At 31.7% G+C, this 59,890-nt stretch overlaps 6 protein-coding genes, 1 long non-coding RNA gene and 1 pseudogene across 9 annotated transcripts; 5 read left to right on the top strand and 3 right to left on the bottom strand.

Moving 5' to 3' along the window:
• The first annotated feature begins 1,650 nt into the window (after window positions 1-1,650).
• Window positions 1,651-8,395, top strand: LOC130979543 (uncharacterized; annotated as a pseudogene).
• A 2,428-nt stretch (window positions 8,396-10,823) lies between these two features.
• Window positions 10,824-14,250, top strand: LOC130979093 (heat shock factor protein HSF8-like). Its single transcript, XM_057902447.1, has 2 exons — window positions 10,824-11,335; window positions 12,670-14,250. Exons 1-2 carry the CDS (start codon window positions 11,060-11,062, stop codon window positions 13,894-13,896), a joined length of 1,503 nt encoding a protein of 500 aa, XP_057758430.1. The 5' UTR covers window positions 10,824-11,059; the 3' UTR covers window positions 13,897-14,250.
• Window positions 14,251-15,599: 1,349 nt separating this feature from the next.
• On the bottom strand, window positions 15,600-20,002 carry LOC130981968 (heat shock factor protein HSF8-like). 3 transcript variants are annotated; one of them, XR_009087067.1, is made up of 4 exons: window positions 19,388-20,002; window positions 16,336-17,619; window positions 15,902-16,138; window positions 15,600-15,811 (listed from the first exon to the last, which is right to left on the bottom strand). XR_009087067.1 is itself a non-coding variant. In XM_057905751.1 (4 exons), exons 2-3 carry the CDS (start codon window positions 18,953-18,955, stop codon window positions 16,384-16,386), a joined length of 1,278 nt encoding a protein of 425 aa, XP_057761734.1. In that variant the 5' UTR covers window positions 18,956-18,962; window positions 19,388-19,616; the 3' UTR covers window positions 15,815-16,138; window positions 16,336-16,383. The 3 variants fall into 3 exon arrangements, 2 of the variants coding, with proteins under 2 accessions (XP_057761734.1, XP_057761732.1); XM_057905751.1 differs by lacking the exon at window positions 15,600-15,811 and adding an exon at window positions 18,914-18,962 and having other exon boundaries at window positions 15,815-16,138; window positions 19,388-19,616; XM_057905749.1 differs by lacking the exon at window positions 15,600-15,811 and having other exon boundaries at window positions 15,815-16,138.
• A 3,838-nt stretch (window positions 20,003-23,840) lies between these two features.
• LOC130981969 (uncharacterized) lies at window positions 23,841-24,505 on the bottom strand. The gene is made up of 2 exons (XR_009087068.1): window positions 24,346-24,505; window positions 23,841-24,107 (listed from the first exon to the last, which is right to left on the bottom strand). It is a non-coding gene; the product is annotated as an uncharacterized LOC130981969 (long non-coding RNA).
• Window positions 24,506-28,932: 4,427 nt separating this feature from the next.
• Window positions 28,933-32,250, top strand: LOC130979926 (patatin-like protein 2). Its single transcript, XM_057903483.1, has 5 exons — window positions 28,933-29,163; window positions 29,683-30,192; window positions 30,920-31,249; window positions 31,559-31,734; window positions 31,818-32,250. The coding sequence occupies exons 1-5, from the start codon at window positions 29,026-29,028 to the stop codon at window positions 31,882-31,884; spliced, it is 1,221 nt and encodes a 406-aa protein (XP_057759466.1). The 5' UTR covers window positions 28,933-29,025; the 3' UTR covers window positions 31,885-32,250.
• A 3,903-nt stretch (window positions 32,251-36,153) lies between these two features.
• LOC130979925 (patatin-like protein 2) lies at window positions 36,154-39,164 on the top strand. Its single transcript, XM_057903482.1, has 6 exons — window positions 36,154-36,366; window positions 36,826-37,185; window positions 37,291-37,449; window positions 37,960-38,298; window positions 38,403-38,578; window positions 38,657-39,164. Exons 1-6 carry the CDS (start codon window positions 36,229-36,231, stop codon window positions 38,721-38,723), a joined length of 1,239 nt encoding a protein of 412 aa, XP_057759465.1. The 5' UTR covers window positions 36,154-36,228; the 3' UTR covers window positions 38,724-39,164.
• A 3,291-nt stretch (window positions 39,165-42,455) lies between these two features.
• On the top strand, window positions 42,456-44,855 carry LOC130982983 (patatin-like protein 2). The gene is made up of 4 exons (XM_057907141.1): window positions 42,456-42,655; window positions 43,100-43,450; window positions 43,552-43,710; window positions 44,507-44,855. Exons 1-4 carry the CDS (start codon window positions 42,518-42,520, stop codon window positions 44,798-44,800), a joined length of 942 nt encoding a protein of 313 aa, XP_057763124.1. The 5' UTR covers window positions 42,456-42,517; the 3' UTR covers window positions 44,801-44,855.
• Window positions 44,856-46,089: 1,234 nt separating this feature from the next.
• LOC130982459 (uncharacterized) lies at window positions 46,090-50,068 on the bottom strand. Its single transcript, XM_057906471.1, has 7 exons — window positions 49,460-50,068; window positions 49,237-49,311; window positions 48,632-49,148; window positions 47,779-48,164; window positions 46,979-47,214; window positions 46,739-46,886; window positions 46,090-46,569 (listed from the first exon to the last, which is right to left on the bottom strand). The coding sequence occupies exons 1-7, from the start codon at window positions 49,967-49,969 to the stop codon at window positions 46,441-46,443; spliced, it is 2,001 nt and encodes a 666-aa protein (XP_057762454.1). The 5' UTR covers window positions 49,970-50,068; the 3' UTR covers window positions 46,090-46,440.
• Between the last annotated feature and the right edge of the window lie 9,822 nt (window positions 50,069-59,890).

The raw sequence follows: 59,890 nt of genomic DNA, 5'->3' as shown, positions 1-59,890 counted from the left end.
ATGTCATTTGAGTTATAATTCGTTGAAATTTTTCTCTAATTTTATTTGTTAAAATTTTTAGTGATTGAATATTATATTTTTTTATCAGATTATAATTTAATATATAAAATATTTATCTTCTTATTATCATGGATGTAAAACTAATATTTGTATGATACTTATAATTGACATTTGACTCCTCTATAAAACTTTTTCGTTAGTTTTGTTTGTTTTTGGTGACTGTTAGTATTCCTTTGTTTAATATCCAATAATATTGTTTCGACAAAAAACAGTATTTCATTTATGAAAAAAATTATTCGACACTTACAAATAATAAAAGAAAATTAGATGTAACTCTAAAAAAACAAATTAGATATGTTCTATATTGAACTGAAAATTGAAAAATTTAAAATTCAATTACAAAAATATTAACTTATAAAAACATATTTTTTATTCATAGATCTACATATAAAATACTACAGTAAAATATCCCTTTTTTTTCTTTAAATAAAATTAAATTATTTTTTAATACAAAAATATTTTCACAAACTAAAGACTATATCTAAAGTATATCTCTCATATTTCAAAAATCTAAACCTGAACCAACAAACTAGTACCACCTATAAGATGAGAAAAATAATATAATATAATATAATATAATATAATATAATATAATTGGGTCTCTTAACTAGATCAAGCTATTTTTTATTTAAAAAAATACTAAATCCAATTTAAACTAACACAATTACATTTTAGTTAGTTCGAGTACAATTTTTTTTTGTTTAAATTCAAACGAACTTAATTTGATGACACTCCTAAGTTTGCGATAATAAATAAAATATTATTTGTTGGTAATAAAAGAGATATAATTAATATTGAGAATAAATGTGATTATTATCTCTAATTTCATTTATTTGACAATCGACGGCTTCTGGTAAATTTGGAGTTGAAGCACATTGACCAACAAAATGTGATGAGAGTTTGTAGAATCACTGAGGACATGAGATGTGAATTTTGTAACGTAGGTTATTCACTACAAGAAACAATAGATTTAGCTATAAAAAAAATTATGGTTAAAGTCAGAACAAACCGTAGCAATGACACTTTAGTTACGAATGAAGATCCGTAACTAATAAGAACGACGTATTTTTATTTAGCTACAGTTTTTGGTCTGTTAACTATAGATTTGTAAATTGTGGAGACATTTAAATAATCATGATTTTAATATTATTGTTCACACTCCAAATCGTAGTTAAATAAAAATAATCTAAATAAAAAGCAGGGTAAAAAACCATAATAAGCTATTGCTCTTCCAAATTTACGTATATCTGCCAAACTGAATTTCGTTTCAGCAATAAGCAAGATCATATATTTATATAATTCGAACCAGGTTGGTTTGAATTGCGTTTGGTAATAAATCGAACTAGGCCAGTTCGAATTACTTGTTGTGGGTTGTTAATAAATCGAACACGCATGGTTTGAACTAATAATGAATGTAATTCGAACCAGATTGGTTCGAATTATAGAGAGAGATGCTTGTGGAAGTAATTCGAACCAGGTCGGTTCGAATTACACAAATCCTAGTTCGAACCAGACCGGTTCGAATTAGTTGGAGATTGAGGCCTATATATATGGGTGTAAACATGAGTTAGTCTCATTAGAGGGAGTAAGATGGCTAGTGAGGAGAGTTTTATTGTTTTGGTTCACCACAGAGGATCTGTTAAGAGGAAAACCCATTCCGGAGTGAAGTTCACAGATAAGAATCCTCTCTGTATTGTCGTTACTCCTATGACGAGCTATGATGACCTTGTTAGAGCTGTACTGACGAAGCTCGGTCTGGAGGGTGCAAAGCAGGTTAAGAAGTTTTTCTATCGCATTTCAATCACGGTGCTACAGAATACCGTGAAGTATGATTGCTTCACGATTAGTAGTGATGTGGACTTGCAAGTAATGTTTCTTTGTCGGTGGCAGTTTCCGGAGGTGAGGACACCAGAGTTGTTGGCACGGCTGGTTGATGTGGTATCCAGCTCAGGCGGTTCGAACCGGAATACGACCAGTTTAGCCACTCCAGCAGGTTCTAGTTCCCGGCCTGTCGTTGCTTCTTCCTCCGTCCCTGTGTATCCACCAGTGGTCCAACCTGTCGCCTCCCCGTCTTTTGCTGTTGACCTCAATGACAGCGTAGGCGACGAGGTAGGGGCAAGGGAAAATATGCCGAACGCTTTAGTGGGTGTTGAACCGGTTGGCGTTGGAGACGGATTTTTGGATGATGCAGAGGAGGATGACGTCGAGCCGGATATGATTGACGATGACAGCGGTGATGATATTGGAGGGAGTGAGCCTGCATTGGTGGTAGGTGGTTCTAGCTCTGGCACACAGCAGTATCCACCACATTTTTCCTCTCTGGACTAGGATGCTATGAGGCAGGAGGGGGTATCTGGGCACTCAGTTGGATTCGGTGCTAGAGATGCGGAAGGGACTGCTGGTCTGACAGAGTTCCAGGCTATGAAGCACGGATTCTCTCATGGTGCCGGCGTATCCGTGTCGGACACGAATCCCATACCGACACTCGGTGGATACTTCAAATGAGCGTATTGGCAGCGTGTCTTCTTGCGGTGCAAAATTTTGGTGGAGCGGTCACGAATCTGAACGAGTCCGACCCGAATTTTGGTGGAGCGGTCACGAATCCGAACGAGTCTGACCCGATTCAGATGTTCATGAGACGGATCTTTCTACTGGACTGCAAATCTTCAATTGATTTTGTGATTTTATGACCCGATTAACCAATTTTTTCTTTATAATTGATTCATGATGGACTTGGAGGAGAAAAAATTGATATATTTTTTGTTAGCGAGATGGCAAGAGTAGATTAAAATTTTTTATTTTTTTTAATAATTGCATAATTTTAAGACTTTTTTTATGTAAGTATATTTACTCTTATATTTACAATATGATATTTTATTAATTTAATATATTATTTAAATTTTAATTCACAACGTATCCTAAACGTGTCGTATCCAATTTTTTATAAAAAGAACGTGTCGGCGTATCCGTGTCGTGTCGTATCCGTATCGCGTGTCGTATCGATGCTTCTTAGGTTCCAGGTTGGTCAGCAATTTCAGGATAAAGATGAGGTCCTGTTAAGTGTCAAGACTTACAGCATCCGGCGAGGGGTACAGTATAAGGTTGTGGAGTCTGATTATTGTCGGTATGTGGGCAAGTGTTCTAAGTTTGGGAATGGGTGCACATGGTTGATTCGACTGAGTCTGCGGCAGCGCAAGGGCATTTGGGAGGTCAAACGATACAATGGACCTCACACTTGTCTTGCCACCTCCATATCCAGTGACCACAGGAGTTTGGATTATCATGTGATATCGGCGTTCATTATGCCAATGGTTAGGACTGATGCATCCGTTAGCATCAAGGTGCTCCTGAATGCCACGGCAGCACACTTTGGGTTTAGGCCGACTTACCGGAGGGTCTGGATGGCGAAGCAGAAGGCTATTGCCCTCATCTACGGTGACTGGGATGAGTCATACAACGAGCTGCCCAGGTAGGTTTTGGGAGTCCAGTTGACGATGCCTGGAACTGTTGCAGTCCTAAGGACTAGCCCCGTTCGAGTTGGAGGGCAGGTAGACGATTCTCAATGTTATTTTCATAGGCTTTTCTGGATGTTTCCAACTTGCATCGAGGCATTCCGCCATTGCAAGCCACTAATCAGCATCGACGGCACCCATCTGTATGGCAAGTACGGGGGAACGTTGCTCATCGCAATTGCACAGGACGGGAACTCCAACATTCTACCTGTTGCATTCGCACTAGTAGAGGGTGAGAATGCTAAGTCCTGGACATTCTTTCTCTCCCACCTTCGTCAGCACGTGACACCGCAGCCGGGTCTGCTGGTTATATCGGACAGGCATAACGGCATCAAGGCTGCGCTAGAGGCTCCTGATGGAGGTTGGTTACCTCCATCTGCATACCGCGCATTCTGCATTCAACACGTAGCTGCTAATTTTGCCCTAACCTTCAAGGGCAAAGATGCACGGAGGCTTCTTGTGAATGCGGCGTATGCCAAGACCGAGGTTGAGTTTGATTACTTGTTTGATATACTGCGGTCTGAAGACCCGGCGATGTGTGAGTGGACGAACCGGATTGATTATTCATTGTGGACTCAGCATCGTGATGAGGGTCGGAGATTCGGTCACATGACGACGAATATCTCGGAATGTGTGAACTCAATCCTCAAGGGTGTCAGAAACCTACCGGTATCCTCACTAGTGAAGGCAACATATGGAAGGCTTGCCGAACTATTTGTTCGCAAGGGGAGAGAGACTGAGGCCCAGATGGGAACCGGACAACAATTCAGTCAACACTTGGTAAAGTGTATTGAGGCAAACCTGAAGACGGCGAGGTGCTTTGTGGTGACTTTGTATGACACGGATAATTCCGAGTTCACCGTGGCAGAAACCACTCCGAATGGTTCCTTCTCATTAGGTAGCTACAGAGCATCGCTTGCCTCTCGGACATGTGACTGCGGCTACTTCCAGGCGCTTCATTTTCCCTGTCAGCACGCGCTTGCATGTTGTGCCTACTCACGGGTAAATTGGACTACTTATGTTCACAGCGTGTACCAGATTAGTTCGGTATTCAGTGTGTATCGGATGGGATTTACCCCTCCCATTCCAGAGGGATTCTGGCCACCATACGACGGGCCTACTGTCATACCGGACCCTGACAAGAGGCATGCGAGAGAGGGTCGTCCGAGGTCCACCAGGATACGAACAAATATGGACGAGGCAGATCCGACAGAGTTGCCCACAGCTTGGTGGATCGTCCCACACTGGAGGCCCTTAGTAGCCATGTTATTAGCGTTAGTACTTATTTTAGTTAAGTTTTAATGTTGATTTTTCTAATATAATGTATTGTGCATGCTGCGTTGAGTAATGAATATGTTATGTTTCACTTTGAGTCTTATGAATAGTCCCCTAAATGCAAAATTTAATAAATAAATGTCATAACAGACTGTTTAATGGTGCGATGATGAAAAAAAATATCACTGATAACAACTGCTAAACATCATTTTTCAAAGTACATATCAATCAACAAACAACAAAGGAAAACATCTCTAAAATAAGAACAAAGTAACTCAGCTCCAAAATAACAACAAATTTATACATTAATGAACTCTAAGGAACAAAATACATGAAAAGTGAATCATCTAAACAGATGCGAGCCCGTAAAGCAACGACGGGGAACCCGTGCTCTCTGACCTCTGCGAATAAAAGGCTCCTCATCCTCGATCTCATCGGCGTCCTCGTCCGGGGCAGACTGTGCCGGTGGCGCAAAATGGACGGGGGCAGCAGACGACCCAGCAAAAGACTCTGAGGCCGCAGCGTAGGCAGATGGTGGGGTGCCTCCCAAACCAAAATGATCACCAACAGATGTCGTAGGAGGCTCGTTCAGATCAACATCTAACGGTGCATGCGTGCCGGATGTCTCACCACGCCTCCTGGCCGGCACGTCCTCCTGCATGATGGCGGTAATGTCCGCTAGAAACTGTGGACTCCCGAAGTCCGGATCAAGCGTATCTGCGCCAAGGAAGTCTGACCACTGTGATCCCGTAATAACTAATGGGGGTACCCTCCTGCTGAGGCTGGTCATGGGCGGGTACACCGACGAAATAATCCCCGAGAGGCCCAGACCCAAGTCCAATGTCACCAGGCTCACCCTCATCACCTATGCCTGACCCATACCACTCACCTCTATGTCCGCCATGGAGGTACTAACACCACCAACTGCAACAGCCTCGGCACCATCCCCGCCCTCCGGACCATGATGATCGTCGTCATAGTCATGAGGGTCACGACGACGGACGTCTGCCGCACCACGCCCTCTCTGTCTCCCTCGCCGGCCTCCTCGTCCGCCTCTAGCAGGACCAGCTCCGTCATCAGCGTCAATAGCCGCATCTAGCCACCTCCACTCACGCTGGCTCCGTCGTGTTCCCACACGAGCCCTCCTCTCAACCCTCCGCCTGTCAGGCACGTCCTCAGGACGATCCATGTCAGGAACTCGCCCGGCACCCCGCTGTGAGGCCTCAACTGGAATAGGAACGGCTCTCGGATCCCCCAACTGCATATCCGGAGACAGGAACCTCTTACCATGCTGACTCCACCACTCGAGAAACAACTGCGAGGGTCCAGGATCGGCAACAACATCAAACCTCAGCACCATGTCCGCACGGGACTCCCAATGCAGATGCCACCTCCGAAGATCGTACGGGAACCAACGATCGCCGCCTCTGCCGTCCTTCAACATCAGAAAGTCGATGTTCCGTGCGGGATTCGGAGGGGGCTGCACCCCTCCGAACTACGAAAGAACCCTATCAATCTGATGCCACTCTATGACGGCAAAGTAGATCAGCGACGTCACAGACCACCACAACTCCATATGCCTAGGCTCCAGAACCTCTGGATGCACAACCTGAAGTACCTCGGGAGTGCTGTACGGCATCCAGATAAACTGCACAGAAAACTCTCCATACTCAGGGCATATCATAAAGTCTGCTAAAATAAAAAAACTCATTAAGTAGCGTACTCACCTCCCTGTCCTGTAACCGGTCTATCCTAAGCCTCCACATCTCCACTCTAGGACCCTTCTCGCTAGCAGAAGGGTTGTATCCTGACCACCTGCATAATACATGTGTCGTATGGCTAGTTAAATGTGTCTTAAGGGTTTCTAATACATTAATAATGAACATGGATATATTTATACTAAAATGAAATAGAGAAGGATGGGTAGAGTACCTCGACGCCAATGGCCAGCTGATCGTGTCAAACCCAGAAGGCCTAAACCGAGGAAATCGCTAGAAGATCCAAGACTGAAGTAGCTGAAGTGGGCCCGCTAACTTGACCACATGTCTGTTCGCCACATGGCACATGCACCGGTACAACCATGCCAGTGCTGTAGAACCCCAGCTATAGGTACCCATCTCCTCCAGCCTGGCTACGTAGGGAAGCCATCTAATGTGAATGCGGTTGCCAGACTTGTCCCCAAATAGCTGCGTACCCAACAACATCATAATGTACACACGGGCATATCGCTGCACAGTCTCGTCATCTGCTCCATCGGGGCACTCACCAAAAGTCTCCTGAAACCAGCTGCAGTTCACTGCGTACTTCTGAACCTGGCTGGGAGGAGGAACCACTCCAAGCAGCTCCTGGAACCACACCCAGGCTGGACGGCCACCCTGGATGTATAAATGGAACTCTGACAGGCAGCCGCTCACGTAACGCCCGTCCACGGGCAAACCCAACTGGTATGCCACGTCCTGAAGTGTGATCGTGCACTCTCCGAACAGCATGTGAAAGGTGTGCGTCTCCGGACGCCATCGCTCGACAAATGCACTGACAAGGGCCTCGTCTAACCGGAACCATCTATCGTTCAGCCTTGCAAGATGGTATAGTCCTGCCATCTGCAAGTACGGAACGTATCTGTCATCTAGTCACATGCCCTGCTACCGCCGCATGCTCCTAATGCATCCTTGGGGCTGCACATGACATTAACCGCATTATTATAACCAACTTACATAAAACAATTAGCACGTTCCACTAACATAAACCACCAACATAAAACCGGCTAACATAAAACCGGCTAACATAAAACAGCTAACATAAATCCGGCTTACATAAAACTGCTAACGTAAAACCGGCTAACATAAAACCGACAAACATAAAACCGGCTAACATAAAACAGCTAACATAAAGTAGCTAACATAAAACAACTAACACAAACCACTAACATAGAACAACTAAACCACCAACATAAAACAACCAACATAAAACAACTTGCGTTAACCACTAACAAAAACCGCTACTAGAAATCACTAAAAGAAACCACCTACATAAACCACCAACTGAAGCACCATCTAGCATGAACATGCCACTACAACCGCATGCAAAACCAATAACTCAAAAATACCACTACCACAAACTTATTTCTGTACTAACCTCCTCGTTGATGACCCCTGCTATATGAGCGACTCCGTCCAAGCGATATAACCGTGCCGGATCGTCCCCCATTCAGCAGAGTATTCCGTTCAGGTCTTCGTCGGAGAGAATCTGGGTCGTTTTCTTTGGGATTTGGTGGGGTTGGAGAAGGGAAGAATGGTTCGAATGAGGCTGATTCGAACTCCTTATATAGCCGAATCATGAGTAATTCGAACTAGCTTGGTTCGAATTACTCTTCCCTAAAAGCGAACCAGCTTGGTTCGAATTACGTGCAACGCTTTCCAATGAGTAATTCGAACTAGTTTGGTTCGAATTATGAGCGTTTTGAGTTCGAACCTCCTTGGTTCGAATTATGCACATACCATTCTTACCCTAATTCGAACTTGACTGGTTCGATTTATTCACGTTTGTAGTTCGAACCACACTGGTTCGATTTATATATAAATATCCCTTGGTTTATTGCTGAAACGATTTTCGTTTTGGCTGATATACGTAAATTTTGGAGAGCATTGGCTTATTATGGTTTTTTACCCTAAAAAACATAATTCTATCATATTTTTTTTTGCCGTAGTTAAGATTGACCTACTGAATTTTTCTACCACACTTTTTTAGCTATAAAATTTGTTTTGGTAGCAAATTTGAGATATGGTAATTTGACTTTACTATTAACATGGATTCGTGACAAAAGTTTCGTTGCAAAACGCCTCTTTTTGTAGTAGTAGTAGTAGTGACAGGTATTGTTGAGTAGCATTATCAATCTTGTAGAGTAAAATATTGCTACCATATACGTGGATGTGGATGGTTAGATACATCTAACCTAATCCATATTCATTATAATGAAGGATAAAGAAATTTATTAAAAAAAAATTAATTAGTTCATGTCCCAGAATATTGAGATAATTAGATCTTTTATTATACCATTAGTAAAAGTTTAATCTAACCTTTATACGTGAAATGTTAACTTGGTGAAGTATGGAATTAGCAAAAATCTTATTTATTTTTATTTATATAGACAAAACGATATCGTATGTGATTATAAATAATATAATACATTTGTGTTTGGTATTAAAAAGTTAGACATGCTAATTTAGAAGGTAATAATACAATTTTTATCCAATAATTTTTTAGATCAACATTCCACGTATATAATTTAAGATAAATATAAAATTTGCATATAATTTACGAATAATTTGTATTTGATATTATGAACAGTCACTTTGTTTTTTTAAATAAGATAGGAGTTGAATTTAGTGTTTATTTTTATTGACAAAATATTTGAATTTTGAAAGCATTGACCTAAAATACAAAATTTAAGGTTTTGATTGAGTTGTTATTTTAATACAAGAAATTAAAATAAAATTATATTAAAATAAAAACCAAGCATGCCATAGAATTATACGTTTTTCAATATATATAAATTTAATTTTGATGCTAAGTGTAAAATAATTTTATATACATATCTAATTATATAAAATTATATTAATAATAAAACAAAAATTATTAAGTGTCTAATTATTTTTATTAATCAAGTTATCACTACTGTAATCGTCGCTGTTATTGCTGCTACAATTGTCTTCTTCTTACGTTCTTCTTTTCTTTTTTTTGCTTTCTTCTTTCACGCTTGTTTTTTTTTTATCTTTTTTTTTCTTGTTATTATTGTTTGATTTCTTTTTCTTTGTGAATTATTTTTTTATATTCAATATCTATGTGGTATATATGTGAATTTGTATGTTATATTAAATAAAAATATGTACTATACTTAAATATTTGTGTGCTTTAATAAACCGTAATTTATTTAATAATTTCTGACAAATTAGTGTAAGTTGTATACTATTAATTTCAATCATTTGTGTTTGTTTTTTCTATACTCCATATTTATGTGTTATTGTATATATTTTTATTTTTTTTATTATGCTCATTTATGATGATCTTAGTTTTCTTTAATTGAGTTGTTTAAAAAATTAGTATTATTCTATAATTCTATTTTTTAAGCTATATATATAAATTTGTGTGCTATATTAAATAAAAATATGTGTCACACTTAAATATTTATGTGCTATGATAAATCATATTTTTTTTAATCATATCTGTCAAATTAGTATGAGTTATTGAACTATAGCTTCTATTACCTGTGTATTGTGAAAATAAAAGAGTGTGTATTGTTTTACTTGGTTTAATTTACACGTTATGTGATATAGTGCAACAGAACTCAATAAAAGAATATATACATAAATTTTGATGTAGTAAAAAATTGTGTTATAATTTAAAAATGTGTACTATATATAAAAATTTATGTGCTATATTAATAAATTTGTGTTACGTTTTAATTTTGTATGCTATATTTCAAAAATTTATGTACTATACTTTAAAATTTGTGTTTTCCAACAAAAATTCATGTAGTACAAGCTCTTTGAATTGTGCGTCTAACGAGCATTAGAGTACGTGTCACGTGTTTTCATTCTGAAAATGGTTTTAATTGTAATTAGATCAAATTAGTTAAATTTAATTATAAAAAATAATTTGTACATATAACATTACTCTTAATAAAAATAATTATTTTATATATTAATTACGTAAATAATTATTTAAAAAAATTAATTTAATTACACAATTATATAAAATACTTCATCGGTAATCAAAATTAAAATTTTAAAAATATATAAAAACGAACAAATTTTATACAATAGACAAAATCCATCAAACTTGAAAGTAAACAAGTTAGAGGAGAAATTAATTGAAAGTCACCTATAGTTTCGTGACTAAAATGACGGCAAACGTTATCCATAGATTTCAGACATTTTAGTATTTTACTTTCCTCTTCTCTTCCGTCCTCTCCAAACAACTTATCTGTTACTTAATAATTTAAAATTTAAAATCTTAAACCTTGTTTGGAGCTCTGTTTTCCCTCATCTGGAACCATAAACTAGGGTTTACGTTTTTTTCCAAGAATTATCCCCCCAAACCCTTCCTTTCCCTCACAACCATACACTTATCCTAATTATTTCTTTCCATTTTTTCTTTTCAATTTTCTTGGGGAAATTAAAAAAAAAAAAGAATTTTAAAAATAAATATTCCACATGAGTGGAGTGAGTACCAGCGGTGGAGACGATGGCGGTGGCATGCTCGTGCCGGCGCCGGCACCGATGCCGATGCCGAGCACGAACACGCCGCCGCCGTTCCTGAGCAAGACGTACGACATGGTAGAGGACCCTTCAACGGACCCGATCGTGTCGTGGAGCGCAACGAACAATAGCTTCGTGGTTTGGAACCCACCGGAATTCGCGAGGGACCTTTTGCCGAAATACTTCAAGCACAACAACTTCTCCAGCTTCGTTAGGCAGTTGAACACTTACGTATGTTCCTTCTTCTTCTTCTTCTTCTTCTTGTTTTTATCGTTGTTGGAGTATTTTTGATTGATTGGTGATTTTTTTTAATTTTATTCTTTATATTTTGCGTCCTGGACGATTGAATTTGAAGGGAACACTGTTGGTGGTGTTCTTTCCGTGAACAATAATAGTTCCTTTTGGACTAATTAGTAACTAATAGTACATTTAGAATGTTAGTAACTTCTCCAGTTGATGAGTGTTTGGTATATTTGGATATGTTGCAAAATGCAGAGAAAATGTGATTCTGAAATTATCTATTCATATTAGTCTTTGTCTATGGAATTGACTTACTGTCGCAGTATAAGTGAAAAAGACTATATGGTGGTGTCATGATTGGCGATTTTCCCCTTCCTGGGGTCTGAGTTTTGGTATCGGTTTGGGTTTAGTTATGTTGTTGATTTTCATATAGACTGGATATAAAGTAGGAATTTTGCTTCATCTATCTCTTTTAATTAATGGTGATTGCTATGATGTCTAACTTGCCAAAAAAGTTAAGAACCAATATTTAATTTGAGAAGTATAAAACTAAATAATTTTTAAATATTTAAAGTTTGCTATAAAAGATAGGTTAGGCAAAAATTAGGCACCAACTCATAGGCATAGAATTGGCCTTAATTATATTAGACTGGTTGGAGTTGGTTGTTTATGTATCAAAGGAAGAATACTAGAATAGCCCCAAAAATTTAAATTTGATATCTTATCCTCCTGCATTATCCCGGCAACTAGATGGATCACAAGAGGGAAATTTGACAAAGAAAGCCATTCTCAGGTTAATCAACTGCACATTATAAGCCTAGTTGAAGTAAGGTAGACTTGTATTATATCGAAGATGATTTAGGAGTCTACAGGTTCTTCTATGAACTGTATTGTTTAACACTTTAACTTAAATGTAACTAGAATGTTAGGGGTGGAGTTGGGTGGGTGAAGATGGGGAGTCCTATATCCTCCCATGATAATACAAAAACATGAGCCTGCTGATATCAATTATTAAAAGTATACTAGTTGTAGTTTTTACTAGTCTTTAAGAGACGTATAATGTGGTAAATCTCATTGCAACATCTATTCCAGTTCTCGTGGAGCAGGTGTAGATTGCCATGATTTAGGTTAGATGAAATATTACCATTGCACCATAAATATAATCATATGTGGTCCTACTTGTATATTTTTAGTTTGGTTGTACTTGTTTACTTTAGTGTTTAATGTGACAAGAAAAAGTTACTTCGGCTTTGGAGGTGGATTGACTACCTTTTTGTATCTTGCTTTCTTACAACATTAACTCATCATGATTATTCATTGAGCAGGGTTTCAGGAAGGTTGATCCAGATCGCTGGGAATTTGCAAATGAAGGATTTTTGAGGGGCCAAAAGCACTTACTTAGAACTATAACTCGGCGGAAACCTGCCCATGGTCATAGTCATCAACAGGCTCCACAATCACATGGACAGAGTTCAACAGTAGGGGCATGTGTAGAAGTTGGGAAGTTTGGGATTGAGGAAGAGGTTGAGAGACTTAAAAGAGATAAGAACGTCCTCATGCAAGAGCTTGTGAGGTTGCGACAGCAGCAACAGGCCACCGATAGCAAGATGCAGACAATGGCTCAGCGCCTTCATGGAATGGAGCAACGACAACAACAAATGATGTCATTTCTGGCAAAAGCTGTTCAAAGCCCAGGATTCTTTGCTCAGTTTGTGCAACACCAAAGTGAGAACAATAGACGCATAACTGAAGTCAATAAAAAGCGTCGGCTCAGACCGGAAGGCATTTCCGAAACTGAGCCTGCTACTGTTCCTGCTGGACAAATTGTGAAATATCAGCCTATGATGAATGACCTAGCAAAATCAATGCTAAAGCAAATCATCAAATGGGATGCTTCTCATGTCGATGCTCTAAGTAAAAACTCAGATAATTACTTGATTGCCGATGACACCATGACTTCAACCTGGCCTTCTGGTTCTGGGGTAACACTTCAAGAGGTTTCTCCGGCTTCATTGCAGTCCTCCCACACTCCTGCTGCTACAGGGACTCAAGGACACATCCCATCAGCAGCCATACCTGATATTCCGTCTTTACCACAAGTTGCAGCTCCTGAAAAAGTTACAAAGGATGGATCATCAGGGGCACCTCCTATCCATGCTTCTCAAGCAGATGTTATCATGCCTGATCTTCCTCCGATAAATGAGACAGAGACAAGAAGTAATATTCAAATGCCCGAAGAAAATTATAGGGGACCAGAGAAAGGGGACGAGGGATATATGGATCCTAATTCACTGGGAGTTGGTGCGTCATTTCCTATTGATATAGAAGGTTTTTCCCCTGAAATAGACATCGACGATTTCTTATCGAATCCTTCTATCTGGGATGATCTCTTGCAAACTCCAGTGCCCGTGGATATTGAGGAAGATGTTGCCAAAGAGTCCAAGGGTAATGGGGTGGAAACAACAGAAAATGGATGGGACAAAACTCAACGCATGGATCACCTTACTGAGCAGATGGGTCTTCTTTCTTCGGATGTACAAAAGAGAGTTTGATGTCTATTAAATCTATGTTAACCTTCTATATTATTGTCTAAGGTAACCCCTGACCTAGAATGCATTGGTGCTTTGTCATCGATACTTAATCAGTTCCTTCCAATGTTATAGACAATATGTAAAGTTGACGATCTGATAAATATGTGGAAAAGATATTAGGGTAATGGTTGCTCAAGGAGAATAGAAGATCTTGTATGATGAAAAATTACAGGCAACGTCAATTAAGAGAAAATCGTGAAGATTCATTCACTTTTAAATTTTAATGAATTTATCCGCATCAATACTTTATGTAGACTTATTTCATGAAAATTAATATTTCTTTTGTAATTGATTTAAGAAGTGATGTACAGATAGTTTAGTGCTTTTTATCTTTTTTTTTCTAATTATTCATTGTTTATTTTTAATATCATGTACATTCAAATTTGCCGCGAGAATTCAAGTTTATGCAACTTATGCTTGATTAAAGGGTCATATAGACTTCAAGTCTCGCGCAATGATCTTATTTCTTATCAAATTTGTTTCGTTGCTCTTTCCATACTCAAGGACTTTTTTTGAAAGGCTTTAAATTACGGTGTTTTAGAAGTAAACTATCATTTTTACCCACAAAAAATTTAAACACTGAAAAATCTATTCATGAAACAATGAAATTCAAGTTGTACTTATAAAAGATGGATTTCTACGACAAAATTATCTAAACCCTAAAAAGCTACCCAAAATTCCCAAATCACCCTTCTTAGCCTAACCTTACCCATCCTAATGTCTAACTCCCTTTATGGCTTTCTCATCCGCATCTACTACAACCACCAGTGCCACCATCACCACAACCACCACCGTTGTTACCTCCTCCTTGCCACCACCATCCTCCCAACAAACAACCAGATTCAGAGGTCAAAGTTGGATAGAATCATAGCAACGCACGAAACCTAAACCATACTAGTCATGCCACCATCCCCATAACTATGGTCCTTGCCACTACCATAACCATCACCTCCATCTCCATCATTTTTGTTGAATCCACGTCCACAATGGCTACCACCGCGGCTAAATCTACCCCCACCATATCCACGACCTCTTCCACTTCTGAAGCCATCGCCATCACCTCCACCATCGCCAACACCTCCACCGTCGCCACGGAAATGAGGCTCGTTAACAGTGATGTTGCGGCCGTTAACAAGGACAGTGCCTCCAGTGGCGAGCTCTGTCGATGGTGACAGCAGATGTGGCGCTGGTGGAATGGCTCCTCTATCGCATCCCTCCTCTTTCTCTGGCAAACCCGAGCTCTCCATCTTTTCGTTTTCTGCACCACCAGCTACAACAGCGATGACAGACGTTTTTGGCTGCTACTCCTTCCTTCACCGTACACGGTGATGGTAGGGCTTCTGATCTAGTGGTCATTCCTTTCTTCTCTCACTCCTCCATCTCTCCTATTCCTCTTCACCGCCTCCCAATCTTGCCCTCCCTCTCCAGGAACAACAATTATTATTTTGTTTGAGTCTAGTTTGAATATATGATCGTGATGTTCACTAAGGCAGGAAAAACAAATGATTGTTGATCCTACGACTAGAAAGAAGTTATACTTATTTTGAATTCTTTTTTTAATCAAATTATAGTTGTGATTTGCAATGGGAATAGAGAGGGGCATAAGGGACGAAGGGAATTAGGGGTAAAAGAAAGGTAATTTGGAATTTTTTGGTAAAGTTTTTGGGATTTAAATAATTTTATCGTACAGAGTCCATCTTTCATGAGTACAACGTCAATTTCGTTGTTTTATGGATAGATTTGTCAGTGTTTAGAATTTTCATGGGTAGAAATAGTAGTTTCCTCGTGTTTTGGCTTGACCTCAAATAAAGTTTCTTTTTGTCCAACGCAAAATACAGTTAGAGTCAAATTTCCAACTTCATGTTAAAGAGTGCACCTGTTAAGAAAAGAAGAAAAAGAAAAGATAGCAATGTCATTGGAGTATGGTGTATCTAAATTACATTAATGATTTTCAATCTCCCCTCACCTCTTTCATTTCCACTTTTTACACAAGCACACCTCCAGAAATGATAACAAGACTGGGAATTAAACAGGCCCTAGGTTGACATGGTAACCGTCAAGAATCAATTCGGACTTTTCAGATACCTTCAACAATCAGTAACAATGTCTTCTCTGTTTTTCTCATTCCCCCCCTCAAATTGAAACTTAAAGATGGGAGAAGAACTTTTATGCGATTCACTGGTATTCAAGCATCACACATTTCCTATAACATTATAAGAAACGAATCAGGTTATAAACACTCCACAAGGATGATAGTATGAAGAAGGAATTCCCGTGAAAAGGTATGGAAGAAAAAAATTAGGTGGTGATGCAATAGAAGGAATCCACTTTTTCTAGTGAACACGTTTAAGCACAATTATATTATAAAAATCACTTGTGATTGTTTGGGTCAAGGATTACCTTAGGCAACATGAAAGTTCAATCAAATTTTACAGGTAATCAAGCGCTCTATTTTGCTTCAGAAGAAAGATGACCCATCTGCTTTGTAAGTTGATCCAAATGTTGAGTTTTATCCCAACCATTTTCGGCTGGTTGCACCTCATTAACTTTGGAAGCTTCAATATCAGTCTCAGTATCCTCTTGCACTGGGGTTTGCAAAAGGTCATCCCAAATAGATGGATTTCCTAAGAAGTCATCAAGGTCCGCATCAGGTGAAATTCCTTCAAAATCAATGGGAAATGATCCACTAACCCCCAATGAATCAGGATCCATAAATCCCTCATCACCAGCTTCAGGAGCCATATAATTATCTTCCGGAATACCAAGCATACTTCCAGACTCTATTTCATCTATTGGTGCAAGATCAGGCATGATGACATCTGCTTGAGGAACATGGATAGAAGGTATGTCAGATGCTCCAACCCTTGTAACCTTTTCAGGAACTCCAGCCTGTGGTAAAGATTGAATTTCAGGTTTGGCAGCTGAGGGAACATGCCCTGGAGCCCCCGGAGTAATTGGAACATGAGAAGACTGCACTGAAGTTGGCGGGACCTCCTGAAGTGTTACTCCAGAGGTCCAGCTTGAGGAGCTGCCACTGTCCATCGCACCAGATGAGGATGACGAACCATCACCAATCAGGTAATTATCAGGGTCTTTACTAAAAGATTCTGCTCGAGAAGTATCCCATTTCATGATCTGTCTTAGCATTGCTTTTGCTGAATCGTTAATCAGAGGTTGATACTTAACAATTTGCCCATCAGGAGCAGCAGCAGAGTCAGTTTCAGCAATACCTTCTTGCTTGAGCCGGCGCTTTTTGTTGACTTCACTTATACGCCTATTATTCTCATTTTGCTGTTGTACGAACTGCGCAAAGAAGCCAGGGCTCTGTACGGCTTTAGCAAGGAATGACATCATTTGTTGTTGTCTTTGCTCCATGCCCTGAAGGCGTTGAACCATTGTTTGCAGTTGGCCATCAGTGGTCTGTTGTTGCTGCTTCAGCCTGACAAGTTCCTGCATGAGCACATTTTTGTCTCTTTTAAGCCTCTCAACCTCTTCCTCGAGCCCAAACTTACCAACTTCTACGCATGCCCCTACTGATGAATTTTGTACATGTGATTGCTGAGATTGTTGATGATGACCATGGGCAGGTTTTCTTCGTGTTATATTCCTAAGCAAGTGCTTTTGGCCCCTCAAAAAGCCCTCATTTGCAAATTCCCATCGATCTGGATCAACCTTCCTAAAACCCTGCTTATTGCATTACAAGGATGAGTTTATGATGTTCAAAAAGGAAAAACGTGATTATGAGGATGTCAACAGCACGCTAGAGATATTTCAGCTCTATAACTTGTTGTATAGAGGAGTTCTGTAAAACTTGCATAGCTAAGTTAAAAAATGGACAGCTAGAATAAAAACAATACATGTTTCAAAACAAAACAGTTCATCTCACTCCAATGAAGGCAATGAGGAGATCATTCTTGCAATACAAGTTGTAAGCTTATAAAAGCCTAAAAGACTAGTAACAGATATCACTATTTGCATATTAGATAATTGTCATCAATTCAACAACAACAAAGCCTTTATCCCACTACGTGGAACTGTGATCAATTCAATGACACATAAAATATAATCTGATGGTCAAACAAGAAAAGAGGTAAGATCATTAATGTCAACACATGAACCGACAATACGGGTACTAGATAAGACACCAAGGTCCCAAGTCCATTCCAATTTAGAAAACCAACATGAACTGACAATGCAGGTACTAGATAAGATGCCAAGTCCCCAAGTCCATTCCAATTTAGAAAACCAATATATCCACAAATTGAGCCTTGGGACAAGTTCAAGTACAACTTACTCTTTTATGTTTGTTATCAAATTGAATGTTCAATTAATATCAATAATACAAAGTATTAGATCTCAATGCCGATAAGCTAAGCCTTTTAAAGTATTCTGTCACAGGTTGAATATATGACTTCAAAGGAATGAAAAAGATAAAATATTTACATTACAGTGATTTTAAAGTAAACCGACAAATAGAATTTTCTTCCACTCATATGAGGATTCAGCATGTCTGTATTTGGAACACAATCATGTACGAGTGTCAAAGGAGAAAAGAAGAATAATGGCCTACAACAGCAATAAAACCACACACTAAATAAAACACATAGTCCTAACTCCTAAGCACGCAAGAGCAACTTATCAAGTCCACAAAATGGTTACGAAGCTTATTTCCATCAATCAATATGCAGTCAAAACAGAGCTACCTATGTCATTTGTTACAAAGCTTATTTCCATCAACCAATATGCAGTCAAAACAGAGCTACCTATGTCATTTCATTGCTCACAAACCCTAGACCATGTGTTGTCTTTTTTGTTTGCAGAAACAGAAACCAGATAGTAAATACACATCTCCTCATCCTAAATCCTCCTCAAGACAACATATATATGACTTACTATAATTAGGCTTATACAATACTTGCAATTGACACATTTGATAAATATAATGCATCAATAAACTATAATCAAGCAACTGATTAACCTGAGAACTGCTTTCTTTGTCAATTTTCCTCTTCTGCTCCATCTAGTTGCTGATACAATGCAGGAGGATAAGATATCAAATTTAAAATTACTCAGTTTTCCGATATATAGTAACGAAAAAGGCAATCCCAACCCTGGATCTTTTAGTTAAATTAAACAGCAAAGCAAAGTAGTAAATTTCCTACTTGAGGCCACTATACACTGTCTTTGGAATGAACCAAAGTGCTATATTTGATAAAGAGCAGTTAAGCCCAAATCCTTTTTGGTTTTTTGCAAGGTCATATTTTTCTGCCAACCCATTTGCAGATAGTGAATCAAATCCAGAGTCATGCACCAACATCATATATTTCATGAATTCATAAATAATCCACAAAAGTGCAAAGCATGCAAATCCAAAGCTATCATCTACAGTCTACAGTTACTAAAATCAATCAACAATCAGCAAATCAACCAATTCAATGAAGAAGGAACATACATAAGTGTTGAGCTGTCTAACGAAGCTGGAAAAGTTGTTGTGCTTGAAGTATTTCGGCAAAAGGTCTCTCGCGAATTCCGGTGGGTTCCAAACCACAAAGCTGTTGTTCGTAGCGCTCCACGACACGATGGCGTCCGTTGAAGGGTCGTCCACCATGTCGTACGTCTTGCTCAGGAACGGCGGCGGCGCGTTCGCGTTCGGAATCGGTACCGGCGCCGGCGTGGCCCCGTTAGTGCTTCCTCCGCCAGCGCCATCTCCACCGCTGGTAGTCGCATCCATTCAAGAAAAAGACCTGTCTTTTTCCCTTGGAAATATGAATAAGAAAATCTGGGATTGATAATAATTAAAGAATAAGAGAATGATCTAAAATGTCACGGAAGGTTGGGAATATGGGGGCATTGTTGGAAAAATGTAAACCCTAGATGATGGAGGATTGAGGGAAGAAAGAGAGAGTGTGTGCGCGTGTATTGAAACTTGAAAGAGAGTAAGATTTATGAAGAGTGGATAGATTGGAGAGAGAGAGGAAATGGAAGTATGGTTTGAATTTTATGGGAATGAGGAAAGAAAGGGTTTTCTTCCCTCTGTGGGGGGACAGCGTCACAGCAGGCGATTATGGGAGAGAAAAAGCAGGGTTTCAAATCTAAAACAGTCCACCAGTAGACATGATAAAAAATAAACACCAATTTTTTTTCTTTTTTTTTTTTTGGTTGTACTAACACAAAATAAATATAATCTAACTTAGTCTAATTTATAAAATAAATATTCATAATTTATTCATTAAAAAACATAAAATAAAATAAAAAATATTAATATAACATAAAAGTTTATTTTTTTGTAATTTATTTTTGTTAATAATAAAAAAAATTTAGACATCGATTTTTATCTGATTTTATTCTTAATAAAGACTTATTGAGGCACTTTAGATTTTAATGCATAAAGTCAGACACTTCATTATTTGTCAAACTTACATCCAAATCTACTACTTATCTCATGAAATGAATTTTTTTCAGTTTTTTTAACATTTGATAAAATATAGTGTGATTTCTCACATTTAATTTTATAAATAGGAAAAAAAATAAATAAAAGAAAGAAAACAATAAATAGTTAGATTAAACACTCAACACTATATAATTTTTTTTGTTTACTCGAGAGGATCCACTCCCTTTATCTCATGATTTATGTTGATGACATTATAATAGGTAGTGATAATATTAAAGTTGAAGCCCTCGTTATTAAATTGAACCAGATTTTTCCATTGAAAGATATTTAAAAATTGAATTTCTTTTTAGGTTAAAGGGCCGTCAAAATGGGTTAAACACATTAGACCAATCCGTTAATTTATTTAAAATTAAGCCCGTTTAAATTTCGGGTTAAACGGGCTAAATCCGATTAACCCGAAAAAAAACAAAGGGTTAAACGAGGTAGCCCGTGGGCTAAATGAGTGGCACGTTTATTATTTTTTTCAAAAAAAGTAGCACTTTTAGCTGATATTTTTTCGATCTGACCCATCATCTAAAAAAATATTATATTTTAAAAGTTTTGACCAAAAAATAATTTTTTTTTTGTCAAAATATTCTTTAAAAAATAAAATTAAATAATAAACGGGCTAATCCGTTTAACCCATCAGATTGACCATAAATAATCCAGACAAAAAAATTATGGCCTATGAATAAAGTATGTTTAAAACGGGTCAGCCCATGTAACCTACGAAATTAACGGGTCGAATTTAAATGGTTTGGACTAAAATTGTCATAACTATAAGACAGATCTTATATACTCAGTGAATAAAATTTCACAATTCATGTATAATCTAACATTACAACAATGGAAGATTGCCAAACGAGTGTTGAGTTGTTTAAGAGGTACAATTGATCATAGAATTATTTTCAATAAATGTACTGATTATTGTTTGTTGTCTTTTGTTGATGCAGATTGAAAAAGTAACCTAGATAATTGCAAATCAATCACAGGATATTGCACATATATGGGCTCTAATCCGGTGTCATGGAAGTGTCATAAACAAAACAAAATTAGTAGAAGTACAAGAGAGGCAGAATATAGAGTAATGACATCTGTTCAATCAAAAAATGGCCTCCATCTAACAGTTGGTTGAATTGAATGTGAAGCAATCGATTTTTTTATAATATTTTGTGATAATTAGAGTGCTTATCTTTTAGTTCAAAATTCAATTTCACACAGCAGATGCAAGTATGTGGAACTTAATTTTTATAGTTTAAAGAAGCATGTTAATAAAAAAAATTGTGTGTAAATTATATAGTGACTCAAGATCAGATTGCTGATCTCTTAATAAAACCCATGTCTATGAAATTGTTTGATAAATTTAAAGTCAAACTTAGGATGAGAAATAATTCCTTTTAAATTAAGAGGTGCTAAGAAAATAAGTTAAAAGGATAAAAATTTGTTACAATTTATTATAGAATGTTGGTTTTTACACTAATATCTAGCTACATTTTCTCTTTTTTAAGTGTGTATAAATTTACTGTAATATATTATTTTTTACATAATAATTAAAGCACATATTTCACAGCTTCGTTTTTTTTTTTTCACTCAATGATCTGTTTTCATCTTTCACATATCACAAATATTCTCAGATACGTTAAGAAAAATTAAAATTTTAGAAAAACAGACATTAGACAATATGAATAATGAAAAACTTAAAAAGTTTAAAGAATATCTCACAAGGAGTACATGAATTTTATAAATGTTGCATGTGTAATTTACTAAAGCAATGCCTTGTAAAAACTAAAATCATTATCACTAATTAGTTCGTTGTCGTCATGATCACTCTACTTCAAAAGTTATTTCTTGAAAAATTTGATCCCACACTAAAATATTAAAAAAAAAATCCCTCCAACCTAGGACATGTAAACATTGAGTTCTTTGTCTCCAAGGTTATAGTAAGACCTCATAACATTCATTCAATGTTGAACAAAGTTATTAGAACATTCTTATCAGGCTTGAGCTATCAAAAATCCTTCCAATAATCATAGTGAGTTGGTCCAATTGTTTCTTTTCATAAAATTATACGACAAAATTATATTTTTCGTTGACTCAAAACTGAATTTTTTTTAATTGGATAGATTCAAAGGTCCAATTGATTATAATCCAATCCATGTAAACAAAAAAGTTTTAAGGTATGCAAAATTTTAAAGTTATAGACTTAAGATATTTCCATATCACATCAAGTATTGATTTTTTTTTTTAAATGAAACACGCTCAAAAAATATACCTAAGGTCTGACTATGCCTCTAAAATAACAATCCATTAAAAAAAAAACTATAACATGGTCTAGTCTGGACTGATTGGACCTATGAATGAGGAAGAGAATTGTTGATTAACTTTTGATAGTTAAAATATTTAATAGATAAAAAATTAAAAACCATTAAAAATGTTAAGATAAAATTGATATATATTAAATCTTAAGGTTTTTATAATTTTAAAAATTTTTAGAGATAAAATATACGTTATCCCAAAAAATAATACCGGATCCGAGCATTTTGGGTGCAATTTGAGGTTAATACTCATTATTTAATATTAATAGTCAATAATAAACAAAATGTATATTTTTTAATTAAATATATTATTTGTATATTAAAATTAGTTATTATATATGTGTAATCTAATTTATTTTTAAAGTATATTTTATATTTTAATGTATATTCTACTGTGATAGTTGATTTTGATATATACATAATATAGTTATTTTTGATAAATAATGTGCCACTAATAATAATGTACGTTTATTAATAATCACTTTTATTTAAGTACTTGTTTGGATGTTATTAAGTTGATAGAAAAAAATTAAATAAAAAAGTTTTTTTTAGCATGTTTAGTAAATTTCTAGTAATAAAAATAAAAACACTAAAAAAATAAAAAATATCTTTTTTAAAAAATTACAATTTATATTTTTGTAAATATATTTTTTAAAAAATATTTTTTACATAATAAATAAATAAAAATATTTTTATATTATTATATCCAACCATAATTAATAAAAATATTTTTTTATAAGATATTTAAATATAAAATTATTTTTATTTTAAAAATTTTTTTTTTTAAAAATAACTCATAAAAAAACAAATTTTTTTAGAAACTCATTTAAAGATTTAAATTTCTTTTAAGTTGTATTTAAACCAAGAAATCTAATTTTAACAATGACGAGCTGTATATATATATCGACAAACAATGCACCTTGTTGTAATAATCATGGGCTCATGGCGTATAGTAGGAGTACCTACCAAATGGTGTTTGTAGCTTGATTACTACTCGTGTGTCAATATTTAATAGTATTGTCCTGTCAATTAGGGGTGTTTGTAGTGCGATTTGGTTCGATTAATTTTAAAAAAAGTCATTCGATCCGATCGTTTATTAAGGCTGCGGGTTCGATTTGGTTGGTTTTTTAATTATTCAAAAAAATTTAAATAAACAAAAATATAAAAAAAATAATTTACATTTAACAAAAACCAAACCCTAAAATGTCCCAGTTTCACAAACCCTAACCTCAATTTTAGAGGAAATGTAACTCAATCTAAATTTATCAATTACAGAATTCAAACTCTAAACCTAATCCTAATTTCACATTAACAGAATTCAAATCATCACAATTTCATCAATAAAAAATCGAAACATATATTAAAATCTGTGACAACGGTGGAATAGAGGCAGGCCAGAAGCAGGAAGTGACGAAGTTGTGAATAAACTGCATGAACAAATACCACAGTCAACAACAACCAGCAACCAGCAATTTTAAAAATACACTAAATATAGAACAAAAATTATTCAAACAGAAGCAAAAATTCAAACAAAATAAAATTATTAACAATTTAAAAAATCAACAACAAATAAATGAACAATCAACAATAATTAATACCTAAACAATCAACAACAATCAGCAACAAATACATAATACGTAGAATATAAATTATTCAAATTAATACCTGACTGGGAGGCGCTAGTTCGGTGGATATGGTAGGGGTTGGGAGACGCCGGTTCGACGGGGCTGAGAGGGGCTGTTGGGAGGGGCTGGGAGGCGCTGTTAGGCAGAGTTTTGGCTGCGGGGGGATGTGGGGGTGGCGTAAAGGGGACGCTAGTTATCTGATGGGGTGGGGACGTGAGCCATGGGGTAATGGGCTATTGGGCTGCTTAATGGGTTGGGTTAATTAATGATTTTTTATGGTTTTTTAGTTACCAAATTTGTTTCGGTTAGGATTTTCAGTATCAGAACCAAAAACCGAATCAAACTGCATAAAAAACAGCAAAATATGATTTTTTTTGTTTTTTTAGTTTTTGGTTTTTTCGGTTCTCAATTTTATTGGTTCGATTGATCGATTTTTTTTTTGTCCGAATCGGTTTTAAACATCTCTACTGTCAATTGTGTAAAGATAATTATTTATTTATTTATTTATTCTAACTTCATTTTTTTAAATAATATTATAACACATTCATCTAATTAAATATATTTAATAATACAAAGTAAGAGTAGTAATAATTAATACAAAATTATACCAGCGTAACATTAAGTATTCCTTGCTTTCAATTATACTTAATAAATCTTGCTAACCTGAATTTTGATAGACTCAATTAAAAAATATCATTTGTGTCAATTTATATAAAAATTTTACGTGCATTATTATTTCTAAACACATTATGTATGTATAATATACTTTTGTTAGGTATTGATAACTTTGAGTGAATTAGAATAAGAGAAGATGAAGTATCTAGAATTATATATTCAATTATGGATAGAGCAGATGACTATTTCAATATAATATTCTACTGGTGTCTCTAGGTCGAATGGACCATTAAGGCATTAACACAGTAAATCAGTGGAATCAAATAGCATGGATGGATGAATTTGATTGATCGTATCATCTAAAAAGATTCCCATATTGAACAATATCGATGTGCAACATCAGATAGACATAGTAGATTTTTTTTAGAATGACATAAAATAATATTTTTCTTTTTTTCTTTCTCACCCTTCGACGAAAAACTCTTTTTTTCTTCCCTTCTCTGTTTCTCGCTATATCATAAAAAACTCAACTTCATCACTCATTATGTGCTCCACGCTCTCGCTTCTCCATAACACTTTATAAATATTTTTTAATGTTTATTATTAATAAGAGCTTAATTATAAAATTTAAATTAGATTAGAAATCTAATAATTAAAAAAAATATATATTTATATGATACGTTAATCACTAATATTTATTTTTTATAAAAAAATAATTTAAAAATTATTAATATTTCTTAATTTTACCTAGAAATGTTCATGCGTTGAGTGACATCAGTTTTGTTCTAATTTAAATTCGGCACTAAATATATATCAGGTCTATTTTTTAGACCCTAATCCAGTCTTAGATCCGATAAAATTTAAACATTTTTGGACCATAACTATACCGGATCCAAACCGAGTCTTTAAAACTTTAACAATAGCCAATGAGTCGTAACTTACATGTTATATCTCTCCTTCTCCACCTCAAAAGTCCCGGATTCAAATCTTACCGAGGAGGAAAATATTAAGTGTGTGAAGACTAAAGAGTATGTGGGTGTGTTGTGTAGTACTAAGATTGGAGTTATAAAATCCACCTAACCAACAAAAAATTTTTTAATAATGATTTATAAAGAAATTATTTATAAAGAAACTTATTTATGATGTACTTATTTATAAAAAGAAACTTGTTACCGAAAAGTTGATATCCATATTTGAATTTGAATTTGTTTATAAATTCTAATTTAATTCTTTTTTGATCTATATTTTAATTCAATAAGTATGATTAAAAATAAAATAATAAACTTATAATTAATATAACATAATATTAAAATTAATTTAAAACATATATATCTTTTTGTTTTCTTAGGGTGTACATGGGTCGGGTGAACCCGGGTTCGCCTTGATCCAGACCGGCTCAAATAATAATCGAGTATATTTTTGAGATCCTTATCCGCTATAAACCCAATAAAATCACACCAAATTAGCTCCAAAAATATTTCGGATTGAGTCGGGTCTTTAGACCGGGTCGAGTCATAAACACCCAATAAATTTAGACAATGTATTTTAAAAAATAATACAAAAAAGTTAAACGATCTTGACAATACTCTTAAAAGACAACGAGACTCCTAATAAAAAAATTAATCAACATTAATTAATTTTTAACGGATAAATCAATAATTTAACATAATTTAATATATTATATAAACTTATTTATTAATATAAAAAAATATTAATTTAGTCTCATATCTTTAAAAAAAACAAAAAATAATAATTTTTATTAAAATATTAATTATCTTTTGAGATAATTATAAAAAATTATTTAAAATTTTTACTCTAATATAATATCGGATTTGTCATTTGTGCATTCAAGGTGCAACATGAGGTCGACACACAATAAATGTGCCAAAACCCAAAATGCATGCTTTTTTTTTTTCAGAAATAATGAATTTGCCTTTTTTATTTACATATTCCTTCTATTTAGTAGAATAAAGCTTTGTATATATTTTTTAATAATATTTAAATTTTTTAAATATTTTTTATTGTATTAAAATTTTTATTTTATTCATTTCTTAACTTTTATCGATCATTTTTAAAAATAAAAATACGTAAAGATAATATATAATATTCAATAATTAATGTGCTGGCATGGCAATGTACGTTCATTGTTGTCGTTTATCGTTCGGAATATGCACCGCTGACGATATTCCCTCCAATATGGCTAAAAGCCTACAACAACTCCTATACTTTGAACTCGTTTTTTATGTGTTTTTAAACTTTAAACTAAGGTATAACTGCAATAATAACGCACATACATGGATAAACAATGCAACCTATCGTAATCATGGACTCATCATGGTGTATATAACAAATTTTAAAATAATAGATAGGAAAGTACTAACATAAAATTATTATATTTAAACTGGAATTCAGGTGCAGTTGACTTATTTGACTAAATTTTTATCTAACGACTCTCAATTATCAATTTTACGTGAATTCAACTAGACCTGACTTTTTACCTATATTTAATTTAATATTTATAATTTTATATATAATATACATAATTATATATTTATTATATTTCTTTTAACAAATTTATTATATATTTATTATATCTAATAACTAATATTGTTTAATTATTCCAATAATAATAATTAAAGAATGTAAATAAAATAAAAAATTAAACTAGTTTCGACTATTTTTTATTATCTTTCAAATATTTTTATTAAAATAGGTTATATACTTTGTAAAAGTAATTTATCGTTTTAAAAATAATATTTTAAAAGTGATAATACTTATATTTGTTAATTAAAACAAAAATTAAAAGTAGTTTTCAACAAGTATAGGTTAAAATAATAATAGTATTTGGTGAAATTACTTTGAAAATTTAAAATTATTTTTAATATAATAAAATTTATAATTAAATAGCAGTATAAACTGATTTCAAAAAATATTTTCACAGGTATTTTTAAAAGTATTCATAGTTGAAAGCTCAAAAAAACAAACATATAATATTTTTATTCACCAAATACAAATTTATACTTTAAAAATCATGACCATCTTTTAATAAACTTTAATAAACCCATGCATCCTTGATATTATCCATCTCATTTTGTATGTATTTTTCTGTTGGTTTGATTAAGACCCTTTTCCTTCGTACTATTTTTTAGTGTATTTGTGTATCACTCAAATTTTCATATATAAAGAAATAAAACTACGGAAATAAATTGTCACTCTAATTTTAGTAATATTACTTTTTTTTATAAATTTATGGAATATATCATATATAAAAACATTATATGTAATGTAACGTCATAAAAAAATAAAAGTGAAATTACCATTTTTCTAAAACTATTATACATATGCATTTACAAGTTAGAACAACGATTAAAAATTGCAATAATTGGAACTTTAGAGTTTAGAAGTTGCTCGACTACGTACCTAATTAACCTTATCGTTTGTAATATGTTTATATAAATGTTACTTTCAACACATTATTATACTCCACCACAATTATAATAAGAAGATTCCTATGGAACTAACAAATTTTGTTATCTGTAGTTATTAATTAGTCATTATTAATAATTTTAATAGTATAAAATTAAATTTTTTTTTGTGATTATATAAAATTATATTTAATAATGTAAAATTACTCTCTTAAAAATACTAACTACTTAGACTATTTTTCATAGTAATAAATATATTATCGAAGAATATTAGGGAGTCAGCATTTTTATTAAATTTTAGCTGACATTTGACCATAAAAAAATTAAATAATTTTATACTATTAAATATAATGTCACATTATTAAAAATATCATTAATAATTAATAAATAGTTAAAAATTACAAAATATTCTATCTTTTTTCCTATATCATCACGTGTTAATCTCAAACAGTGCTCTAATCATTTATTCCCTCGCCCCAAAAGGCCAAAACAAAACATCCATTTTTTTATTTCAATAATCCAATGCTTATCTGAAGCACTATCATATGGCACGAACTCTATATATAGGCTTGATTCTTAAGCTTACACTCACGCCTTCCTTCGTTTGTTTGAGTACTCTTCTATAGACTCAATCTTTCTCTACTTTCTTAAGTGCTTAATTAGTGTCCTAATAAACCTTAATGGCTGGACTAAACTCACCATCAAAGCTACCACCTCCATCAGTGGGAAAGTTACTAACTGTCCTCAGCATTGATGGAGGTGGCATAAAAGGACTCATCCCTGCTGTTGTTCTTCACTGCCTTGAGGGAGAGCTTAAGGTTAGATATACATATTCATATTTTATGTAGTTAAAAAAAAATACATTTTTCATTTTCATAAAATTATTTATATGCTTTTATTTTACAACAATTTTAAAAAATAATAATTTAAAATTAAACATACAATATTTATAATTATAAACTTATTACCTTTAATATTATTCGATTATTTTGATAATAATTAAGGTACAAAATAAAATAAGTAATAATTAAAAATACAAAATAAAATAACCGCCCCCACATGACGACAAAATTCAAAAATAATTTTAAATATGTTATTGCTAAAATTGACAAGACAAAATTCAACTAACGTTAACTAACTTAACATTATTATAAAAATTATGATTAATTAATTGCTAGTGTTAAAACTAGAAAAATGTTAAAGAATCATAAAAATGTTAATTAACTAGCTACTCTAATATTTTTATCGCTTACTACTTGGCTATATTATATTTCTTATTTTCTTTTCCTATTTTAGATAACAACATACTGATCTAGATCTCTGAAATTTATGTATAGAAACTTGATGGAGAGCAGGCAAGAATTGCAGACTATTTTGATGTGATTGCAGGAACAAGCACTGGTGGCCTCATTACAGCAATGTTGGGTGCCCCAGATGCCAATGCAAACAACCCTCGTCCAAAATTTACTACTGAAGATATCAAAAATTTTTATATCGACGACGGTGCCAAAATTTTCCCTCCTAACACTCCTACTCCTAATTCTGGGCCCAAATATGATGGAAAATTTTTACACGATACTTTGAAAGAAGAATTGGGATCAACTCGATTGGTTCAATCATTCTCCAATCTTGTGATTCCAACCTTTGATGTATTACGACTTAGGCCTACTATTTTCTCAAAGTTTAAGGCTGAAGAAGATGAATTCAAATACTTGAATGGACTGCTGTCAGATATAAGCATAGCAACTTCAGCTGCACCCACATATCTCCCAGCACATTGTTTTACCTCTGAAGATGGTAACAAAGAATTTAATATGATTGATGGGGGTGCAGCTGCCGGTAATCCGGTAAATTAAATCGTTATAATTTATATTTTTTTAAATTATATAGCTTAAAATTAATTCTCATAAATAAATTAAAATCATTTTATAATCATTCATATAATTTTTTTACTAATTTAAGTTTTTGAAAAAAAATAGTATCATAATATGATATCAAAATTTGTATATTCACAAAATTTAGAATTTTATAATTGGTGAACTCCAAAAAAAAAAAGAACAATATAAGTTAAATAAAAAAGAGAAAAAGAATATTTATGCAAAAATACAAACAAATTTAAAAGAAATTTTTATTTAAAAAATATGTTAAAAATATAATCATTCATATATTTTATTTTTACTGTTTAAAACTATTGAAAGAAGTAATATTATAACATATTTATATTTATCTAATTAAATACATCTAACAATATGAACTAAGAGTAGTAGTTAGTATAAAATTATACTAGCTTATAACATTTTCTTTGCTTTTAATATAGTGAAAATTTAGGTCAGACAATTTAACTAAGAGCAGTCAAAGATTAATTTTTATCTAATTACTCTCAGTTATTAATTTTTATGAAATTAACTACATATGAATTTTCACCTTTAATTTTAATATACTTAATAAACCTTGATAAATTGAATTTTGATAGATTCAATTAAAGAATATCCTTTGTACCAATTTATATAAAAATTTTAGGTGCATTATTATTTCTAAACACACTGTTATGTATGTATAATATATTCTGGTCAGGTATTGGTGTCTCTGAGTGAATTAGGACAAGAGAAGATGAAACATCCAGAATTATACCCAATGATGGACAGAGCAGATGACTGCTCCAATATCCTGTTGCTGTCTCTGGGTTGTGGAGTTCAACCGCCGGTGGCTGCGCCGGGATGGGACGTTGCCACAGTAAATCAATGGAATCTAATACAATGGATGGCTGAATTTGATGCATCTTTTAACCTAAAAACATCTCCTATGTTGGACATTATCGGTGCTGCAACAACAAGCGTAGTGGAGTATTATGCTTATAGTCTCTTTAAAGCTCGTAATGCTGAGCGCAATTACCTTCGAGTTCAGGTACATTCAGTTTTATGAATTTAAATGAAAAAATAAAATTCGGAACCAACTTAAAAATAATTTTATAATTTATTGCTTTTAAAAGGTATTAAATTAAGATAAAAACTTAGGTGAAATCGACTTCACGTGAAGTTGATATCTAAGAGTCGTTAGATGAAAATTTAGTCAAATCGGTCAAATCATTTAACGGTTCTCAGATATCAACTTCAAGTGAAGTCGATTGCACCTGAATTTCCACTTTAAATTAATAACTAAATTAATTATGTTTGTGCAACATTCATAATTAGATAACATTACATATTATTGCAGACAGATACTCTGACCCCAGATATGGATAAGATGGACAATGCAGACCCGATTAACTTGCAGAATCTGGTGGATGTTGCGAAGAAGATGATAGAAGGAAACGTTAAAAAAATCAATCCAGTAACTTTCCAACTCGAACCCATCGATGATACTACTACGTATAAACAGGAGCTTATACGGTAATTAATACATACATACATAAAGATAGTTGTTTTTGAATATGAATAATACTAATTATTATTCTTTAATTGATTGCATGTAGCTATGCTAAGATTCTGTCCGACGAGAGGAAGGGTCGAATCGCTAAATTGGGATCCAAGAAATATTAGTGTTGAATTCATGAAACTACTGTTGCAGCAACGTCAATCATCATCATCGTGATGTTTGAATTATATTTTCTTTCAATTTGTGTGTGCATGCAGTTAGATATGGTAGAAATTCACATGCAGTTGTTTTTATGTGAAATTGATATTTAAAAATCGTTAGATAATTTAACAAGTTTGACTGAATTACTATCTAACGATTCTCTACTATCAATTTCATATCAAGACAAATTGCATGTAAGTCTTCACCGTTAGATATATATGCCTTTCCTATGTGTACTATCTTTGTGCTTTGTTTTCAATAAATGATGTTGCGTGCTTTACTATTCTAAGACCAATCAATAAAAGTGATGATGACGAGTTAATCTGGTATCTCAATTGAATTTTTAGAGCAATTTTTCACTTTCTTCCAAAAGAGGAATTTTTATTCTATTATTTAGAGTACGAGAAAAAGAACGATTCTTTTTTCACATCAACTACTACCCAAAATAATTTATAAAGGATAAGATAACATATATAATTAAAAAAACGAATGAGTAATTATAATCAAATATGGAATGAGAATCTTTTACATTATAAAATCTCTCACCTACTTGACTTCCATGTGCTAAAGCGGTGTTACACAAACATTTATTTGTGCAGTTACTATCACATTCTTATATAATATGTGAATATTAAAGATAGTATATCAAAAAAACTAATTATACTTTTACCAAGGAAAAAAGTACGAACACGATCATCTATGAAAGAAGTTTATAAATTTTTAAACTATAAACATTTAGTTAAAAGTTTGATAAAATTGTATAGAAATTCAAAGTAATTAAACCTTACTGAAAGCACAAAGTTAATATTTTTTTTTTAGGTAAAATGACAATTAGATTCTTAAAAATTTCGTTCGAGTTCAGATCTATTAGTTTTTAAATAAAAAAAAATATCAATTAGGTCTTTCACAATAATAAACAGTAGACATATATATGTTTCAGTTAGCAGACAGTGCAAAATAAAATAGAATTATTATTCATAGATTTTATTATCTAAGGTGGTGCATATTCCATTGTTGTTACATGAGTATGAAAATATATATATAATTTTGATGGTGAAATATTTATTATATTCTGAGTTTCTATATAATATTTATCAACTATTCTCTATTTATCACGAATCTTATTAAAATAGGTGAAATTTTACTTCAAAAATTATTATTTACATGATAATTTTTTATGAATAAATATATTACAGTCGGTAATAATACATATAAACGAATACTATCTTAAATTTTATGTGATGCATTAATAAAAAGATATCATGTGTTTATTGTTTATTATTGTTGAAAACTAAATTAATATTTTTTTAAAAAAATTAATTAATTTAAAGTCAAAATATTAAAAAATCTAATTATATTTTACTCTTTTATTTTTTTTTCTGAGATACTAGAATACATGCACACAGTAATTATAAATAATCTACGATGGTTAAAACTTTTTTGAATATATATAGATTAGAGCAATGATAGGGGGCCAGCAATTTTTGTGATTGTTAGCCATCAACTAGCCATCAATGATGATTTGATGGTGTGAAATTGGTGTGAAATTTCATCCAATGGCTCACATTCCTCTGCTGGTTACATGCTGGCCAAAATTCAATAAAACTGCTAGCCCCTAGACTTTTCCTATAGATTATATGTGTGTTATGCTACGATACAGAAGTAGAGTGTGTTTTACAGTGATGTAGTAGGTGTTTTTTTTTAATTTATAGAAAAAAAATCTGACTTTAATTTTTTTGGTGTAAAAAAATTTTAAATTCTGATGCATTTAAATCGATAGGTCCAATTTTAATGTTTTTATTATTATTTTTTTAAAAGTTTAAATTGGATCATCTGATTTATATTATTAAACAAAATTAAAATGATTAAAAACAAATTGAACCGTTCGATTATTATATTTATATATACCTCAACCTAAATCATTGGTTAGAACTCTCATTTTCTTCTTCGTCCCTCGGCTCTTTAAAACTATCCTTATATTCTATTTTTTTTGTTTTGAAAAATTGCCATGAGAATTGAGTATTTTTAATGTGAGTCAAAAAAAAAATAGATAATAAAATTATGTTAAAAGTATAGTATTATGGTTAATTTTATTATAAACATATAAAAGAATAAAATTTGTACGTAAAAATCTATTTGATATTTGAAGATCAGATTTTATAGTGTACAAATTGATGGAGAGTTTGATTTGTATTGAAATAAATGTCTTTCTATCATAAAATAAATCAAATAATCCGATTTGTACATTTAAAATTTTTTAATATTAAAATACAAATAAAAAAATCTAAATATAATATTTAGAATTGGACATTTAAATTTTTTTTTAAAAAAAATCATAAATTTGTCTCTTAAATTTGTGTGCTCCACATAAAAAAATATATAAATTCTTCATATTATTTAAAAGGAAAATGCTCGCGTAAAACTTCTTTTTGTAAGAACACTAATGTGTCGTATTATTATTGGACGTATTAATTAACAGATTATTTTTAAATTTTTTAACAAATTAGAATAAAACCGATTTTCTTATAACAATAACAATAAACTTAATTGTTATCAGATTCGATCGAACCGACCAATTTACATAACCATTTGGATCATGGGTTTTTTTTTTGTTTTTTTAAACAAAATAAGGGATATATTTGTGTTTTTATCAAAAAAATCAAATATAATTCGGTTTAGATCGTGTAAATCGATCGGATCAAATTGGGTCTAATAATTATAATGCAGACAATTGGATTTATTATTGTTGCTATAATAAACCAATTTTATTCTGATTTATTGAAAAATAAATTTTTAATTGATTTAATAAAAATATTCAATAATATTATAACACATATAAATATCTTAAAAAAAATATTTTTAGTATTTTTATCAAAATACCCTCTTATTTAAAAACATTAATAAAAGCCCAATAACAAAAATAAAAAAAGTGTCTAGGAGCAACGTGGGGTCAACATACAATAAATGTGCCAAAATGTATATATAGTATTAAAAGTAATTTTTTATTTTGTTCATTTCTTAACTTTTATTAATCATTTTCAAGGGCAATGTACGTTCATTATTGTCGTTTATGCTCCGGAATATGCACTGCTGACGATAATTCCCTCCTATATGGCTACAACAACCCCTATACTTTGAACTCGTTTATATATGTGTGTTTAAAGTTTAAACTAACAATATAACTGCAATAATAACGCATATATATCGATAAAATAAACAATGCAACCTATCGTAATCATGGTGTATATTAACAAAATTTTAAAATAATGAATAAAAAAATAATAACATAAAACTATTATATTTAATTTAATACTTATAATAATATATATAATTATACATGTATTCTATTTAATGACTAATATTGTTTAATTATTTCAGTCGTAATTAAAGAATATAAATAAAGTAGGCAAAAATAAAAAATAAAAAATAATATATAATTTTAAACTATTTAAGATTATTTTTTATTATCTTTCAAATATTTTATTAAAATATGTTATATTTTTAAAAGTAATTTATCGTTTTCAAAATAATATTTTAAAATTTATGATACTTATATTTGATAATTAAAACAAAAATAAAAGTAGTTTTTAATAAGTATAGGTTACAATATAGTATTTGTTGAAATTACTTTTAAAATTTAAAATGATTTTTAAAAGTAGTTTCTAATTGTGTATGTGTTTTGATTTCTTTTGGCCTTTTCCTTCCTAATATTTTTTAGTGTATTGTGTATCACTTAATATAAATTTTCATAAATAAAGAAATAAGACTACGGAAATAAATTATCACTCTAATTTTGATAATATCATTTTCTTATAAAGTTATGAAATATATAATATATAAAAACATTATATGTAAAGTAATATTATAAAAAAAGTGAAACAACCATTTTTCTAAAACTATTACACATATGCATTTACAGGTTAGAAAACAACGATTAAAAATTGCAATTGGAACTGTAGAAGTTGCTAGACTACGTACCTAAACCTTATCATTTGTAATATGTTTATATAAATGTTACTTTCAACACATATTATTATACTGCACTGCAATTATAATAATATATCATCACATGTTAATCTCAAACAATGCTTTATTCGTTTATTCCCCCGCCCCAAAACAAAAAAATTCATATTTTATTTCAATAATCCAATGCCTATCTGAAGCATTATCATATGACACGAGCTCTATATATAGGCTTGATTCTTAAGCTTACACTCACGCCTTCTTTCGTTTGTTTGAGTACTCTTCTATAGACTCAATCTTTCTCTACTTTCTTAAGTGCTTAATTAGTGTCCTAATAAACCATAATGGCCGGACTAAACTCATCAAGGAAGCTACCACCTCCATCAGTGGGAAAGTTACTCACTGTCCTCAGCATTGATGGAGGTGGCATAAAAGGACTCATTCCTGCGGTTGTTCTTCACTTCCTTGAGGGAGAGCTTAAGGTTATTAGATATACATATTCATATTTTATTTAGTAAAAAAAAAAAGACATTTTTCATTTTCATAAAATTATTTATATGCTTTTATTTTACAACAATTTAAAAAAAATAATTTAAAATTATTTTATTTAATTTAATATTCATAGTTTTATGCTTACAATATTTATAATTACAAACTTATTATATTTCATGTTACTCAATTATTTTGATAATAATTAAGGTACAAAATAAAATAAGTAATAATTAAAATATAAAATAAAATAACCGTGACATGACGATATGTTATTGCTAAAAGTGACATGATGACAAAATTCAACGTTAACAACTTAACATTATTAAAAAGCTATGATTATTTAATATGCTGGTATTAAAATTATAGAAACTAACTACTCCAATATTTTTAACTGCTTACTGCTTAGCGATAACAACATACTGACCTAGATCTCTGTAATTTATGTATAGAAACTTGATGGAGAGCAGGCAAGAATTGCAGACTATTTTGATGTGATTGCAGGAACAAGCACTGGTGGTCTTATTGCAGCAATGTTGGGTGCTCCAGATGACAATGCAAACAACCCTCGTCCAAAATATAATACTGATGATATTAAAAATTTTTATAAGAATGATGGTCCCATAATTTTCACTCCTCCTGAAAAGCCTCATGATTACACCACTCCTGGGCCAATATATGATGGAACAGCTTTACACGATATTGTGAACGAAGGATTAGGGTCAACTCGATTAGTCCAAGCGTGGACCAATCTTGTGATCCCAACCTTCGATATATTACGACTTCGTCCTGTTATTTTCTCAAAGTTTAAGGTGCTATTATATATAATCTATATTTTTCTAATAATCTAGAAAGAAAAAATAAAATTAAAAATAATATGTTCAATAGAGTTTGTTGATGAATCGTGATACATGCAGGCTCAAGAAGATGAATTCAAATACTTGAATGGACTGCTGTCAGATATAAGCATATCAACTTCAGCTGCACCTGTTTATCTCCCAGCACATTGTTTTACCTCTGAAGATGGTAACACAGAATTCAATATGATTGACGGTGGTGCAGCTGCCGGTAGTCCGGTAAATTAAATCATTATAATTTATATTTCTAAATTATATAGCTTAAAATTAATTCTCATGAATAAATTAAAATTATTCTATAATTATTCATGTACTTCTTTTTACCAGCTTAAGTTTTGATAAACTAAATTTTGATAGACTCAATTAAGGAATATCATTTGTGGCAATTTATATAAAAACTTTAGGTGCATTATTATTTGTAAGAATTCTGTTAGGGAACTAATGGAATATTTGTACAGTATGTACAATAAACTATTTATTTGGTCTAACATAAGTTAAAAAATGAACATCCAATATAAAATACTATTAATTTTTCAAACACAATACATCTATATTATCCAGAATAACCATCCAGATACTAGGGATAATAAACATATGATATCCTATTGAATCGAACATCCCTAAATTTTCATTGTACACATTGTACAGATATTCCATTGGCTCTCTATACTTCCTCTATTTGTAAACACAACATTATGTATGTATGTATGTATAATATATTGTTGTCAGGTATTGGTGGCTCTGAGTGAATTAGGACAAGAGAAGATGAAGCATCCAGAGTTATACCCAATGATGGACAGAGCAGACGACTGCTCCAATATTCTACTGCTGTCTCTGGGTTGTGGAGTTCAACCACCGGCAGCTGCGCCGGGATGGATCGTTGATGCAATAAATCAATGGAATCAAATAGCATGGATGGCTGACATTGATTTTTCAACGAATCCACCTACATTAAAAAGACTCCCTGCATTGGAAATTACCGGTGCTGCAACAACAGACGTAGTGGAGTATTATGCTTATAGTCTCTTTAAAGCTCATCACGCTGAGCGCAATTACCTTCGAGTTCAGGTACATTCAGTTTTATGAATTTAAATTAGGAACCAACTTAAAAACAATTTTATAATGCATTGCTTTTATAATTAGATAAACAATAACATTACATATTATTGCAGACGGATGCTCTGACCCCAGATATGGATAAGATGGACAATGCAGACCCGGATAATTTGAAGAATCTGGAAGATATTGCGAAAAAGATGATAGATGAAAACGTTAAAAAGATCAATCCAGTAACTTTTCAACTCGAACCCATCGATAATACTACTACGTATCAACAGGAGCTTATACGGTAATTAATATACATACATAATGATAGTTGTTTTTGAATATAAATAATACTAATTATTCTTTAATTTATTGTATGTAGCTATGCTAAGCTTCTGTCCGAAGAGAGGAAGGGTCGAATCGCTAAATTGGGATCCAAGAAATATTAGTGTTGAATTCATTGAATTACTGTCGCAGCATCGCCAATAATAAGGTGGAAACTCAAATGCAGTTAATTTCACGTAAAATTGATAACTGATAGCCGTTAAATAAAAATTTAGTCAAATTCAAATCATTTAACAGCTCTCACTTGTCAACTTCACCGTAAAATTGACTGTACCTAAGTTTTCACCCAATAATAATCATCATCGTGTTGTTTGAATTATATTTCCTTTCAATTTGTGTGTGCATGCAGTTAGATATATATGCCTTCCCTATGTAAAAGAGTATAAGGGTATAAGGTCAAGAATAAATAACCAACGGGATTTGGGTTTCTACAACTCGTTCCCGTTGGGTAATGGGTCTTGTATGTGTGCTATATATAATAATTAATCCTTCTATGTGTTGTAATCATCTTTGTGCTTTGTTTTCAATTAATGAATAATGTTGCTTTACTATTCTAAGAATCAATAAAAGTGATGATGAGTTAATCTTGTATCTCAATTGAATTTTTAGAACAATTTTTTACTTTCTTCCAAAGGAGAAATTTTTGTTCTACTATCCAGACTATGACAAAAGAACGATTTTTTTTCCCACATAATCCATTACTACAAAATAATTTTAAAATAAAAAGATAACATAATTAAAAAGACAAATGAGTAATTATAATCAAATCAATAATGTTAGAAAGACAAAAAAAAAATAGCTAGATAAAATAAGTTCTAGTTGTTTGTAGCTAATTTATTTTTGTTAAACTACATTATAGGTATCTTAAACTACATTAGCCTTAAATAAGAATCGAACCGCGAGTGTAACATTATAGGTAGGGGTGGCAACGGGTAGGGTAGGGTAGGGTTTGAAGCCAACCCTAACTCTACCCGCAGGTTGAGATTTTTATATAAATTCAACCCTACTCTATTCGCGGGTTGAGAATATCCCAATCCTAATCCTATCCGTTCTCAACCCGCGGGTACCCGACTCTATCCGCGGATTATAAAAAAGATGCAAAATTATTATATAACTTCATGATAATTTAAAATAGAACTGACTTTTATGTAAAAAAAATATTAAATTATCAATTAATGATATTTTTTTAGTGGCTATGGATCTTTTACATTTAATAAGAGGTCTTTGGTTCAATATCCACTTGAAACATATTTTTATATACATATATAACATATACATATATAGGGTGCGGGTTGATCGAGTAGGATTGAGGCTTAACCCGCACCCTACCCGACCTGCACGAGAATCCAACCCACACCCTACCCTACCCGCTGCGGATCGAGTTGACAACCCTATCCGATCGAGTGGAATCGGGTTGAATACCCGCGGATAGGGTACATGTTGCTACCCCTAATTATAGGTATCTTAACGTGCCATCTAAACTAGGCTTCAAGCTATCAATTTCATTTTTGTTATCTGATTAATGTCAATATATGTTGCCCTTTCTTATATTCTCTTTTTTTTTTCTGTCACGATTATAATCTGATTTTTTTTTTTTATAATGGATGATTATGTTTTGTGTTATTTTTTTGGTCAGGAGATTGTATTTTGATTTTAAATAGAACTATTTTCTTACGGAACTTATGTCAAATACTTTCTTCTTCTATACCCAATATCATTTTTTGTCAGATTCTAGACCCAATATTAGTTAGGTTTATAACACAAACTGAACAACCAAAATATCTTGGACATGAATGGCCTCTAATAAAGCCCAAAACACCCAGCTCCAATTAATGGGAGCCCAATTGAGCGAAATCTTGTCAACGAAGTGAGAATATCGATTCAACACCTAACTTGATTTCTGTTCATTCTAAGTTAGGATAAAGAGATTTCTATCAAATCAAGTTAGGTTGATCTAGTGGTTAGCTCACTAGTCCGCTTAAGCAAGTGTCGGGGGTTCAAATCCTATCTTGTGCATGCAGCAATTCATTGGCTAGCGACAAACCCTTAAATGGAACTCAGTATCGCGGTAAACCAAAAAAAAAAAGAGATTTCTATCAATAAAATATAGAAAAAATTTTATTTTTTTTTGAAATATTAAAATGACATTTTTCTCTCATTTATTTTATAAATGTACATTTTCTTCTCTTCTAGCTTTTAAAAAACCTCCTTTTTAATCCATTTTAAATTTTTTGTGTTAACTAATATTAACTTTATTCATTTTAAAAAAAATAAATTATTTTTTAAAAAAATATTCATTAACAAAAATTTTATTTTTTATTATTAAATTTTATTTACTAAAATATTTTTTAATAAATTATTTTTTTATTGATTAAATTCTATATAATATATAAAAACATTATATGTAGAGTAACATTATATAAAATAAAAGTGAAATCACTAATTTTCTAAAACTATTATACATATGCATTTACAAGTTAGAATAACGATTAAAAAGGAAAAGTATAGGAACCAAATGTGTATTCAGTCAAAAATTGAATAACTCAATTAATTGTAATTATTAATAATTAATGTTAAATATTTTAAATTTAAATTTTAAATAATTAGAAACTGATTAAGTAAACCTAATTAAAAACTATAAAAACTTTCTCCATCTCTTTCATATTAACCTGCACACCCCAACAACAACACACACAGATTTTCTCTCACTGTCACATCCTGAGCGAATGTATCGAAAAAGTTCCAAAAAGAGGTTCCGTCAGTGACGACATGATTGACGGAAATTCCGATAAAGAAGCCGTCGGCAAGCTTAGTTACCTGAACAGCCATAATCGGAGGAGTAATGACCACTGTAACTAACTTTTCTATCGAAGGTGAAGAATTCTCTAAAAGATTTATGGATGTAAAGGGGAAAAAGAAGATCGAGAACATTGAGAGCGGGTGCGGCAGCATGGAAGAAGTGGACGCCAGCGTCGTTACAGGAAATATAGATATAACCGTGGAAGTCAGTGGTTAAACGACCAGCAAGAGAAGGGGAAAGAGGGAGAGGGTTCGTGAGAGCCGAGAGGACAGATTTCAAGAATGGAATTAGTTGGTTAGAAGAGAGGAAAGTTGGTTGGGTGAAGACTAGTCTTGCTGGTTGTTCAAAAAAGAAGGAGTGATGAAATACGGACTGTTTTTGAACCATTGTAAAAATATATAAAAAATATATATTTAATATAAAAAACATCTTAATACTTAAAAAAAGAAATGTCCAACTATATGATTTAAAAAATCCCATATATTTCTTAAAAAAATAAAAATATCCATATTTATAATATAAAAAATTCAAAAAATATATTAAAAAACATCTATTTAGTAATAAAAAAAAATCATAATACTTAATAAAAAAAACATTTATATATATTAACTTACTTTTATTGATTGGTGTTAAAATATATTGAGCTTTTGAATCTCAATCCAAACACATTTAGCTGGTTTTTGATTGATATGCTCTTAATTTCTAGCATTGTTGCGATTAAAAATTGCAATTGGAACTTTAGTTGTTCGACTACCTACCTTAACCTTATTATTTATAACAATGTTTATATAAATCTTACTTTTAACACATTATTATACTCCACTATGCAATTATAATAATATATAATAATCTCAAACAATGCTTTACTCATTTATATATTCCCCCGCCCCAAAACAAAATTAAAGATCCGTATTTTATATCAATAATCCAATGCCTGTGTCACTGTGTGAAACATTATCATATGACACGAGCTTTATATATAGGCTTGATCCTTAAGCTTACATTCACGCCTTCCTTCGTTTGTTTTAGAGTACTCTTCTATAGACTCATTCTTTCTCTACTTCTTTAAGTGCTTAATTAGTGTCCTAATAAACCATAATGGCTGGACTAAACTCATCAAGGAAGCTACCACCTCCATCAGTGGGAAAGTTACTCACTGTCCTCAGCATTGATGGAGGTGGCATAAAAGGACTCATTCCTGCTGTTGTTCTTCAATTCCTAGAGGGAGAGCTTAAGGTTAGATATACATATTTATATTTAATTTAGTTTTAAAAAAATACATTTTTCATTTCCATAAAATTATTTATATGCTTTTATTTTACAGTAACTTAAAAAAATAATTTAAAATAATTTTATTTAATTTAATATTCATAATTTTATACGTACAATATTTATAATTATAAATTTATTATATTTAATATTATTCTGATAATAATTAAGGTACAAAATAAAATAAGTGATAATTAAAAATATAAAATAAAATAACCGTGACATTACAACAAAATAATTCAACGTTTAACAACTTAGCATTATTATAAAAGCTATGATTAAATAATTGTTGGTATTAAAATTATAGAAACTAGCTACTCCAATATTCTTAACTGCTTACTGCTTAACTATATTTCTTTTCTTGTTTTAGATAACAACGTATTGACCTAAATTTCTGTAATTTATGTATAGAAACTTGATGGAGAGCAGGCAAGAATTGCAGACTATTTTGATGTGGTTGCAGGAACAAGCACTGGTGGCCTTATTGCAGCAATGTTGAGTGCTCCAGATGCCAATGCAAACAACCCTCGTCCAAAATATAATACCGATGATATAAAAAATTTCTATATCGACGATGGTCCCAAAATTTTCCCTCCTAACGCTCCTACTCCTAATTCTGGGCCCATATATGATGGAAAATATTTGCACAAAATTTTGAAAGAAGAATTAGGGTCAATTAGATTGGTTCAAGCGTTGACCAATCTTGTGATCCCAACTTTTGATGTATTACGACTTAGGCCTACTATTTTTTCAAAGTATAAGGTGCTGATCATATATATAAAATCTACATTTTTCTAATAATCTAGAAAGAAAAAATAAAATTAAAAATAATTTGTTAAATAGAGTTTGTTGGAGGCATGCAGGCTCAAGAAGATGAATTTAAATACTTGAATGGGCTTCTGTCAGATATAAGCATATCAACTTCAGCTGCACCTGTTTATCTCCCAGCACATTGTTTTACCTCTGAAGATGGTAACACAGAATTCAATATGATTGATGGTGGTGCAGCTGCCGGTAATCCGGTAAATTAAATCGTTATAATTTATATTTTCTAAATTATATAGCTTAAAATTAATTCTCATAAATAAATTAAAATCATTCTATAATTATTCATGCACTTTCTCCTACCAACTTAAATTTTTTGAAAAAATGATATGATTATATAATATCAAAATTTCTATATTCAAAAAATCTAGAATTTGATATTTTATGAACTCCAAAAGAAAAGAGCAGCATAAGTCAAACAAAAAAAAAGAGAAAAAAAAGATTTATACAAAAATATAAACAAACCTAAAAAAAATTCTTTACTTGAAAAAGTATTTTAAAGATATAATCATTCATATTTTTTTTTTTTTGGTTTAAAGTTTTGGAAGAAATAGTATCATGATTCATTCATCTAATTAAATATATTTAAAAATTTAATTTTAATGCACTTACAGTATAAAATATTTTACACAGTCATGCAATTAGAATATTTTTTAGATGATCATTCACGTGATTAATATAAAAAGTAGTTATTTTTAGTAATGTGACATTATATAATACGATATACATACACATAATTTTATATTGACAGTACATAAAAATTAAATTCATATTTCTAATAATATGAGCTAAGAGTAGTAGTAGTTAGTACAAATTATACTAGCGTAATATTAAGTATTCCTTCCTTTTCAATATACTTAATAATAAACATTGATAAACTGAATTTTGATAGACTCAATTAAGGAATATCATTTGTGCCCATTTATATAAAAACTTTAGGTGCATTATTATTTCCAAACACAACATTATGTATGTATAATATATTGTTGTCAGGTATTGGTGGCTCTGAGTGAATTAGGACAAGAGAAGATGAAGCATCCAGAGTTATACCCAATGATGGACAGAGCAGATGACTGCGCTCTGAGTGAATTAGGACAAGAGAAGATGAAGCATCCAGAGTTATACCCAATGATGGACAGAGCAGATGACTGCTCCAATATTCTGCTGCTGTCTCTGGGTTGTGGAGTTCAACCGCCGGTTGCTGCGCCGGGATGGACCGTTGACACAGTAAATCAATGGAATCTAATAGGATGGATGGCTGAAATTGATTATTCAACGGTACAATAAAAAGATCCCCTGAATTGGAAATTATTGGTGCTGCAACATCAGACATAGTGGATTATTATGCTTATAGTGTCTTTAAAGCTCGTAGCGCTGAGCGCAATTACCTTCGAGTTCAGGTACATTCAGTTGTATGAATTTAAATGAAAAAAGAAAATTAGTAACCAACTTAAAAATAATTTTATAATTTATTACTTTTAAAAGGTATTAAATTAATTATGTTTGTGCAAAATTTATAATTAGATAACATTATATATTACTGCAGATGGATGCTCTGACCCCAAATATGGATAGGATGGATAATGCTTCTGACGAAAACTTGAACAATCTGGTGAATTGTGCGAATAACATGATAGATGAAAAAGTTAAAAGGATCAATCCAGTCACTTTCCAATTCGAACCCATAGATGATACTACTACGTATCAACAGGAACTTATACGGTAATTAACATTATATACATACATAAAGATACTAAACAAGTAGTTATTTTTTAATATGAATAATACTTAATTCTTTAATTTATTCCATGTAGCTTTGCTAAGATTCTGTCCGACGAGAGGAAGAGTCGAATCGCTAAATTGGGATCCAAGAATTATTAGTGTCGAATTCATGGAACTACTGTCGCAGCAAAGTCAATCATGGTCGTGTTGTTTGAATTATATTTATTTCCTGTGTGTGCATGTAGTTAGATATGCCTTCCCTATGTATGTGTGCTATAATAATTAATCCTTCTGTATTGTAAATTTGTAATCATCTTTGTGCTTTGTTTTCAATTAACAAATAATGTTGCTTTTCTATTCTAAGAATCAACAAAAGTGATGATGAGTTAATCTTGTATCTCAATTGAATTTTTAGAACAGTTTTTTACTTTCTTCCAAAAGAGAAATTTTTATTCTATTATTCAGAGTACGAAAAGGAACGATTTTCTTTTTTCACATCAACTACTATTACAAAATGAATAGATAAACGATAAGATAACATAATTAAAAGAAACGAATAGATAATTCATAATTGTAATCAAATATGGAATAAGAGTTTTTTACATTAAAAAATCTCATATATAGGAAATCACAAAAACTAATTATACTTTTACCTTGGAAAAAAAAGGTACGGACACAATCATCTATAAAAGAAGCTTAGCGTAGTTTTAAAAAGGAGACGTAAGAAGCAAAGTTACAAAATTTGATTGACAACTATTAGTAAAGACTATTAAAATTTGATTACAAATTACAAATTTTTAGACGATAAAAACTTAGTTAAAAGTTTGATAAAACTATAAAGAAATACAAAGTAATTAAACCTTACTGAAAGCACAAACTTAATATTTTATTTTTCTCAGAGATATGAGAATACATGCACACAGTAAACAGTCTACAATAGTTAAAATTAAAGAATGTAAATGCTTGCTCTATCCAAAATCAGGGGAGAAGAAGATAGACTCAATATATTAGAAGGACAAAACATATAGAAGAGAGAATAATTGATCATTCAGAAAAAGAATAATAGGAAACAAAATTGTGTGAGACAGAGATATAATACAATTGAAACCTGGAAGACGTATATAACATAGTTTCCATCTTTTGCACGCAGCTTCCCTAATCTGGAATCACCTAATGACCTGTTTTATAATGATGCTAAACAAAGATTACCCCTCAGTGTGCTGTTTGCAGCCCTTTGGACCATAATGCTTAGACCCGCGCCTCACAATTTCGTTGCACAAGTAGCAGTAATGGCTTTGGCATGCCCAGCAAAACATGTGATTATTGTTTCCAACCTGTTGATCAATCCGGAAAAGGATAACAGAAAGTTGTCAAGTGTTGATAGAAGCACAGTTTTTCAATATAGGAGTTGGATTCATCTACTTTGGAGCTCCAAAAGTAGGAGTTTGCACGATTTCAAGTAATATTTTTGTAAGAAACCAACAGAAAGCTTTGCTTGCATACCTTTGCATTGAACTGACGACAGTTAGGACAGGGCAGGCCGCGTTCCCGAAAGAGTTCAGCCTGTAGTTGTCCTACGACCTGGCGATGGTTAATGCGCTCTTGCCAGTTCTCAATCATTTCTTGTGGGAACAATTCACAGGATCCATCCCTAAAAGAGAAAATAGAATTTGAATATTCCGAAAATGCAAACTATGCAGAAGAAATATTTTATATACTTCTCCTTTTAACAAAACTATATACCTGAAATGCCCATATGGGTCTGATGGATCAATTAATTTGTTGCAGCGGTAACAAAAGTATGCTCCACAGTTACTGCACTTCATTTTGTTACAACCTTCAGTTCGGTTGATTGCCATGCTACAAGAAGGGCACAACTTGGAATCTCGATGAATTTCTTTCATACTAAGCATTTCATTGATCTTCTCCCGTTCCCGTAGCTTTTGATCTTCCTTTAATTGGGACGAATTTTGACGGTCCTATAACAAGAGAAAAAAGAGGGGGAGGGGGGGGGGGGGGATCAGAAAACTATAACTACTGTTTGATTTTAATATCATTGTTGGCAAAAACCATGATTAGAACATCTCAAAGTGCATGCCAACATCCAGGGCAGTAGTAACTAGTGAAGGACTCAACTCACATAAAAATTTAAACAAGCTACAACACATTTCATGCAATCATTTATACTCTTTTTTGATGGAATCAGTTACATGGGTCAAACGACCCTATAGCACTTTCTGTCATAGATCATACCAGTTTGAATAACAAAAAGCAATGAAATCAGACAGATTACTGCACATTCCAACTCAAAACATTAGGAAATGTATGAAGGTGTTAGTATCAGGAAACTGGAAGCAATCAAGGAAGGAGGACATTGATGAACACCAGAAAATGTGTGGTCACTTGACCATTCTAATTACGACATGCATCTAACTTCCTCTAGAAAGAAGAAGCTCTATGGATCTCCAAAAACAAAAGGAAAGATGCCAATATCGAAATAACTAGCCAGACTATATAACTAAAAATTAATCCAAATATCATACCTGCAAAATTTGAAGTTTCATATCTAGTGTCATGCATGCTATGCCAACATGGCGTCGTTCCCGACAGAGAGTACAAAAGCTAAAAAAGCATTTTGAGCATTGAGCATGCTGATCTTCATCCTCTATGCAAGGTGTTTCACACCTTGGGCAATAAACAACATCAGACATTGATGCAAGTGTTCTCTCCAGCATCATGGATTCCCAGCGCTCATACTCTTCATCACCAAGCAAGTGTTTCAAAAGGCCAGGTGGAATCATAACCTTACATTTTGAATCAGGACATTGAAGATTACTAATGGTGCCTTCTTTTACATGCATCTGAGTGAAGGTCTGCAAGCATTTCAAGCAAAAGAAATGCTGACATGGTAACCGGACAAACTCGGTACCTGTTAAATGACAAAAAAATAAATAAAACTAAAATGATTACTTCTCAATTTTAGTAGATGAAGTCACAAACATGAGGAATAGGTTCAACATCTATTCCTCTTTGAGCGAGCATATAGAAAATGGTGAAAAAAGATAGAATAGAGAAGGGGTAAAAGAAACCTTCACAGCAATTAGGGCCAAGAATGTAGATAAAATTTAATAATATATATGATTCATCAAGAGCAGTATCAATATTTGAATACCATGAACTTATTTAAGAAGGCAACAAGCATAATAAATAACTTCATTTTAACAAAATGAACAATGATTCCGGACCCATAAACTACTCTGTGTAGTTAAAATCATGGAAAGCATGGACATAAAGGCAGTGCATAAAAGTTGCATTCTTCGAGTGTATGAAAGACTAACTACAGAGAAATTTATTGATGATGTACATGAACTATGTCAAGAATAGATTAGAAATCACCTGGATATTCGCTAAAGCAAATGCTACACTCATGTAATTCTTTGAGGAAGTTCTCATTATGCCGCTCTTTATTGTAACCTCGCAAGAAAGGAATAGCAGCATCAAGGGATATGGAACCTGAAACAACACGCTCATCTCCAACACAATTCACGCCATTCCGACCAAGGATAATTTCCTTATCAAATCCCAGGTGAGAAAGAGAAGAACTTTGTAACCAATCTACCCACTGGTATATTACTTCTTGCCCTTGCTGCTCTGCCCATATAGAATCCAACTGGGAGCATAGACTTAAAATATCTAAAGATTCCAACCATTGAACAGAGACAGTAAACAAAGGTGGTTGGTGGCTTGGATATGACTTGGGCAATAAGCAGGTCAAAACGATTGGTGGAAGATACTGAACTTTGAAAGAGTAAAAGAAGTCATCCGAATTGCCGCTTGCAACATCAAGTTCATTAGAAGAGTTCAGCTTAGCAATAATGGCAATTTCACCCAAAACTTCGATGTGTATTTGGATCTGAGGATTAATAAAAGTTTTAAAAGATCAAGTTAAGCTTTAAAGATAATATACATGGCAAAACTATGTTACTGGCTGATTGCTAAACCTGAAAACAACGGAGGCCTTTCCAGCTTTCAAGCTTGTTAACATTTTCTCCGTATATCGACTCCACCACAAGTAACTGCAAAAGAGAAATTAGGGAAAAAACAAACATCAACTTAGAAATTGCAAGTCACCAGCAAAATGAACAAATAACAACAGAAGCATTAAGAACATGTTCAAAATTGAATGCATATAGTATTGAATTTGGAGCAGAACATTGAAATAACCTCATCTTCCTGCAATTGGTCATTGGTACTGAGCTGCTCCTCCATTAACGCAGGCTCTTCCACCGCATCCAATAACCTACGAAGCCTATTCACAACATAATCATCGGCATCGTCGTCATCCACCTCCTTGCTTTTGCTCGAACAAGCCTTGTGATCTACCTCTCTTGTTACTGTCACAGCATCACTGACACTGATGTTATTGTTGTTGTTGTTCTCTTCTTCTTTGTGGTTCTCGTGTGGTGGCGGTGTCACGTGATCAGCAGCAGGCACCGCCACAGGATCGGAGGTAAGGAGGGAATCAGAAGCAGAAGAATCAAGTTCTGATTTCTTGACGAAACGCAATTTTGGTTGTTGATAATGGTTGTGGTGGCCGCGGCGGTGGTGAGTCGGAGGAGTGGAATGCTGCTGCTGATGATGATGTTGTTGGTGGAGAGGCTTTGGAGTGAAGGAGTCGTCGTCGTCGTGGTGATTACGGTGGTTTCTGCCTCCTCTGGTCTTTCTGGTTGACATCGGAGACAGAATGGTCGTTTGTGGCTGCAGCGTGCGATTCTTTTTATTACAGTTACGAATTTGTCTGCGCCTAAAAGTTAATGCTTTCTGTCTTAATTCTGAAATCTTAAACCGCCTTCTCCCCGTAAAATATCTAACTAAACTAGGCAAGGTATATAAAAATGCAAAAAATGATTAAAAAAAAAAGATTTGAGGAAAATATAAAATAATATTTTTTATTTTATTAACTTTTTTTGTGATTATTTTATTTGTTCTTTACAAAAGAGCTTGATCCAATGAAATATACAACAAAAAATATTAACAAACTATTAGAATTTATTTATTTATTTATTTATTTTTTATCATAAATCAGTTATAAATAGCATTTTTCGTGTATATATTACTTGTTTTTAAGTGTAGCATTATGATGCAAAACTAAGTTCCTCCACCTATGAAAAAATTCCATTTGGTTGGACTGGATCGGAAGCCCATCTAGATCAAATAACACTCGAAGTCTACGATATTATTTTAATTTCGATTTTAATATTGTGGTGTAATTTATACGAATGCTTCAGATTTTAATTTGCTTTGTTAAGAACGGGCAAAAATAGACGTAGTTCATGTATTTGACAGTGAGCAAATTGATGCATCTTCTGCATAGAATAAGCATGAGTTTGAAGGGATGTACAGAATAGGGGTGTAAGTTATCGAATCGGACCGAAAATTATCGTAAATTGAACCGAAAATTATAACAATCAATTTGAAAACCGAAAAAATCGGTTTTTTTGTTTTTTTCTGACAAAACCGATCGGTTTGGTTTGGTTTTCGGTTGTCTCGATAGAAATCGAACCGAACCGAACCAAACCGAACCGAACATATGTATCCATTTTAATGTTTTAACCATTTTAATCTTTAACCTAACAACAAAAATCCCCAATCCCTAACCATTTCAATGTTTTACTCTTATTATTTTAGTTTATTAACTATTTTGAATATCTAATTATTGTGATTCATATTTTACTTATTAGAAATTAAAAACCGAAAAATCGACCAAACCAAATTATTGTTGGTTCGGTTCGATTCGGTTCGGTTGTTATAAAAACAGCATATCAAACGGTTGTGTATCTGTAGGAACCGAACATATCGGTTCGATTAGTTTTTGGTCCAAAACCGAACCAAACTGAACCGATAATATACAAAGAATCTCTTATGCAATTCTTTTTTTTTTTCCTAAAGGTAAGTTAAATTTTATTTCTTCAAAAAAAGAAACAAGTGTCCAAAGAGGGACAAATAAAAAGCAATTGAGAATTCTCACTATAGGTGACATAACAAAACAGATGGCTAAGAAGAAAGGTAACGACACGAGGATAAGTGCTGAATTTTGAGTTTCATCTTAATGGTACCGCATCACTGCATTAGTTATCTCCTCTATTGTAGTCTTCTTTCCTTCAAACACTTCTCTATTTCGGGCTTTTCAAATTTTCCAGCAGACAATCACAACTCGAACAAGTGTCTCAACGCCGCCCTGATTTTTGGTGATGATCTGCAGCCACCACGACGCGAAATCAGAAGACCTATTTCGATCAACAGTCGTAACAGGAAACAGGGTGTCCCAGGTTGCTAAGGCAGGGCCACAAGGCAGTGGGTGATTGTTTTATCTTCCACCCAGTTAAGAGTGTATTAATGTAACAATCATAGATATATTATTTATAGTCATATTCTACTGTATCAATCTTTCAGTTTTTCATCTTTTACATTCTGCACAAATTCCCATCCTTTCTAAGTTTATTCATTTTAATTAAAAGTGTGTATTCGCACACCTCTATTTAAAATGGTTTGAGAAATTATCCAAACATATTAAAAATCATGAAAAGACATATTCTTTTTTTAAAAGATAGTTTTTGAATATATATTGTTATTTTTATAAAAATATGATTTTAATTTTGATCTTTTGGTCTGTATACTGGATCAAAAAAAATTTTTCTTTTGGTCTATTTAGTCTCGGACCAGAGGCAATTAAATTTCCATTGCATCGAGGCTTCGACCTCGTCATGTTTTTTTGTTGGACCATTATCACACGGTTGATGTGCCTGAAGGGGATAGAAATTCTGAATTTGGGCTTAAAGGTGTTGAACTCTTGTGGGCTTATGGCTGCACACATGGTGCCTCAGGGCCCAGTCCTATATTATATATGATGGAAGCAGTTTTTGGTCAAAAACTTTACATGTTGAAAACAAAAATAAAAAAGAAACATATTCCTTCAATTTAACACCAGTATATGCCTCTCTTTTTATTATATATAATAACCAAACAACATTCCTTCAATTTAACCGATTAAAGTCGACTATTTATAATATTTATAATAAAATATTTATTTTTTTTTAATTTTAACTGATTCAGTTGCTATAAGCAAAATCAAAATTAATAATTTCAATAAAAAATATTAATAGATAAACAATAAATTTTCTTATATCATCAATTTTGAGACATCTCATTTATATTTAAAAATTGATGATCAAGATACATATTCAATATAAAATTTCCAAGATGATTATCAAAATCCAGAAAACAAAGAATATTAATAGATAAAATTTAACTAAGCAAATAAACTTCTTCTCTTACCAATTACAAAAAATATATATATATATATATATATATATATATATATATATATATATATATATATATATAAAAATAAAAAAACAAAAAAGGTCAATCCCTACTTGTTCCGACTCCTGCAATAACAACCCAAAAAAGAAAAAACAAAAATAAAAGACAAAAAAGTTGAATTTCATTAATCAAAAGATGATAAATAATATAAGTAATAATATCTATAGTATCACAAAAGAAGTGTTGTGAGTATATTGTTTTTAGAAACGAAAACAAAAAAGGTTTATGATTTTATTTGTTGCTAAAGATTTGGTCTCTGCTCGTGCAATATTAAGAAACAAAAAATGAATATAGAGGGTTAGAAAACGTGCTAGCATTATATGAGTAAAGTATCGTTTTTGTCTCTAACGTTTGGGATAAGTCCCAAAGTTGTCCCTAACGTTTCAATCGTCCTATTTAAGTCCCTAACGTTTCAAAATTGACTCAATGTTGTCCTGCCGTTAGGGATCCGTTAATAGAATTAACGGCGGGACAAAATTGAGACAATTTTAAAACGTTGGGGACAAAAACGATACATAGAAATAAATTTTAATTTTATCCTTTAATAATATTAATTTTTACTGTACATAATATTCAATAGTTTTTTAAATTACAGTTAATCACATTACTTTTATTTTAAATAAATTAATTTTGTTATAATTTTATTCTTAAAGTAATGTAATTTTTTTATAAATAAATAAATTTTACACTTTCATTCTAAATAATGTAATTTTACTTTCATTATTTAATCACATTACTTATAAATTTTTTAATAATTTTACACTTTCATTCTAAATAAATTAATTTTTTTATAATTTTACATTTAAAGTAATGTAATTTTTTTTTATAAATAAATAACTTTTACACTTTCATTCTAAATAATATAATTTTACTTTCATTACTTAATCACATTACTTATATTTTTTTTAATTTTACACTTTCATTCTAAATAAATAAATTTTTTATAATTTTATGCTTAAGTATTGTAATTCTTTTATAAATAAATAAATTTTATACTTTCATTCTAAATAATGTAATTTTACTTTCATTACTTAATCACATTACTTATAATTTTTTTTTTATAATTTTACACTTTCATTCAAAATAAATTAATTTTTTTATACTTTTACTCTTTCATTCTAAATAATGTAATTTTACTTTCATTACTCAATCACATTACTTATATTTTTTTTTTATAATTTTACACTTTCATTCTATTCATATTACATTATTTATTTAGAATAAAAGTGTAAAATTTATTTATTTATAAAAAATTACATTACTTTAAGTATAAAATAAAAAAAATTATTTAGAATAAAAGTGATGTGATTAAGTGTAAATGTGATTAAAAATAATTGAATACTATGTATAGTAAAAAATTATTATTATTGAAGAATAAAATTAAAATTTATTTCTATGCATCATTTTTGTCCCCAACGTTTTCGTCCTATTTAAGTCCCTAACGTTTCAAAATCGTTTCAATTTTGTCCCGCCGTCAATTTTATTAACGGATCCCTAACGGTAGGACAACATTGAGTCAATTTTGAAACGTTGGGGACTTAAATAGGACGATTGAAACGTTAGGGACAACTTTGAGACTTACCCCAAACGTTGGGGACAAAAACGATACTTTACTCGCATTATATTTATTTGCGGGATGGGAAAAGTTTTATTGAAAACTACTACTAGCTACTAATCTCTTTGCAGATAGAGACATTTATGTTATGATCAAATCGCTGTCTTTGGTTGTATTTTCAGTTTAGACTCTCTCTTTTTGGAGTTAAGTTTGTAGACTAATAACCTACTTAATTAATTGTTAGGTATTAGTTTCAAATAAACCAAGATAAAACAAAACCAAAGTGGTAAATGAACTAATAATTAAGGCATGTGCTCCTGTTTTTTCTTTCTTATAAAAACAAGATAACAATTAACAAGGACCAAGCATTAGCTACACCCATATTGTTTCAGCTTCCAAATCTGTATCGGTTTGGGTTTAAGTAAACCATGACCTACAATAATTAATTGATGAAGAACAATATGTAGATTTATATATCTTTTTCTATAATATGTCCTCTTTTTGAAAATTCTTTCTCAACTCGAATGAACAAGCTAAGTGTTGGGTCTATTATTCATAAATGATTTTTTTGGGGGTCATCATGATTAAAAAAAATTATTTAAAAGAATGCATCATTATTGGCAAACAATTATATATGATTTAAGAGATACTCTCGTAAAGATGCTTAAAACGTCTTTTTGTAAAGACGCTTATGTTTCACATTATTATTGGACGTATTAATAAATTGATTATTTTAAATTTCTTAACAAATTAGAATAAAATCGATTTTTTTATAACAATAACAATAAATCTATTTTTTTAGAGATTTAATTGTATTTTTAATTTTTTAGGGATTTAAATGTACACAAAACAAAAAATCAAGAATATTTATCTTTTTATTAAAAAGTTTAAAAATATTCGATTTAAATTGTGTAATTTAATCAGATTAAATTGGATCTAATAATTATAATACAAACAATTAGATTTATTATTGCTATAATAAACTAATTTTATTTTGATTTATTAAAAAATAAATTATTAATTAATTTAATAAAAATATCTAATAATAACATAGCATATGTAAAAATTTTTAAAAAAATATTTTTAATGTCTTTATTAAAATAATTGCCACACCTTAATACCATGTGAATGTTTTTATCGTTACCTAATAATAAGATGTGGAACGTGACTAGAGACGTGAAAAAGAGTAAAAATCGAAAGTTTAAACAACGATAAAGATTTAAATACATAAATTATAATAAAAAAATTATTATGTGTATTACTTTTATATATTTTTATTCTTTATTTACATTTAAAATATTAGATATATACATAATAATATTTTGCTTATAAAATTCAAGTAAGATAATTTGTTCTTCTTTGTATAATAAATTAAGATTTGAAAGGAGATAAGAACGTTAACAATTTTGACTTTTTGAGGTCGTCTTCTATCTAGTACTTGATTTTTGGTAGATTTTATAGTGTTTTTTATTATTGTATCTAAATTGTCTAACTTATTTTTATAAGTAAAAGATAAAATATATAAAATAAAAATAAAATAACTAAAATTTATTAAATATTATTTATTTATTTTTTTTAGTACGTTAGGCATCATAACCTAAACACCATAACATTCCCCTGACCAGATTGCATTGACCAAAAACTGCGACCTGAAGCCTTTTTCTCTGATCCAGATCCATATTTGTGATGTCCGAGGTGAGTTTCCTTTTCCAGAAGAAAGGTTAATCCAAAAATAAAAAATTGCAACATTAAAACCTGTCTTTGAAATCTTTTATTGTGGGTTTCATCAGTATATGCTTCTAGCACTTATTAATGTTATTAAATGTAAAATATTTTAACGTAAAATTAGATATTTTAAAACTTTAATAATTAAAAAAAGCCCTACTACACATACAAGTAAAAAGATCGTACAAGTTTTACAAGTTATCAGCCCAAACTTTATTAACACGCGCACTAACTCATTTTAAATAGAGCGTAACTACCCGCGTCCCATTCAAACGGTTCCTCTTCGTCTTCTTCTTCTTCTTCCTCTTCCTCTTCCTCTTCGTCTTCGTCTTCTTCTTCTTCTTCTTCTCTTCTTCTTCGTCTTCGTCTTCTTCTTCTTCCTCTTTCTCTTCCTCTTCCTCTTCCTCTTCTTCTTCTTCTTCTTCCTCTTACTCTTCTTCTTCTCCTTTTCTTTCGTTTCTACACGTTCTTCTTCCTCGTTTTCTTCTTCTTCTTCTTCATTTACGTCTTTTCTCTCTGTTTGAATTATGCATAAGATGTACTTCAACGAATTTTGAGTGTATTTTCTTAAATCCTTTGGGTGTATTTTCTGTAACCCTTTGGGTGTATTCTATAATCGTTTGGGTGAATTTTTGTAACCGTTTGGGTGTATTTTCTGTAATCCTTTGGTGTATTTCTGTAATCATTTGGGTGTATTGAGTGATATTTGACTGATATCTATGGGTGTATCTGACTATCTATAGTGTATCTTACTGATATCTATGGGTATTTTTCATTTCAGAAAAAATGGCAGGCATTACAGAAATACACCCAAACGATTACATAAATACACCCAAGAGATTACAGAAATACACCCAAACGATTACATAAAATACACCCAAGAGATTACAGAAATACACCCAAGCGGTTACAGGAATTCACCCAAACGATTATAGAAATACACCCAAAAGATTACAGAAAATACACCCAAAATCATGCATAATTCAGAACTCTTTCTCTTTCTCCTCCTCATCTTCTGCTACTTTTCTTCTTCAAAAACGATTTCAGAGTTTGATGTAAAAAATAATAGAATTGAGAATAACAAAAAAAGAAACAGAGAGAAAAGCACGTAATGAGAGAAGAACAGAAAGAGGAAGAACGTGTAGCAAGAAGAAGAAGAAGAAGGAGAAAGAGAAGGTAAGAAACGTACCTTGAATAATATTTCTTCGTTTTTCTAGTGATTTTGATGAAGGAGAAAGAGAAAACGAAAAGAGAGAAATTTCAATAAAAAAAAGAGGGAGAGAAGAAAAAGAGACACAGAGAAAGAAGAAGAAGAAGAAAAGAGAAAAAAAGAAGAAGAGGAAGAGGAAGAGGAAGAAGAAGAGAAGCACGGAGAAAGAAGAAAAAGAAAAAGAGGCACACAAAAAAACGTGAAACGGCATGAATAAAGCGCGTGTAAGTGACGTAGGAGTTGCAACACGTTTTGGTAGATTAGGCATTAATAAACTTGTAATAGTTACAAGCCCTAATCGCTTGTATACTGAGCTTTCCCCTTAAAAAAAAGGTTTCATTCTCTTAAGATATTTAAATATGATATGTGCACTACTTTCCGTGTTTGAGAAACTAGGAATCTAGGATATCTATCCTCTTAAAATATATATAATTTATATTTTAAAAAATTTCTTTAATAAAAATGATCAATTTTAAAGTTTTGATATATGAAATATATAAAAGTATTAGAAATATGACAATATATTTTTTTTATCGGTTTGAATTTTTTTAGAGAATTTTATAATATTATATTAAAATTTTTTATGACCAAAAGAGCGTGTTAGAGATGCGATTATTTAAAAATAGTTAAAAATTTATTTTTTATTTTAATTTTATCTAAACAATATTTTATAGTAATTTATAGCTAAATTTATTTAAAAATAGTTAAAGAAACAAAAAATAATTAATGTATGGGTCAACAACTACATTTTTAATTTTAACGATTTAACTCCCGCATGAATATAAATTACGATTTGTTTACTTCAAGTTTTTTACAACATATATAGTACTTAGAAGAACAACCACCTTGGGTGGTGGAATGCATTATTGTTACTCACAAATTAAAGGGTATATAACTATATATAGTTATGTAGGGTATTATTGTAGCTCTTAGTCATTTCAATTCACATGGCTATGGAGACGGGTTTCTCATGTTGCTCAACTCAACTCTCTACGGTTCAAGGCGTCGGTAGTCATCAATCATCATATAACTCTTTAATTGTTTATCTATGCTGGCAGCCATTAAAGTTCCCCTTCGTCATTATCATGTGCCAATGCTTATTCAATGAAAAAGGGTCATCAAAAAGCCCTTAATTTTTATGTGTTGGTTTTCATTAATCAGTTTAATGGTGTCTAACTAGGTTTCACAAATTCTAGTATATAAGGTAAATAGATTGAGATTGAGTAGACTAAAAGTTTAGATTCAATATTGTATTCAGTGATTAGAGATTAATATTAAAATATCAATTTTAGAACTTAAAATTTTAATCTCAAATTTTAAATTTTAGTATCTTTCGTACCTCAAGAATATACGGACACTAAAAATAAAAAATTTTTGGAATGAAAATAAAAATTCTAATAATATTTTTTTTTTAATTTTTATTTAACTTTTAAAATTCTAAATTTATTTTCTACCTTTATATTTATCTTAAATTAATACAAAGATATAAATATATAACTCAATTAAATATATTTTATACTAAACACAGTACAAAAACTTAATTAGTTTTTGTCTCTTAATTTTCGTCTTCCAATTTCTCTCTTTTTTCCGAATACAACCTAAAAAATTGCCATAAAATCAGAGGCTCCACCTATTAATAAGATTTTTAAACAAAGATGAGACACGTATGAAGAGTATGGTTTGTATAAGTTCAGCAAAATTAAATTATTAACCTAAATATGTGACCCACTTAACATTCATAAATTCATGACGGTTGAGTCAGTTCACAGAATACAGTATATGGATCATTACTTAATAGGTTTGGGTGTTGGATATTTGGATTGGACATGACTTTTATCTGTCGCTATTCTCTAGTCTTTGACTTATATGCGATCAAATGATGGTGTGGCACACAATGACCACACCAATAATTTCGATTAAGAATAATGAAAAAAAAGATACCATTTATATATATTGAATTTATTCGGTTATAATTATGATCTGAACCGCAAGGAAGGATGATGATGCTACTGCATACATTCTCTGCAAGGAAAATTCTCGCAGGACAATTAATGGCGAGTATGGGAGCCACTGCTTCTCTTTTTCTTAGCACTACTTAACCATTATGCTTTCTTATTTCTTAGTTTTGACATGGATATCTTCTATTCCTACGAGATAGAGATTCACTGAACAAGATGTGGTGGGTTAACTAACTTGTATGTAGTTAGATGAATTTTTATATATAATTTTTAGAATTAATATTATTATAAATATAATTTTTTTAATTTTAAGAATTAATTTTTGAATTAATTTTTTCTATTTTTTTTATTTTTTTTAGCAAAGATAGAGAGATTCAAACCTGTGATTTTTAAATGAGTCTGGAAAAATTATGTTATTTGAGATATAATTCATTGGCTAGGCCTATTCAATTTTAATGTTAATATGATACAAAAGTTTATAATAATTATTTACTGAATGCAATAAATTTATAAGATGAGATATTCTTTATTTTAAAACTTAATTTTTGCATTTGAGTTAGATACTCTTAATTTCAATTCTAATAAATATAGCTTGTAGATTGATATTATATATTAGTTCATAATTTACATTAATTAGGTTTAGTATATAACAAGATATTTTTGTTTCCTTTAGAGTTAGATAGAGACGCGGCATATATACCACTTAACAAAATGAAATAATCGTGAGTCTAATCTAAGAACACGTTTGAGTTTACATTTTTATTTTATATTTTTATATTTAATATTTGTTTTAGAATTTTATAAAAATAAATAAAGAAAACGAA

This window comes from Arachis stenosperma, chromosome 5 (genome assembly GCF_014773155.1).
Source record: "Arachis stenosperma cultivar V10309 chromosome 5, arast.V10309.gnm1.PFL2, whole genome shotgun sequence".
Taxonomy (NCBI): domain Eukaryota; kingdom Viridiplantae; phylum Streptophyta; class Magnoliopsida; order Fabales; family Fabaceae; genus Arachis; species Arachis stenosperma.
This window is presented reverse-complemented; position numbering and strand designations above follow the sequence as displayed.

Bases quoted from the DNA above. Each gene is read 5' to 3' on its own strand.
- LOC130979093 (XM_057902447.1), top strand. From the start codon at position 11,060: ATGAGTGGAGTGAGTACCAGCGGTGGAGACGATGGCGGTGGCATGCTC. The intron at 11,336-12,669 runs GTATGTTCCTTC...TTCATTGAGCAG, and splicing joins TTAGGCAGTTGAACACTTAC to GGTTTCAGGAAGGTTGATCC.
- LOC130981968 (XM_057905749.1), bottom strand. From the start codon at position 19,666: ATGGATGCGACTACCAGCGGTGGAGATGGCGCTGGCGGAGGAAGCACT. The intron at 17,620-19,387 runs GTATGTTCCTTC...TGCAATAAGCAG, and splicing joins TTAGACAGCTCAACACTTAT to GGTTTTAGGAAGGTTGATCC.
- LOC130979926 (XM_057903483.1), top strand. From the start codon at position 29,026: ATGGCTGGACTAAACTCACCATCAAAGCTACCACCTCCATCAGTGGGA. The intron at 29,164-29,682 runs GTTAGATATACA...ATTTATGTATAG, and splicing joins GCCTTGAGGGAGAGCTTAAG to AAACTTGATGGAGAGCAGGC. The intron at 31,250-31,558 runs GTACATTCAGTT...ATATTATTGCAG, and splicing joins GCAATTACCTTCGAGTTCAG to ACAGATACTCTGACCCCAGA.
- LOC130979925 (XM_057903482.1), top strand. From the start codon at position 36,229: ATGGCCGGACTAAACTCATCAAGGAAGCTACCACCTCCATCAGTGGGA. The intron at 36,367-36,825 runs GTTATTAGATAT...ATTTATGTATAG, and splicing joins TCCTTGAGGGAGAGCTTAAG to AAACTTGATGGAGAGCAGGC. The intron at 37,450-37,959 runs GTAAATTAAATC...TATTGTTGTCAG, and splicing joins GTGCAGCTGCCGGTAGTCCG to GTATTGGTGGCTCTGAGTGA.
- LOC130982983 (XM_057907141.1), top strand. From the start codon at position 42,518: ATGGCTGGACTAAACTCATCAAGGAAGCTACCACCTCCATCAGTGGGA. The intron at 43,451-43,551 runs GTGCTGATCATA...GGAGGCATGCAG, and splicing joins CTATTTTTTCAAAGTATAAG to GCTCAAGAAGATGAATTTAA. The intron at 43,711-44,506 runs GTAAATTAAATC...TATTGTTGTCAG, and splicing joins GTGCAGCTGCCGGTAATCCG to GTATTGGTGGCTCTGAGTGA.
- LOC130982459 (XM_057906471.1), bottom strand. From the start codon at position 49,969: ATGTCAACCAGAAAGACCAGAGGAGGCAGAAACCACCGTAATCACCAC. The intron at 49,149-49,236 runs GTTTAGCAATCA...ATTAATCCTCAG, and splicing joins AAGGCCTCCGTTGTTTTCAG to ATCCAAATACACATCGAAGT. The intron at 46,887-46,978 runs GTATATAGTTTT...TTTCTCTTTTAG, and splicing joins GACCCATATGGGCATTTCAG to GGATGGATCCTGTGAATTGT.